Source organism: Chanos chanos, chromosome 12 (assembly GCF_902362185.1).
Source record: "Chanos chanos chromosome 12, fChaCha1.1, whole genome shotgun sequence".
Classification (NCBI taxonomy): domain Eukaryota; kingdom Metazoa; phylum Chordata; class Actinopteri; order Gonorynchiformes; family Chanidae; genus Chanos; species Chanos chanos.
The window spans coordinates 8,102,453-8,174,541 of record NC_044506.1 but is presented as its reverse complement, the minus strand read 5'-3'; the positions used below and the strand labels follow the sequence as shown (position 1 = coordinate 8,174,541).

General features: G+C 42.0%; 1 protein-coding gene and 1 non-coding gene across 2 annotated transcripts; one reads left to right on the top strand and one right to left on the bottom strand.

Moving 5' to 3' along the window:
* Positions 1-16,558: 16,558 nt before the first annotated feature.
* LOC115825825 (U2 spliceosomal RNA) lies at positions 16,559-16,742 on the bottom strand. The gene has a single exon (XR_004025782.1). It is a non-coding gene; the product is annotated as a U2 spliceosomal RNA (small nuclear RNA).
* A 12,040-nt stretch (positions 16,743-28,782) lies between these two features.
* phactr4a (phosphatase and actin regulator 4a) lies at positions 28,783-59,201 on the top strand. The gene is made up of 15 exons (XM_030788930.1): positions 28,783-28,923; positions 29,878-30,074; positions 37,330-37,374; positions 47,391-47,561; positions 47,692-47,772; positions 48,067-49,209; positions 50,117-50,512; positions 53,474-54,029; positions 54,430-54,677; positions 54,983-55,148; positions 55,305-55,360; positions 56,168-56,229; positions 57,073-57,210; positions 57,962-58,038; positions 58,546-59,201. The coding sequence occupies exons 3-15, from the start codon at positions 37,362-37,364 to the stop codon at positions 58,559-58,561; spliced, it is 3,123 nt and encodes a 1,040-aa protein (XP_030644790.1). The 5' UTR covers positions 28,783-28,923; positions 29,878-30,074; positions 37,330-37,361; the 3' UTR covers positions 58,562-59,201.
* Positions 59,202-72,089: the final 12,888 nt, after the last annotated feature.

The following is a 72,089-nucleotide window of genomic DNA, read 5'->3' as shown; positions in this document are numbered from 1 at the left end:
TCCTTTATTTGATGTTAAATAGCTGACTCAGAGTTAGACATAAAAAACAGGATGCTTTTTCACATTCCACATACATTCCTGGGGAGCTGCAGTTAACAAGAGGAAGAAAAAAAAAGTGGGGGGGGGGAGAGAAGAAGGAAAAACATTGGAAAAATTCAGACACGTCTACGCTCAGAGAGACGGGCGGCTGATACAAAGTGGATGGAAACTGATTAAAGACTGGTTAATCACTGGGTTCCTCAACATTGTTTGTTCTACCCCAATACTCTTTCTTCCATTAGCTGATCTCACAGTACAGACCAGCTGTGAGTCTGACGGTATTTGCGTATGTGTATAATCATGCATAAAATCATGCATAAACCGTAATGTTCCGTCTGTGGATATAACCCTGTTCATGTTCTATTATGGATTGGTTTCCAAAACAAAACTTAAGAACGTTATGATTTTATTCGGATTGTGGGAGAAGAATTAATCTTATAAACTAGCTTGGAAAGTATTAGAATCTGTTTCATAAGTGTTTGTGCACTTGTGCATGAGGCGGCAGACAGAGAGAGAGAGAGAGAGTGAGGGAGAGGGAGAGAGAGAGAGAAAGAGTGAGAGAGAGAGAAACAGGGAGGGAGGGAGGGATAAAGAGAGAGAGAGTTGTTATTATTTTGTTCCAGTCAGGAGGCTTTGTAAGCGTATGGAGATTACAGTGGAGGCCAGTATCTGAGAATTCCTTCTCTTCCGGGTTTTGTTCGCTGTGGACAGCAGTGGATGGCTGCTTTGCTGTGGACAGCAGCAGACGTCTGCTTAGCTGCGCGCCACCTCGTGTGGTCAGGCTGTGGGTGTCTGCGCTGAGACGAGCCGTGAGGGGAAGTTTGTTATCAGAGGTCAAGTGTCTGGACATACAACGTGTTGTTTTTTTTGAGCGTTTGTTTGTCACACTAAATCATTTCCATTATGCAACATCATTTAAAATAATTAAATAACGAGACACAATCCTATTTTAATATCAGGTATGCCTTTACCCCCGTTAAACGTGATGTCATTCTTTTAATGATACGTTCCCTTAATGTGCATGACTGAGAGGGAAAAACCATCAGACCAGGTTGGTTACAAGAAAGATGTGGGACGTGCCTGCACTTGATGGCATTTTTGAAATCGCAGCTGAGATCATCATCTACTCTGTTGTGTTGAGGCCCACGTACGCTAGATAACCAGATAGCCCTATTTACAGACCTGAAGACAGTGTAACCAAAGTGTAAACAACCTGTCAGACTTTGTAAACAGTCACTGTATTTTTTTTTTTTTTTTTTTCATTTTTGAAGACCATCAGATATCTTAATTTCTCATTCAGGAACGTGCACGATGACCATCTCGTAGCATCACCTGGAGCAGACAGACGGAGAATGTGGAGATGCGCTGTCACTGGAGATGTATGTGCTTTGGCAGAACCATCTAGATGCTGCGGTGCTGCACGTTCAGTCTGAGTGAATTGGACATTGTGAGCTCCATTAAGCTGTAGCGTTGTTGACCACACACGTAGTCGATCCTGTTGCCGCAGTAACCTAACCTGAGAGCTGAACAAGGAAATACTGAAAAACTGAAACTTGGAACGTAAAACATTAGGAGGAAACTTACTCATTCATAGAAACCATTTGTGATGTGTTTGCATGAATGTTGCTCCCAAAGGAGAATGAATTTGATGTTTTTCATGAACACGTAAGATTAACGACCTGTCAGGAAAGGCCGGGGGGCATTTTGTAAGGTACTGTGGAATTTCTCTGCAGAAGATATTTTTTCCGGACAGTCATGCAAAACCAACAAAGTGACAAACTTTGATATGGCATTTTTGTCACCAGGAAACCTGAAACCTGAAGACATGAGTGTGGACGATAAAATGAAAATGACTGGTCAGTATTAAAGGTGCCTGACAGCCAAAACACTAGTACTACACATGGCAAACGTTTTTTTCAGGGAAAAAACGTTTTGTTTTTTTTTTCCAGGGAAATTACGCTCGTGTTAATGCAGTCTCGTTGTCTCGGTTATCTGAGGGAACAATACAGTATCAAACAACGTCCGTGAATTTCCAGAATATTAAAATGGGATAAATGGGAATTTCAGACTGAAACTTACAGAGAACAAAGGATGTGTCTTTCTGGGGCATTTATGGTCATTGTACTCAAATCTTTCAAATCCATTCATTTTATTACAGGATGAGACAGCAAAGTGACTGAAAATGGAAAACACAGAAATACACGCACGCACAAACATACACGCACAGACACACATGCACGCGCTATCCGGCCCTTAGCTCGGGTGGCCAGGAGTCTCCTTTGTTTGTGTTGTGTCTGGAGGCTGTGGAGCTCCTGCTGGCTTGGCATAGTGCAGGAAGGAGAGTGGAAAGGAACATTCCAGAACCCCAGATGTTAGGAACAAAGGGGAGATATGGGGTATCAATAACAGGGTGGGGGCAATGAGATCTGACCTTTGAAAGCAGCCCCCACCAGATATGCCGTAATGGTTTCCCTCAGTAGTTCAGTATGACCACATACGGCAAGCGTTGTTTCACTGATGTGATTACAATACATCTAGAATGTCCATGACGATACTAGAAACAGCTTCATAGTTATAGTATATGGGACCAATCTAGGTTGCTGTGTGTCGTGTATGAGTTTTGTGTTGAATGTGTTTAAGGCTAAATAAAGTTATTTTCATGTATGACCTACATGGTGAAGTGAAAACATTGTAGTGTGTGGTCTTTAATGGGTTATTGGTTTAAGGTTTATAGACTGGTTTGTATTAGTACAAACAAGCTCAGACCATTAAATGTTATGTAACAAATTTGAGAGGGATGTTCTGCAGAAAGATTTAATCCAGATGGTGAGCGTGTGTTCTTCCTCGGAACTGTCTTCAGAACAGCAAAGCCAAAAAGTGTCTTCACACAAGCTTGACAAAACTCATTAAGTGTTCCAGTTCAATACCATATGCCACCCACAAGCCCACTGGGATTAAGATGGAACAATCCATCAAGAACATCTTTTCTCCCAAGGTGAGTGTCACATATTCATTTATTTGTTTGTTTTTGAAGAGGAGATACATAAACATAGATGGAGACAGAAACCGAGAGAGAGAGAGAGAGAGAGAGAGAGAGAGAGAGCGTGCTCAATGGAAAATAAGAAAACCCACATAAATCCATGAATCACCTCCAACAGTACAAAAAACCTTCCAAATTATATTTTATGTGTAATATTTCTTAGGGACCACCTCACAGAACAGCTTGATTACAAATGATAAATGTTCTCTTTGGGATGAGTGGTACATTTAAAATCCATTATACTCATACTAACCCAGGAATATTTTGATGTTTCCAGTTCGTCCTTGATGACCAGTCGCTCTTAACTGAAATTTTCCTGAGAACTCTTCGCTGACAGACACTTGAAAAGTTGAAGATGATTCTGGTAACTCCACATGCCTTAGGTTATGAACGTTTCTAAAAACAGATTCTATATCTACAAATTTTATCTCAAAATGACATTCTTTTGTATCTAGGGTGGCATGGGGTTTTCCACTCTGGTCAAAGTTTCCCAGTGAAGGAAGCAGAACTTATTCTAAATGTTAAGAGAACGAAACAAAAAATCCCTAGCCACATGAAACAGAGTACTGTGTGAAGGCATCTAATTCTTCTTATCGATCATTAAGTGTCAGTCATTGGGAGTTGGTTGTCTGTGTCTACAGATGAAAAAGTGTAGCATACTATTGTGTTCCAGGGTCATAATTTGGTTATGTATCACTCTAAAAATTGCAGTAAGAATCAAACAAAACCCTGCTCATCTACTGATAACATTAACTGGAAATTATTTTACATAAAACAAAGTTACATTAACGGTGTTATTGTGAGGGTGAGTTGATCAGCCCTTTTAGTAAATAAATGCTAACAAGCATTATCTATGATGAAGGCAGATAAATGCATAAAACTGAAATAATTATCATCGGCTTCACTGTATGTATACTGCTGTGTATGTATGTACGCACACCTACATTTCCTTTGGGATTCATGAGGTATCTGTCTATCTATCTATCTATCTATCTATCTATCTATCTATCTATCTATCTATCTATCTATCTATCTAGCTACACACACACACACACACACACACACACACACCCACACACACACACACACATATGTATATGTATTGTATCTATACACACACCCATGCCATGTGCCACATAATTACACAAATATGTTCATTTCATGATGTCCTGTCATGCATAGTAGACATAAGTTGGTACTTTTGTGTAAATTCACTGGACTTTACGAACAGTACAGAAATAAGCAGATGTGAACCGTCACCAGCTGTGTTCCAGTAATGATACTTCAATACAATTTCTTTGGCCGAGTATTGGTATAGACTGTCAAATATTTACTGCCCACTGAATCCTGCGTGAGAGAAAAGATTGAAAGTCTGGGAAAGGATATCCTAGAAGCAGGCAAAGAGGTACTATCAGTAAAAGAAAAACAAATAAAGACAAGAAGAAAACAAGAAGGTCAAAGGATGTTTAGAGAGATATGAGGAAGAAGAATTCAGACCTTATCTGACGTTGTGATTTTCCTTAAAATGTAGAGACATTACCATGAATAGTAATGCTGGAGCAATTTGCTTCCTTTTCATTCCAGTGACACTGAAATTTAGACACACACACACATAAACACACACACACACACACACACACACGCACGCACGCACGCACGCACGCACACACACACCATGTCAGTGGGAGGATAAGAGACTTTTTCAGCATTAAAGAGTGCCAGTGATATTATCAAAAACAATGCTTACTCCAATGTGATCACATGATCACATCAATCAAACTGAAACGTAAGCGGCCCTGAAACGGAATGTCAGTGATAGCAATACACTCATAAATTGATGAGGGATTGAAAACCACACCTCCTCAGTACATTCGGTTGTGAAATAAAGCAGATCTGAAGCTGATTAAAGAGTAACAGGCTGAAGCATTCAGAAATGACTAGTCTTCATCAAGGCACGATGAACGATTCGCGCCCGCCCCCGCCCTGCTGTGGTAACCCGGCAACGCGGACAAACGCCAGAGAGGGACACGGTTGAAAGACGCCTCAACTGTCAGAGTGATGTCAGCAGTTCTGAATTTGAGCTCAGCTGTCAATCTCTATCAATGTGCCTGTTGTGTGTAAATCATGCATTTGTTCTCCACCGGTATAAACCCAAAGCTCTCCTCACACCTCTGATGTCATGGCCCTGCATTGCCCCTGTCCTATTCACCTAATCTCATCTTTTTGCACGGTGACTAAACCTGATGGTTTGTGGCGAGAGCCAGAGTTCTCACCCTCTATCTGATCTGAACTCGGGCTGTTTCGACACCAACCTTTCGTTACGCTGTGCTGTGTTTGAAGCCGGTTTCAGCGTAAGGCCTCGGCGTCAAAGCCTGTCAGCGTGCTCCTTGGTGTGTTTGGACGTGGAAATGTTGCAATACACATCGGTTTCCAGTAGTGGAAAGTGTTTTTTTTTTCTTTTTCTCCGTGTTCACACTCTTTTCAAGCAACACAGATTGAACTGATGTGGAAATGCACGAGATCATTTTTTTCCCCTGGCACCATTTTCGAATCTAATATTTCAAAATGAAATAAAATGAAATGAAATCCTTTATTGTCATCCCAGCCCTATACACAGTACACAGCAGGATGAAATTCCTCCTCTGCATTTGACCAATCCTGTACACACACACTACTTGGGATTAGTTTCAAGGTTATTAATTGACATGGTTGAATGACACGGTGAATGAGTCAGTTTTTAATCTCACAATGGTGCGCTGATAGTCTTCAGAAGGTTGGTTTAACCACACACCTCTTTGAAATTTGTAACAGCGAAATTGGTGCCTGGAGCAGAGGCAACTAATTTAGGTGACCACAAACTAACATTTGTCTGACGGCTTTGTCCTTAAACAGCTTGTTAATGACCTTTAATGACCTTTACTGGAACACCCAAATTCTTTAGTGGCTCAGGGCCATTGTGTGTGTGTGTCATTTTCCTCTGTAATGTCACAACCTCCAGACCGTCAGAGCTTTTGAAACTTTGTCCTCTGTTCTTCCATTGAAAACACAGCCTGTCACCCTAGAAAATATTTTATCACTTTCCTTCATGTGCCAAACACCCAAGGATACAACAACCTATCTTTCAGTAGGAGACAAAATAAGAATAGAGTCTTTGGGAGTTATTCTTGGCTGGAGAGACGTGAGCGTAGGCTTTGGGCCGACAGTCTAACGAGACTCACGTGCGGTAGGAAACGGACCGGTTCCTCTGAGGGCGAGATTAGCTCTTATCTTCCATAACATACTCATTTATAACGAACACAGTGCCCTGTAAGAGAATGCCTGCCCCTGGCACGGTATGGATGTTGGCACAGAGGGAATGCTCTGTGCAGTGCGCACAGGGGAAAAAAGGGGGAAAAACGAACGATGCCAGCTGAAGCCTGGGGCAGTTGACGGTTTTAGTAATTAGTCGCTTTTTTTTTTCTTTCCTTTCGGTTTCTCTTTAACGCAGGTGCACAATCGCCCGCGCCAAAATGAACGTCGTACAGGTTAGGGCGAAATGATTCTGCGGGGTCTCTGCAGTCTCACCGGCATTCCAGGGAGTCCTCCATATCGATTCCTTTACTTTTTCTCCCCCTTACGTGTTTAACTGAGAGATGAGTACGGTCAAGACTCATCACTAAACAATCTCTTTGATTTGCCCGTCCCTCCATTTCTACCAGCTGGAGACTTGAGCTCTTGACTCACTCTCCATAAAGAGGACAGCAGATGGCTAATTGATGTCTCATAAGAGGAGTGAAATAGGCATCATTGTGCCTGCGTGTGTGTGTGTGTGTCAGACATTCAGCTGTTCGATTGTTTTGTTCACCTGTCTGCGAAAATAAAGGACTTTGCCGAGCGCTTCTGAGAAATGCTAATGCCGGGGACACGGGCACAATTACTAAATTCTTGTCCTCTGTGTCGGCGGCGACGCGGTGTCCTGACCGCACTGCGTGCTTCAGTTAAAGTGTCATTCTATACCGCGGACCTGCCTACCTCTCACTGGGCCGAGGCCGTCCGTAAGATTCCTCTGTGACATCATATGAGGTCACGGCAGTGAAATTCTCGAAGACGGATCACGGCAGATGCGAGAAACAATGTACTCTTGGCCCACTGTATGACCTGCTGTATGCATATCTTTCTTGTGTGTATGTGTACTTAACTTGTCACACAAAAGAGAAAAATAAAAGCCCACACCCGTTCTATTATACATCTAAATAACAATGGTATAGAAACTAATCACTCCCAAACATAGAGCGATAAAGAGTTATAACATAGTATTTAATTGGGAGCTTATTTGTGTATTTGTGTAACACATGATTTAGTAGGTTTCTTATCTGGGAAAAGGTCAATATTTGACGTGTAAGATGCAATGCTTGCGTCTTACGATTGTATAAAACGTTTGTTTTGAAAAAAAGCTGCGATGTTATTATCCCTAACCCTAACCAAGACCTTACCCTAACCCTAGCGATTGGTAGTAATCTCATTGTAACAACCTCTCGCCCAGAGAGCTCTTGGCTCCGTCCCTGCCATGTTTCGCTCTCTTTGATAATTGAGGACACCTGTAACTGATTAGTTACGTTGAAGACAAAGGGACCCTCTGTCATACATTCTCTGTCTTTGTGAGATATTGTGTCTTTGCACGCTTCCCGAACTGAGTTTCCTTATTTCTTTTATATTGTGCCCTGTGTGTGTGTGTGTGTGCGTGACCTAGTTGTGCATTTATTGTTTTTTTGTTCTTTGTCTCCTGTTTCCAGTTTGGTGATTGTTTATGACTCTCTCTCTATGGTTTCACTATAGGCCTATCTAATAAAAACCTGTTTAACCGCTTCAGTTTTAGATTGTATTTTTGGATTTGCTGTTACCGGAATAAATGCACTACTCTGCAAATGGATTCTTAGCCTGTTTGGTTACTTGCACGCAACCTTGTTTCTGACCAAAAAGACACCTGTGAAATCAACCTGAAAATAAAGGGAAAACTGATAAAACAGAGGTAGTGGCCTCAAAAGGACTGAATAAAGAACCACAGCTCCTTCAAATAACAATGTTTTCCCAGAACAATTGTTTGTTTTTTTTTATTATTTATTCTGGTGAGAATATTTGATACCTGGTTTATAAGACTATTTTGCTATAACTGCTCTAGATTACTACTCTGTAAACTGACTCACTTACAGCAGTGCGAACACGGTCGTGGGTGAAGCCCTACGTGCCTGCTGCAATGCTGTGGCATACCTTACATGCAGGATTTTACAAGTTGTTCTTTGTATCTCTTTATCAGACAGGCTACACCAAGACCTGTATCTTAGGGATTCCTCTCTCTCTAATGTGACGAACACTCCTCAGGGCACGTCCGAGGTTTCCTCCTGCCCTTGAGACCTGCACGTTCCGTAGGAAAGAAATCGGACTGGTGAGCTTGCTGACGTCACTGGTTTTAAATGTCAGAGATAGAGCAGCTTGTATCTGTGGAAGGATTTACCTTCCTCATATTTAAGGGTTTTTTTTTGGGGGGGGGGGGGTAAGGAAATCCTCTGTGTTTCTATTCTTGGTCTCTCACACGGGCACAAGGTCGATATCACTGCCAGTGTCATCGGTTGGTCAGGATACACCGTACGTAAGACTTTGTTTGAACGGAGATTAAGCGTCATTTGACACGGAACATTGAAGATGATAAGTCCAGAGTGAGAATATCTTTTTTTTTAATGTTGTCCAAGATCCACAGGCTCTTTATCATGTAATATTACTGCACTTAATGGGTGCCAAACCAGTGCTACACAGTCACCTGAATGTATTAATTTATGAGACCTTTTAATAGCATCTAACAATAATAAAATAATAATAATAAAATCTTGACTTTGGCAAATAGTGTGCTGTGAGGAATGAATGAAAGACCATTTAACAGTTGAGTTCAACTTTACATTCAGTATAATCAAACAAAATACACTCCAGTAATGAAAAATTAAAATAAAATGTGGTAAAAGATCCTACTGGTTTGTCTGAGAGAAAATGACTCTACAGTGGCACGTTAAACATAGAATTACAGACCAAAAAAAACAAACAAACAAAAAAAAACAGATTAACAGTAATTGTTTTGCGTCACAAAGCTCAGCCTTTGAAATGACTTTGCGTCAAGTTTATTTTTATTAGATTTATTAAGACTCGAGACTGTAACTCGCTCAAGTCCCTACAAGAGCTGAATGTAAGAATGTATTATCTGTGTTAACCGTGGCATAAGACGCATTCCTGTTCGACCTCTGCTTTGAGCCCATGAGCTTTTGCTCTATTTGAATCTCACAGGGCAAATGGCCATCACGACACACTTTGACCCACGGCCAGATTTGCCCGCCACTCCCCCGCCGCACGAGCGCAGTCAGTTTTTCCCCTGTGCCGTAGATGACTTTATCTGGACAGCCTCGTCACAGACTCATTGTGTCGAGGTAAACAAATTACGTACGGGGAAGGCCATCTCCTGTCATTTCAATATGATTCATGACACTAAGGTCATTGTGTGGTTTTATTTCAATGTAATTAGCGGACTTTTACAATTTCATATTCTGTCTATTTACATAATGGGTCTCCGTGTAAAAGAGGACCCGCGACTGGAGATAAGATTTTTGCATTTGAGATACGTCATGAACAAGCAGTGGTGCAATGTATTGAATCGGAGAGTTTCCACCGGAGCACGTCACACTGGTTATACTGTACATCTACTGTAAATATATCCACAGGACTACCCAGATATAGCATAAACTTGCCCCTATGGCCGTACATTAATGCACGTGTATAGTTGAGTCAGAGAAGCCAGGTCTCGTTCGATTCTTAACCCCCTCGTCAGGCCTCCTCCACGAGAAATGAGGAGAAGTGAGTAATTGCAGTGACCTATTGCAACAACTAACATAAAAAGAGAGAGAGGAGCAGAGAAGGAGAGAGAAAGACAGACAGAGAGAGAGAGAGAGAAAGAGAGAGAGAGAGAGAGAGAGAGAGAGAGAGAGAGAGAATAACAGGTGAGGTAGAGACAGGTAGAGACAGGAGCAGAGGTCGGCTTCTGAATATCTCAGTATTTTTCCCTCTTCGGTGAATGCTAATAAAAAAATGTATCATCTCTCCTACCAGCAGATAAACAGAGGGAGGTTGAGGCTGACTGGAATGGGAAGACAGCTGAAGAGTTCCGAGATGCTGAGATTAATCCCCGATCGCTCAAAGAGAGACGCAGATGGAATGCATTGTTTACACTTGACATTTTTGTTCTTTGATAAAGTTGGTATGCTGCCCACAGCTACAAAACCACAACTCTGCAACAGTCATAGCAGAAAAACTTAACAAATGCATTTTTTATAAAGCAGAGGTGATGCTGAAAACACCCATATAATGTAAATATAGTTGAAATGGCTGTCAAACGTAGCATGCTTTGATCTAGTGGTCATGCTTACATTAACTATAATTATTCTGTGAATGCGGAACGTGTACATTGTGTGTGGTTAACGCAGAATCAGTGGAGGACTATTCAAAACCTTTCATGAGAATCAGAAACAGCTGAGCATATGGCATCTTTGTTTTCAGATCTGTTTTTACACGTGGTTAACCGTTCAGACGTTTAGTTGGGTTTCCACGGCAGCTGTGTGGGAGTGAGACATATATAAAATGCAAACCATTAAAGGTCTTGAGCTCAGCAGCGAGACATGCTTTTTTACAATGCGCACCAGACAGATGAGAAAGTCTTTTGTATTTCACTTATGTCTAAGTGGTGCCTTCCTGTCCACCCCTTGCTCTCTGTGGTGTTCAGAAGGTGGAATTTAACTTTTTTTTGAGCTGGAGTTTCTTCTCTTTAATGGCACCTAGTTTCTAACTGCATGTGCAGGTATCTACATGTGTGTGTGTCTCTCTCTCTCTCAGGTGGAGCCGTTTGAGGCTTATCTCAGAAAGTGAGCGAGATGAGCTCAGCTTTGAGCAAGGAGACAGGTGCAGAGGAGTGTTACAGTTGGCATATTATGTGATTATGGAAATGGACTTATTTGCATGATTTGCATCATTAGATTCCTCTGCGATGAGTGACACTGTCCTCCATTTGACCTTCTCCCACCTCAGTTCAGCACCTGCTTTACTTTAGACAAACTAGTGTAAAAAAAACAAAATGAAAAAAAAATCCATTTTTTTCCCTGGAATTTGGGCTAAATCTGGGTCTATGTTAATTAATCTCTCCGTTATCATTGCTATTTTACCGGCATTAAAAAAAAAAATCTGCCTTGCACCTCTGGGCATAAGAGAGTCTTATCGTTTTACGGTAGGAAGAAAAGTTCTTCTTTAGAAAAAGGGAGGGAAAAATGTTGTTATCTTGTTGAGACTTTCTCTTTTTGTTTCCTTTGCAAATGATGTGTGAGAGCAAGATAAGTAGTAATGCACTTCTCTGGTAAAAAACATAGTTAAATTTCTTTATACACTCTCTTTATCCATCATAAAGTTAATCTCTGAGATGAATCATTTTTGTCAAATCCTGTTTTGGAGAGTACAAAGTTACTAAACATATCAAGGCCACCTTAAACTTTGTCCATCCGACCTGGATTTTTTTTTTTTTTTTAGGTGTTGCAAAATATTGAAAGAACAAGAGACTGTAATAAATTAATAACGTTTAAAGTGTCTCTGATAACAACACATATCTCGGACAGCCGCTTTTGAAATGATATTATGCAATTTTGTATTAAGACTCTCCTTTTAGGGCCAATTGCTTATTGTCGGATGGAGCCGCTAATCTCGTTAAGGAGCTGCGAGTGCACTTGAATTGCTGTGTGAATCTTTGCGTTTATGAAGGTTATATAAAAGGCAAGGTGGCCCTTTGTTAGATTTCGATAAAGGACAGGGGTGTCAATAGCGAGAGAGAGATAAGACCCAGCTGAGATCGGCGAGTGGTACATGGCTCTGGTGCAGTGTTGATTTTATTTGCCCGCGCTGAAATGAACTGAGGTGGGCTGAGAAAGACCAATGAGATTGGTTTGCCCATCGAGAGTGGACTGTAGCATATTTCCACAGCTGTGACATTGTGGTTTAATTTGTTGACAGCTAACCCGTCCCTTCATGGTAAAGTTATTCTTTCTGCTGTCACTCCACACCGTAGCATTTATATCCAGTTGGTCCTTAAGCCCGATTAGTTAGAGGAAATAAATTTGCCTCCCTCAGGAGACATGCTGAGTATTTTTAGAGGCAGCTGAAAATGAAGTTTCTTGCTGAGAACTGGATCCATTGTGTAGTTTATGGGTGTTCTCTCAGTATGTTTTATTTATAGAGACGTCTTCAAGGTTTGTCGGCTAAGATTTCCTACATTTGTTCAGTGTTTCTAAAAAAACATGCTCTTTTTGCTGTATTTAGCTGAAATTCTGATTCCCCAGATAAGTTTAAAAAGATTTGCACCTCTTGATTTTGTTGATAAAGATCAGTGTGGATGTGGGTGTGTGTGTGTGTATGTGTGTGTGTGTGTGCATGCGTGTTTGGTGGTGGTGGGCACATAGTAAAGCACACTGTTCAAAATCTTAACAATGTATTGGGAACTTAAAGTACACACGCTTTTAGCAAAGTACACCAGGGATGTTTTGTCACGGTATTAAACATTTATACTGATTTTAATAAAGATTTTCAGATTTAAATATTTGTTACATCTTGTTAGAAGTGGTATGCCTGTCAAATATTTTATCAAAAATGCTACAATCCTGCAGCACCATACGTTTTCTGCTCAATGCTGGGTTGCCCCTTTTGGAATATGACACAGTCCACATCTTCACTCTGAGGTTTTAATCGTCCTGCCAGGCCAGTCATTTAAAACAGTTTTGGACAGACATTGCTGTCTAGCATACAATTCTTATTAATTCATTGTTTACAGAAACAAAAAAACAAACTAACAAACAAACCGTCAAACAAAAAAAAATGTGAAAAAACTCACTGGAAGACAGGGGGATGCGTGATTCCGTGATACATGGAAAAGCCCCGTCAAGTATGACATTTTCCCGTCTAAATGTTCCCACCCCACCTACCCAAGCTCTGACTCCCAGACTTATCAATGGAAAAGTTCAACTGTTACCCAAAACAGATCACCTTCGTAAGCCTCCTTCCAGCTGGGAGGAGACTCTAAACCCACGCTGGAAAGAAATGATTCCCATTTAACTCTCTTTCAGCCCAAGGCTAGGGCCTAAGAAGGATATGGAGCTTAATCGGATCATGCTCGTTCCTCCCACACATTCTGACATGGATGCCTGACCCGTGAATGATACAGAGGAGAAACGCTGGGTGGGCATATCTGCCGTGGTTATTCACAGAGACAGAAATGCAAGCCAACCAATCGGTTCAGACACGCGTTCAGTCACGACAACGTCAACACAGAAGGAATGTTTGCCAAAGACTCGGTTCGGGCACCGACATCAATTTAGCATTCAGTTTCAAGCACCGGTCACATCTGTGTGGTCTATACCGCTTCCAAGCGTTCTAATAGCATGTATCTCTTTTTTTTTTTTTTTTGCAGCGGTGGTGGTGCATCTGGACGTTGACAGGCCCAACTCAATATCTGCCAAAGAAAAGAACAAAAACCTAATTAATAAATTAACAGCTTCAATCCTGCAACCATTGTGTTAACCAAGGATGAACTGTTGAACTTGTGTGTCAATATACTCTCAGTAGGGGACCATAAAGATAAAAAGAACAAAAGGTAGAACCATAGAGTTCAAACCATAGGGTAAGAACCAGAGGGTCCTGATCTTAATCTTATGCTTGGCTCTAAGACGCAGTATAATGATAATCAGAGGGTTACATATTCATAATTCTACAGTGCAAAGCTGCTTTCTTCTGTAGTATTTTTGTAAATTCACAAAAGATGTGGATACACAACGTTTCACAAAACAAAAATAACTATGGGAGACAGTAGGACACTGAGAGTTTTAATGAGCCACTTGAAAATCTTACTTGAGGTATGAACAGTTTAAGAGTTTAAAACAGTGCAATGCCATGCCATGAGTTTAAGAAAAAAAAAATCTACTTGTGACATTTAAAGGTGAGAACTTGTCAGCGCTGCTTTCCATACACTTGTATGACATCTTGTTTTGAATGTAGTTCTTGGGTCATGTTTACTGTTTTAGTCTGTCTGGTCTCAGACCGTGTTGTAGTCTGTCAATTGTTATATGGTGTCATCAATTTATTTTTACCTCATGTTTGACATGACGTTAGGGTCTTTTATCCAAGAACAAGAGACAACCTGTCTGTGAGTTATAGAGAAACAGGGAACTTGGCTCTGGGCTGCAAAATCCAAATTACTTCTGAGGATGTTATCTTGGTTTATTGTTAGAATCTAATTTAATGTTTAGCCAGACAGATCAGGCAGTAAACTAAGTGTGTGTGTGTGTGTGTGTGTGTGTGTGTGTGTATGTGTGTGTGTGTGTGTGTGTGTGTGTAAGACTAATGTCAAACTTTGTTTCCCAGGAAGAATTAATGTATGGTGAATCACAAATGACATTATTACACATTATAGATACTTACAGTTTACCTGTTATTTACAGGTTTTATATACATGTTATTGCAGTTTCTTCAGAATGGATTAAGAAAATTCCTGACTGATACAAATACAATAAAAAATAAGCTTCAAAACTACAAAATTTTGAAGATTAAAACATACATGAACTATGTTTACAATGAGTGCATGAGTTAAGCTTGTATTCAGCAAAACAACCAATTTTAAGCTTCAGAAGATATTTCTCCACAGCAAATCCACAAGACCTTAAGGAAATGCAATATTAGACTCAGACATGTACGTTTATTATCACCACATTGTAACACATAAAGAAAAAGATATAGAATTGCTCTCTTCACGAAAATATACCTCTTGCAATGAAAACACTTTATGCAGGCTTGAGATATGTTTGTAAACTGTGGGCTTGACTTGAGCACAGCTGATTAATGGTCAACTGCTCTTGTGACTCCAATAAGGCTTAAATATTGGCATCATCAGGAAGGAGAAAGGTTGTCTCCATGCCCAGCCCTATGGCTACCTGCCAACAACTGCCCTTCCTTCTATAATGCCCAAGTTGTTTATAAGGTGTTGTATGAACACAATGAAACATTCACAAAATGAAGATGAAGAAGAGGAAGATGACAGTACTTACACACTTTCTAGGAAAGATCATAGCATATAAGAATATATGGCACAAGCAATATAAGTTTTCCAAAGGCAGCTATTGTAATTACACATTTCTACTGTAATAACACATCTACCTGAATCCCCCCCCCTGCATTTCTGCCCCCCCCCCCCCACCACACACATGCATATTTCACAAACAATAACAGAAGGAGAAAAGGAGAAAACAGTAGAATGCAGATTGTCCTTTTTGACAAACAGATGAAGTGAAGGGGGGTGAGTGTGTGTGTCTGTGTGAAATCCAAACGTCTAAGCATGTTACAGCCCTTTTTGTTTTTTGGTTTGTCCACGACATTTCTTTAGTGTACAGTGACATCCAGATGAGAACTGATTTCCAGGCTCTGTTTTGTAGAACATATGACTCTTTGATAGCTCATTAAAATGTATTATTGTGTATGCATATAGCGTCTTATCATTCTTGCTGTAGGTGGGTGTAATACTCAAGGTTCAATCTGAACAACACTTTTACACTGATCATATAGTTTGCAAAAAGCAAACGAGATGATCAGTGTAATTAAAATAGCAAAGCATTCACAGGACACCCCCCTCACACACCTAAAAATATTGCAGTATTGCACCCATTGAGATAACGTAATGATTGTTTAGAGTAATTTAGAGCGATCCTGAAATGGTCCATTGGTTCAATGTACAAATAGTCCACTTAGACTGAGAAGGAACAACACTGTCGGCTGATTCTCAGTGGTCCCTCCAAACGTTTAATTACATTTATATTTCGCCAGAGGGCAGTATACACACGACCGAACTTAAACAAACCCTATAGCACCACCACCAGTTCAGTCTCCTTAGTCACACACACACACACACACACACACACACTGGAGCAGTGAAATGAACTCATCCAATACACCACTGAGCACACACATACTAGAGCAGTGAGCACACACATACTAGAGCAGTGAGCACACACATACTAGAGCAGTGAGCACACACATACTAGAGCAGTGAGCACACACATACTAGAGCAGTGAGCACACACATACTAGAGCAGTGAGCACACACATACTAGAGCAGTGAGCACACACATACTAGAGCAGTGAGCACACACAAAAGGAGCAGATTCCAGGTGCTTTTGCCAGTGCCTCAGTCAAGGTCACTGACAGGAGTATGCATCCTAGCATACATTGTCTTTGATAGCGGGAGGAGACCAGAGCACCTGAAGGTCCACGTAAACATGGGGAGAACACACAAACTCCTGGGGAACTGGGACAGCTGGGATCCGAACCCAGGGCGCTCTTGCTGTGAGGAAACAATGTTAACCACCGAGCCGCCGTGAGGCCCCAAGAAGGTGCGTCGCTCTCGGAAGCACTGCAGTACCGAGGCGACGCGTGGGGTGGCCGGGGCAAGCCCCTTTGACCGTCTCCCTGTTCTAAAAATCTGTTTAAAATGAAGATCTCAGATAGAGAACGTATCAGATATTAAACTGACAGGAACAGATACTACACTTGATCTTAGCCAAAAAGCGGTACTTCAAAACTTCAAAACAGGTTACACACTTGCTCTGCTTATTCCTCAAATCATAAATTCATTTGCTTGCCTTTTTACGTAATATTATATGTTAAGTTATTTGATATACATATACAATCATCAGAACAAAGAAAGGAGTTTTCAAATTCTAGGTCAACATTTAACTCAAAGTATGTTAAATATCACATTTATATGAACTCTTCACTCCTTTTGAACCCCCCCCCCCCCCACACACACACATTTCTGAGAACTGTTCACTCCTGTTGAACTAAATGTAGTTGGTGAATTCACTGTCTGATTATGGCTTGACTTGAAACCCTTGTTGGTTTTCCATGACAGCAGCTGTGGGCCACTGGTTGTTCAATATCCATTCCATGACGAGTATTTCTGTGCCTGTGCTGTCTAAGGTGAGCAGCATTACAAGAAATCTGAAAGGAAGACACATGCACACAAAACTGTTACCAAAACCAAAATCTGATAGTATAAACATTGCCGCCCAACCGTCAAAAAAAGACCAACCAAACAAAAAAACTAAGGAAAAAAAAAGAATACAGAAGAATGTATGGCCAAATAAAACAACTGCAAAGATTCATGCTGTAAGACTCTACAAGTCTCTGAAGAAAGAGAGAAAGAAAGAAAGAAACCAAGATAGAAACCAAGAAAGAAAGAAACCAGTGCATGTGAACATATGTTAATAAAAAAATTTACATTTACAAGTAAAACGGTACCAAAAACACAGACGGTACTCTACTGAGCAGTTGAAAAATGTCATATGGGCAGATGAATCATCCTTCATGCTGTTCTAAATAAGCAATAAAAGGAAACCAGGGTGAGTTTTGGTTTCCGTGATGGCCCCTGGCCACACTGGTTTGGGGAGGGGTGCAGGTTTCAAGTACGTGGAGAGCAAGATAAAAGAAGGGGTTTAGGATGGCCAGGTCAACAGTCAGCATCATACGGTAAAATTTTTCTATCCCAATGGGATTGGTCACCTCATGAATAAACACGCCTTCCAAAAAACATTTTAATAATACACTTTATTAAAACTCCCATTTTTTTTATCATGAACTGATACAGAATTGACTTGTTTCCTGATTCATTTGGTGGTTGGGCATTTTGTGCCGCGCGCACAAGAACGAAACTGCGACGGCTGTTTTAGGCATGTTTAACACTGCAGTCTCATCCAAAGCTCAAACGGCCTTTAATTTGAACCTTTTCAAAAGTTCAGCTTACACGTATTGTACTCACTCACCCCCCCACTCAAATATTTTTTTTCCCTTTTTCAACAAAAGCCCCAAACCTGCAGATGTCATTTCAAAAGTCCCAAACCTGCAGATGTCATTTCAACAAAATGAACAGTGACAATTTGGCAAGTTATGTTTATGATGTCATGAATAAATGTGTAGATAAAAATGCATGAATAATAAAATGTATGAATAATAAATAAATAAAAGATGCATGGTGCACTTACACATGCACACAACTTGCCTTCAAGCCCACATGACTAATGTCAGTTCTGACTTCTTAGAAACAACGACTGACTGAACGACAATGTCTCAAATAGTGGAGAGGTATCCACTGAGATGATTCATTGTATCTCTTTTTGATTTTGATTCAGTATGCCACCCAACTCCTGGCACAGGCCATGGTTCTCTCTTTCTCGGCTCGACTACTATAATGCCCTTCTAGTGGCTGTCCCAGCATGTACAGTGAAACCCCTGCAGATGATCCAGAAAGCAGCATTTGCATCTTGTTTTCAATCCACCTAAAAAGGCACCTGTCACACCGCTCCTCGTGGACCTCCACGGGCTACCCATGGCCGCCCTTACTCACTAATGCTCACTTACAAATCCGCTTCTGGGTCTGCACCCATCGACCTAAACTCGCCAATACGGGCTTATGCTCCTTCTCGACCGCTGCGCTCCTCCAAGGAACATCGTCTGGCATGGCTATCCCTACGCACGAGGCAATCTCAGTCCAGGCTGTTTTACGGTTCCCCGATGGTGGAACAAGCTACCAACTGCCATCAGATGCAGGGCCGTCCCTCTTTATACTCTAGAACCTCTTGAAAGCTCAGCTTTTCCGAGAGCACCTCCTCTCCTAACGCCTAACACCTCTAACATGCCTTACTCACACCTACAGTGTTCTTCTCCTCCTACTCTCCTGCCTCTGAAGGAAAGAAAACTCGCACTTATTGCTTGCACTTTTAAACAGATGTAATATTTGGCGCTTACTCATAGGTCTCTCACTAGACCGGAGCTTGAAATGTTTCCCCACTTGTAAGTCGCTTTGGATAAAAGCATCAGCTAAATAAACATAACGTAATGTAATGATTTTAAGTTTCAGCTGTGCTAACTTTTTAATAGTTTCATCAGTTCAAAAATGAAGATATTGTGCTATTTGGTTGCAGAATTAAAAACATGAAATGTTAACGTAAAGATGTGTGTTTGGTCATACTAATCCCTCTCGTTTGTGTGACTTCCTGTGTGTCTCTCTCGTTTCTTTTTATTTTTGGTACAAAATGTTACAGAAGACCCTGCTGTGGTTTCCTGCTCTCACGCGCTGTTATGGAGATTGGATTCAAGTGTTGGTCAGTTTCAGCTTTTAAATCAAACATCCAACAAAGACTTATGGGAACTTACAAGAACATAGATTCAGGCTTCACGCAGACAGATGAACCAACACAACAGAGGACAACCACAATCCCACACAAAGAAACAAGACAAAACGGGAATATTTCTACAAACACAACAGGACTAGACAAACTGAACCAGGTGCAACTAATGATTGAACTAACAAGACTAACTAGGGGTAACCAGGAAGCGCATACACAAACCTGACATAAAATGACCAGTTGGCGGGGGGGGGGGGGGGGGGGCAGGATGTGACACTTGCTTACTTTCCACACATCGTGTGACAAAAGAATTTTTTTTTTTAACACATTTTTTTAAGTCCTCAGTTCCTCTTTGATGGTTTGAAAGATCTCCAAAACGTTTCAGGGGGGTTTTGGAGTGAATTCTGTTAAAATATAAAAGGAGTATTACATTACAGTGCTCACCTTAGCCAGTTGTGTCTTCAGTGCTTTGACATACAGGTAGACCACCACTGGTATTAAAATAACTGCAGCTCCTTTTATCACAATTAACACCATCAGTATGATGTTCCCAGGCCTGGCCCCTGGAGGTGCTTGAGAAGTTAACACAGGATTAGCAGTACTCATACCTATAAATTAAAAAGGTTTGAGAGCACAATGGAACACCATTCTCTTCCTGAAGACAGTGTCAGTAATCACAGGTTATTTATGGATGTCTTTAACCGGGATAAATCTTTGAAGCTTTTGAGGGGATAATAGAATTCCATATGTATACAGGCATGTTGCAGTTTTTAAAATCTCAACAAAGGTGACTGCAACTTGACCGCGCTGCTGGCAGTGAACAGATGGTTTACGTTAGGGTCACTTGCTTCTAAACTCTTGACTGATCTCCAAATGAGATTACTAATCCATTGCTATGCAGACAAGAGCCTTAGATCAAATGATTTTTTTTTTTTTTTTGACTGGGTATTCTCACCTGCCAAGTTGACTTGGAAATGAGCTACCTTCACACCTCCTCGGTAAAACACTTCACACGTGTAATTCCCCTCATCGGAATAACTGAAATCATATATGAGAAGCGATAGCCCGCTGTCATTTCTGTCAAGAGTGGTTCTGGCGTCACAGGTACTATCGATCTGGCTGTTAAAGTGGGTTGAAATCCAACAGTCCCCTTTTCTCTTTTTCAGCATCCATGTGACTGCCGACACGATATCTGATGATTTGTTCAAACATTGAATAGTAGCATTTTTTGACACGATATTGATGTCCACGCTTCCACTTTCTGAAATGAGGTAGAATTCAAGAACAGCATTATAGGGTGTTGCTACGTATGGTTATTTCTTAAAGTCTAGCACTTATAATTAATCAATATACGTAAGCAGACAAGTTTCATAACATCGCCTCTTTGAAACACGGTCATGGTTTTTGAAATGAATGTAAAATGAAAGAAGTCACTGCACTGGTCAGATGTCTTATGCAGATTATGAGAATGTTAATGAGTTTTTAGCCTTACTCATGTATTCTCATCCATGAGAATTGAGTCAAACCACATATAAAATATCACAACATACGATGAATACAGTACTCTGCTGATGTCAGTGTCATAGTTTATCACAAACTAGAGAAAATCACTGTAGACATACAGCTGCCTTACCTTCAAGGCCTTTGATCAAAACAAACCAAATCAGAATGTGAATAAAATCAACACAGCTGAGTCCCTGCATTATTTTGGCTAATTTACTAAAGCCTGGATCGTTCTTCTCGGCAAGTGAGGTCTGTTTCGTTTTCACAATACATACAGGTAACCACACTGTGCAAGGCATACATCCTGTAAAGCCACTTCGACGCTTTTGAAAAAAAAAAAAGGCTTAGTTTCATTATTGCAATCGCATTTTAGACCGACCCTCTCATTTTGGAAGCCCCCCCCCCCCCCCTTTACTGATAGCACGCCATGCATATCAATAAGGAACTATAGACTGTATCTCAGCAAAACAGTACATTTCTAAGTGTTTTATCTGACGATGTTTCTGTTGAAAGTTTTGTTGTGGTGAAGTGGTCTAAAACTGAACCAGGTGCCTGCAAGGTCTTCTGATCTGAGTTTGTTTGAATATGAGGTTCCATTGGTTTGAGTGAAAGTTTACTCAAACTGAAAAAAAAATCCCCTGAATAATAAATAAAATAGCAATATGTAGAGGCTGAGGTTTAGTGAAGACTAAATTTCAGCCGATGATAGTTGTGCATGACTTTTGCCAGCCATTCATCTACAGTGTTACTTTAAATTCAAAACTGCATCTGCATCTGCAAAGTTATTGATGTCATAGTGGAACCCAGGTGTGATAATATAGAACAAGGTAGAACAATTTACATTGTTATGTTTATTATTGTACGACTAATATAGCTAATCAGACAACTTAGTAGAGTACACATAAGGAGCTAAATGTTGTTTCCAGTGCACCTGCCAGCCAGCTTTAAGTGGGTACCTAATCAGTGCACTCATTAGAAATCAGCAAATCAGCCATGCCATGACAGGTCAGATAACTGGCTGCTGTGGGCCACAGTAAGTAATCTTATTGGTTGAACATATGACATTAACGTTTAGAGTAAGTCACCTTATTGGTTGAACATGTGACATTAACGTTTAACAGTTAGTGTTATACACACATGAGCAAGCACAGGCAATTGTTTGACTGAACAAGAGCATGATGCATGAAGAGTAAGGGGACCATAAAGATAAAAAGAACAAAAGGTAGAACCATAGAGTTCAAACCATAGGGTAAGAACCAGAGGGTCCCTGATCTTAATCTTATGCTTGGCTCTAAGACGCAGTATAATGATAATCAGAGGGGTACATATCCTACAGTGCAAAGCTGCTTTCTTCTGTAGTATTTTTGTAAATTCACAAAAGATGTGGATACATAACGTTTCACAAAACAAAATAACTATGGGAGATAATAGGACATTGAGTTTTAATGAGCCACTTGAAAATCTTACTTGAGGTATGAACAGTTTAAAAGATAACAGTGCAATGCCATGCCATGAGTTTAAGAAGAAAATGAACAGTACTTGTGACATTTAAAGGTGAGAACTTGTCAGCGCTGCTTTCCATACACTTGTATGACATCTTGTTTTGAATGTAGTTCTTAGGTCATGTTTACTGTTTTAGTCTGTCTGATCTCAAACCGTGTTGTAGTCTGTCAGTTGTTATATGGTGTCATCAATTTATTTTTACCTCATGTTTGACATGATGTTAGGGTCTTTTATCCAAGAACAAGAGACAACCTGTCTGTGAGTTATAGAGAAACAGGGAACTTGGCTCTGGGCTGCAAAATCCAAATTACTTCTGAGGATGTTATCTTGGTTTATTGTTAGAATCTAATTTAATGTTTAGCAATAAGCTAAGTGTGTGTGAGAGAGAGAGAGACAGAGAGAAGAAAGAAAGATAATGTGCAGTGTGTGTGCCTGTGTCTGTGTGTATTAGACTAATATTTCCCAGGAAGAATTAATGTATGGTGAATCACAAATGACATCATTACACATCATAGATACTTACAGTTTTGACAACACCTGTTATTTACACATTTTGACATCTGTGTTATTGCAGTTACTTCAGAATGGAAAAATTCCTGACTGACACAAATACATTTAAATTAAACTTCAAAACTACAATATTTTGAAAATTAAAACAGACATGAACTATGTTTACAATGAGTGCATGAGTTAAGCTTGTATTCAGCAAAACAACCAATTTTAAGCTTCAAAAGATATTTCTTCACAGCAAATCCACAAGACCTTAAGGAAATGCAATATCAGACTCAGACATGTTTATTATCACCACATTGTAACACATAAAGAAATAAACATATGGGACATTCCAGAACTGGATGACATTTTCTATCACACCCATGGAATCAGATAATCCATGCACAAAATACTAAAACATGCACTTGCTGTGTAAATTATACTTGTCCTGAAACAAAATGTATATAGTTGTAGAAAAAAAAGAGGATCCAAAATATTTAAAATACCAAATAGCTCTCGAACACCCCCTAAAATGGTATTTTTCTCTTTTCCAACCTTCTGACGACCAACTTGCATATCAAATATAACAGTTAAAATTAGTTTTAAAGCTACTTTTGTTTGGTATAATTTTGTTGATATATGTCTCTTGTAATTATTAAAACAATTTGTTTAATCATTAACATATTTTAAATAATAGTAATTATGCATTAAAGTTGTGTCCCACAAGATGCCTGCAACACTGTTACTGAAGTACATTTAGCCTGGCAGAGGAATAGATAAAACAGTGTGTCATTCTAATCATAGCAACCCTGTTACTCAAATGATCAGAATAAGGCAAATGAATTTCAAAATTTTCTTTATTTATATAACTACATTTGTCCTTGACCTTGACAGTAACGTCACATTCCACAGCTATCATCTGTCCCTGTAAAAAAGCTAACATGAGCATTGATTTACAACCCTGTTACCTTATCTTGCAGTCCTGTTGATTCTTCATTGAAAAGATGTGTAAAATATTACTAAACAACATTTCTGTGGTCCTGAGTATTTATTTATTACATTTGTCATGTCTCCAGTCAAAAGTAATGTATCCATTCAACCCTTTTACTTTGCGCAACCCTGTTACTCTAATTTCAACCCTGTTACCACATCATTTTTATTTTCTTAATGATGGATTTGACCTGAGCACAGCTGATGAATGGTCCTTTGTTCTTGTGTTTCCAGTAAGGCTTAAATATTGGCATTATCAGGAGGGAGAAATGTTGTCTCCATGCTCAGCAAATTTATATTTAAAGGATTAAGAACTAGTAAAAAACAAGCAAACTGTATGATCGGCGTAATTCAAAAGAAATGCACTCACAGGACAGGACACTCCCCACAGCTCCACACACACACACCTACCTCAAAAATATTGCAGTATTGCACCCATTGAGATAACGTAATGATTGTTTAGAGTAATCCTAAAGTGATTAATTGGTTCAATGCACCAATAGTCCACTTAGACTGAGAAGGAACAATACTGTCGACTGATTCTCAGTGTTCCCTCCAAACATTTAATTACATTTATACTCCACCCGAGGGCACTATACACACGACTGAACTTAAACAAACCCTATAGCACCACCACCAGTTCAGTCTTTTTTCTCAAAGGAGCATACTTCAAGACTCTTAGGGGTTTCACACTCGCTGTGCATATTCCTCAAATCATAAATGAATTTGCTTGCTTTTTCAGTGTAATATTATATGTTAAATTATTTTGTATACATATACAATCATCAGAACAAAGAAAGGAGTTTTCAAATTCTAGGTCAACATTTAACTCAAAATATGTTAAATACCACATTTATAGGAACTCTTCCCTCCTTTTGAACTAAATGTAGTTCGTGAGTTCACTGTCTGATTGCGGCTTGGCTTGAAACCCGTGTTGATTTCCATTTTCTCATTTCTTCTTTTTAACTCAAAGCTCAATCTGGAATACCCTCTCGTAATATGAAATACTCCCGAGTTCCTGCAGAAGGTCATCATGAAAATGAAATCAGAACAGCGCTTGATACGAATCCATGGGCTCAGAAAATAAACTGCCCATTTCAAGCCTCCTTCTCACTTCAATGTTGTTTTCAGCAACAACGCAGGTCACTCAGATGAATGAACTGTTATTTGGAGATGAAACGATTTTGTTTGATAATTCGATCATTTTCTTCTTCTTTAAGGAATCGTACTCACATACACAGGCTACATACATACAGTAGGGACTGAGCAAACGTCTGATCTGCACAGTAGCGAGTCCCTTGCAATGCGTTGCAGAGATGTGCACTTAGCGCTAATCACTCAGTAGCCTAGGCTTTGCTGAATGTCCTTATGTTTTGTTATTCACTCATTATAATGCTATTGGGGTGAGTGTTGTTGTTATTGTTGTTGTTGTTGTTGTTGTTGTTGTAGCAGATGTAATGTATTCAAGTGTTTTGTATTCATGCTTGTTATGTTTTCTCTCTTAGAGTAGAGTCATACCGATATGGCTACCCTTATGATGAAGTGTAGCTGTCAAGATGCCATGTCTAGATTATGTCTGAAGCGGGCCAAAGTAGTCCTGTGAGAGGTTGATTTCCTTAGGTGACACTTTAAGACGTTATCGTTGTCGTAAGAACATTTGTAATTGAACTTTAAGTGCTTTTTAATGTATGGTGGTAAAATAAAATAGTTGAAAGTTTATGTAATGTTAACTGTGTTTTTGTACATTAAACAATGACTGATGGTCATTTATTAGTCGTGAGAACTAAAAATATAGACATTAAAACTAACTTGTAACTTAAATCCCCTAATACAGAAATGGCAAGTATCACAAACGTAGTTACTTGACCTTGAAATTGCGAGTCAAAGTAGTTCAAAAATGTGTGTTTATTTCACAAGATAAGGAAAGTTTTCTTTCATGGATAATGAAAAACAATTCATTGTTTTAACTCACAGCACTAAGTTTAAACAACAACGGACCAAAAGTTAAATTAACTTTGAAAAGTTAAAAGTGAAACTTTTTCAACTTCAGTTTTTAAATGAAATCAATGGTATTTTTCAAGTTGACTTTTCTCACGTTTTCAACGCAGCAGGTGAACTTAGATTCCTATGTTTAACCAACATGAAATGTTTTACAGTGTATGAGAATTGTGTTAGCACCAAACCACACATAAAATATCACAACATACGATGAAAACAGTACTCGGCTGATGTCAGTGTCATGGTTTGTCACAAACCAGAGGAAATCACTGACATACAGCTGTCTTACCTTCAGGGCCTTTGATCAAAACAAACCAAATCAGAATGAAGATAAAATCAACACAGCTGATTTTTTTTGCATCGTTTTGCTAATTTACTAATCCTCCGGTCGGTCCTCTCTGCGGATTAGGTCTGTTTCCCTTCTCAACACTGCATTCAAGGCATACGTCCTGTGAAGCAGTGACGCGCACAGGCCTTAGGAGGGGCAGTGGCCCTGCTCTACACACACCCCACCCCCACCCTGCCTTCCGATTTTTGCTGGTGATAAAGCAAACTATGCATAGGAGTAATGCATATGCATAGTTTGCATATCAGTAAGATACTGATGCATATCAGTAAGGTACTGTAGACTGCATCTCAATAACTATACTATACTATATTTCTAAGTGTTTTATCTGATGATGTTTCTGTTGAAAGTTCTGTTGTAATGCAGTGGTATAAAACTCAAACCTCAAACAAACAAACCAAACTGAACCAGGTGCCTGCAGTGTCTTCTGATCTGAGTTTGTTTCAGTGCAAGGTTTCAATCGTTTGTGTGAAAGTTTACTCAAACTGAAAAAAAAAAAAAAAAAAAAAAATCTGCTGAATAATAAATAAAGTAGCAATATGCAGCATATGGTTTGCACACTAGGTGGCAGTATAATACAAAATCCAATCAAATGTCCCTGGAAATCCCTCCCAGTAGTTCAGCAGTCAGCCTGTCACACTTGTGCAATGTTATGACATTTTTACGTTACTGGTAAGTTCATGTAACCTATGCAGAAAATCTCAGTGATCTATAGATACCTGTGATCTGTAGATAACCACAAACCACCGTGTGATCTACAAACACCCACTAACCACCTTATGCCTGCCCCCAGATACAAAAATGGTTGAGGTTTAGTGAAGACTAAATTTCAGCTGAGGATAGTTGTGCATGACTTTAGCCAGCCATTCATCTACAGTGTTACTTTAAATTCAAAACTGCATCTGCATCCACAAAGTTATTGATGTCATAGTGGAACCCAGGTGTGATAATATAGAACAAGGTAGAACAATTTACATTGTTATGTTTATTACTGTACGACTAATATAGCTAATCAGACAACTTAGTAGAGTACACATAAGGAGCTAAATGTGGTTTCCAGTGCACCTGCCAGCCAGCTTTAAGTGGGTACCTAATCAGTGCACTCATTAGAAATCAGCAAATCAGCCATGCCATGACAGGTCAGATAACTGGCTGCTGTGGGCCACAGTAAGTAATCTTATTGGTTGAACATATGACATTAACGTTTAGAGTAAGTCACCTTATTGGTTGAACATGTGACATTAACATTTAACAGTTAGTGTTATACATACTTCAGCAAGCACAGGCAATTGTTTGACTGAACAAGAGCATGATGCATGAAGAGTAAGGGGACAAAGTTGGTTGGAGAGGGAGCATAATTGCTGTCTCATTGTCAAAAACACGTGCTTGATATTAAATACGAATATGTGTGATTTCTGATGCTAAATGGACACCACAGCAAATTGAAAGCAGATGATCTATTAGATCTATCCAACAACATTAGATAAAAATACAGTGATACGGGCAGCCGAGCAAACAATTAAAATGGCAACACATTTCCAGCATTCAGTGTTTTTTTTTTTATACAGTTATAGACTTTTTCCATATAAACCAGTGAAAACAGGTTTCATTTTCATAAACTTCCATCTCTGCACATAGAACTTTGCTTGAAAAAAAATGACTTCTTTTCAAAATCATTCTTTGTAAATGCAGCAAATAGTTCTCTATTGCAGCCTCCTAATCACTACATATATTCTGAGAACATACACATATCTTGCTGCAATTTCTGGGTGTGTACAGTGCCAAAAAACATAAATACCACTACACACACAGTCTGAATAACATCCCTTGTTTACCAAATAGTTGAGACCCCAATAGCGACTCACATTGCTTTGGGGAGAAGGGGGAAAAGATTTGTTTTCAAAGAAGAATTATTTTTCCTCCAGATAACATAATGATAAAAGAAATTGGTAGCCTGAACACCAAATCGGAAACAATTGCAAATGCGTAAATTTTCTATGCCCCCCGCCCCCGCCTTTTTGGGGGGGGGGGTTGAGAGTTAAAGTCAAGAAAATGATAAAAATGATAAAGTCTAGAAATGATTCCATCACTCCGGCAGGTATTCATAATCGCAGTCTTTGGATTCTGCATTTCAAATGAAGTTACTAAAGCATCCAGTCAATAGTTTTGGTCGTTTTATTGACAACATACAGAAAAACAGCATATGATGTTCACCGTCACCAGTGTAAAGACTCAAAGATCAGGAACCTATTCATGACCCACGTAGTAAATTGCCTACAGTCGAACTGAAATGTGCTTAAGCCAGATTTCAGATAAAACCATTAAATTGGTCAGAGTGCGCCCCCAACCGGCAGTTACTGTTGCTACCACAGTTTCTTCATGAGCATCACAAGGAGGTGGGAACTCCTGTTTGCTGTTTGCTCGCACGCTTGCGTGTACTCACTGATCCAAACTATTGAGGTGCTCTCTTCTCGACAATGGACGTGCGATTGAATAATATATAATAGTTAAAATTACTTGAATATGTGTTTTTAAAAGCTGTTTTTTAGGGGCTTAAAGTGACATAACTAATCGAAGAGACTCCGATATTCTTACAAGCGAGCAAGTTAAGTTTGGGTTTTGAATGTTTTGCAAAGTCAAGTGAAGTCAGGTGAAAGTTAAACCGACGGAGCTTAGCATACGAAGGCGAAATAAACTTCTGTCTGTGGAAAAACATTGAACGTGCCATCTGTAAAAAGGTAAGACTTAATTGTTCTTTCCAAATAGTTATGAAATATATATTCATGTCTCTTATTAAAACTTTTCACATAGTGTGACGTATGGCAAACAAGTAGGCAAACCTGTTGCAAACCTGTGGCTTCCGCTAGCAGTCGTTAGCTTGAAACCTATCCTAGCCACCAGGAAATTCGGGGAAAAATAGATTGTTGAGCAGTTATGCAAATGATTACGTTAAAGTCTGATATAACTACATCATATTATTTTAGAATTAATTTTAAAAGCCCGAGTTAAGAATGACTGTTATCTGACGTTTGTGGCATTGTAGTACGCTGGTTAGCAAGCTAACGTCACGTCTCGTCTTCCTCCAGGTGTAAAGTTGAACAGGTAGCTAATTTAACTACGTTAAATCGATTCCCCAGCCTTCCCCCAATTTTACACATTATTGTCTAAGCCGAACTCATTTCGCTTGCATGTTACCCGAGCTCTGTTTCTCATATTAACTGAAGGTATTTATGTGACTTTATTCGAACTTTGATGGTTGTTCACAACTGGGGCTGTGGAGGTTAAACGCCTGGATCATGCTTATTTTACCTTCTCTTAGTTTTTATTTTCCGAATGTAATGTTACGAATGACTGTGTTTAATTATGTGGCAGCATGTCCGACGACAGTAAAATGAATAAATTCATTCTGTGCACTGTTAAACGGTGGTTTGTGTAGTTGATCGGGACATTCTGTCCGCGTCATGCTGATTTAGACACTGGCTTAAAGGGTGGCCTGTCACCATGAGAATACCCACGGTGAAAACAATATACGAGTCTTCGGCGAGAGAGTGTTCGCCACGTGCCTGAATGTCAAGAAAATCACAGCTTTTGACAGTGTATCTTCTGCCATCCCTTAAAATGACAGTCACTGTGATAGCCATTGCGTGGACAGTCGGTGAACTAACCTGCTTCATCTGTGCATTCCTGCGCAGTCCTTTACAGTTTCTCGTGCAAGTCTCAGCAAGCCACGAGTGCATTTGAAGCAGATAGGTGTAACAAAGCGAAGCCACCTGAGGCTCTGTTTTCAGTCGCTGCACGAAGACATGAGAGACACTCCCGCTGGGTCCAGACTGAACGTTATACCTGAGAGTTGCATTGTTCTGCTCTGCATTTTAAGGCTGAAGTGAAGGTAAGAGGCAATTGGCTTTATGGGTTGCTGTATATAATAAATGAGTGATGCCTAAGGTTATTATGTTGCTTTGTTCTCCTCCTGCTTCTACAGACTGCTACAAATTTCACCAGTAAATTGTTCGCTGGGTGTTTCACAATGAGGTTGGCAAGGGAACTCGAACAAAAATGAATGACAAGGGAGGTGGAGAAAGAATTAGGCCTTGTGCATTATTAAGATTACAAAGATTTTTGTGAGAAAGGATAGGATAAAACCAAACAAACAAATTCTGTCACCAAGATAACTGAGTGTTGTGATGTTCAGAAGGTAAGTGATTGTGATTTGGGTTTTTTTTTTTTAGTAGGTGTTTCACCCTGGGCAGGAAGTTTGACATTCCGTTCCCAGGGCCTTGGTTTTGTATTGTCAATCTGCAGCTCTGTGAGGAGACAGCACGTTCCCTTGTTACAAGTAAATGGAAACAAATTACATGAGTGATGACTTTGCATCGGTTTGAATGCTTCGAGACTGCCCCTGTTTCAAGCACTGATTATTGTTTTCACAATTGCGACTTTTATGAAAAGAACCGGTGCACGCTAAATGTTAGACAATGGCTGATTGTTTGGATTAGTCCCCCCCCCCCCCCCCCCAACCGCAACCCCCTCCTTTTCGCCCCCCCCCCACCCCCAATCATTAATAGAATGGTTTAACAAGCTAGTGCGTTATAAAACCGTGTCCAAATTGAATTTGTTTTGCCCTGGATATTTTTAATGAAATGCAGACTCTCCCAGGCGCATTCAGCCCAGATGCCTTCCGTGTACCTTGTACCCTAAACATGTGCACGCATACACGCAGATAATATCGATGATTGATAAGTCCGTGTTGGCCGTTAGCATGTTCCCAAAAACTATGTTTCGCGCGCTGGAACCTTTCGTCAAAATCTCAGGCCCGAGCCATGGAAACAATCTTGAAAAGTTGTTGTTTTGCGGCTTTTTTCCGTGGCCAAGGTCATGGAACAGTGTATCTATTCATCTGTAATAGCAGTATCTACATTTAGACTAAACAGTATGCTATCTTCTATTGAGCTTTCCATGCAGGTCTCTGGAAAGCTGCTGAAACCACAGGTTTTATATGAGCGTCCTGAAGGACATCTGAGGTCTCCGTCATCGAGATTAGTCGAGACACCAAACCATCTTAGTGCTGCTTCATTAATCGTAACTTCATACACAAATCTGTCAATGTCCAAGGCTTGAATGAAGTCATAACAGCGATGAAACACCACCTCCGAGAAGTCTAAGCTATGGTTCGCAACATTCATCATTCCAGGAGACAGAACTGTGTAAAGGGTATATGGCTATTATGAAGGCAGGAGTAATCATTTTTTTTGTTGTTGTTGTTGTGCCTACATGTACATTTGGCTTAGTCAGCCATGTAAATACAGAGGGTACAAAGGGATTGGATCACCATTCAAAGAAACCTGTATGTCCGGATCAGCATAACGTGCCTTTTTTTTTTTTTTTTTTTTTTTTTTTTTTTTTTTGACGTCGCTTCCTCTTGTGCCACGCTCAGGTTTTTGAATGTCAGCCTTGCTCTGAGGACTGTACGTTTGGCACAAAAACAAAAAACATGCCTGGACTCCGATTTGTGACCTTGTTCACTTTAATGCAAACACTCCCTATCTCTCTCTGTCACACAGAGAGAGAGAGAGAGAGAGAAAGAGAAGTGGTCATGTGACTGAATTTTTTTTTTTCCCCTTCTGGTTTGTTTTTGAAATGGCGGTAAATCAGATGAATTGGCCAATCATTGCCTGCACGGCTGGAAGGACAGTGTAGTCTCTCCTCTGTACCAAAAGCAGGGCCTAGTGGCTGTAGTTGATTCTACTTCTTTTCTCCCCTAACCTCTGAGATTAGCATTTCAGCATCTCTCAGGCGCTCCAGCAACGGCAGATTCATGGTCTCTACCCGGGCAAGTGACTTAAGCTTTTCTCCCTCTCCTGGCTATGACTTGGCCAGCATTGCTTTGGGTCTAACCTGCACTGTAACCTGCACTGCTCTGTCCTAACATCCTGTGTGGACTGTTCTGAGAAATCAGTATTGTTGAAATGGTCTTCAAGGAAACATCCAGAAGGGTTTTTTTTTTTTTAAACAGCACTTACAGTAATGGAACTTTTGATTGGCTCCACGGGACAGACAACGTCTGAACGTGCCTAGTTTGTTTCAGTAGGTCACTACAGTTGTTCCGCTCCTAAAGGATAGTGTTTATGACTGTGTGTAACTCATTCCACTTGCCAAACCAGTCTGACAAAGCCAGCCGCACAAAACGTACGACAGCCTGGAGAGCTCCGCGGCTACGCTTTCAAATAACATAAACGCAAATGTCGAATCATCAGGCGATCCAGCAAAAATAACTAAAAAAAAAAAGAAAAAAAAAGTCCTCATTACATCAGCTAAAGCAGTTTTATTGTTTCTTAGTGTCATGACTTTTTATGGGGAAGAAGTACTCCAGACAGTGTAGCTGGTATTTATTGCCATTTGAATGTCGTGGATGGATTATGTTGACCTTATAGTTCCTGCGCTCTGTTTAGATATTTCTTGATGACATGATTACTTTTATTTACTGATTCCACTTTTGGCAATCTGACTCATCTTGTCCACTGGGATAGTCCAACAGTGTTCCTTTCTTGGGTTTATGATTCGATCCAAAGGCTGCTCAGTCAAACTATTTGAGGCTCAAACAGACGATGATGATGAGGGTGATGATGTTTAGGATTAGTCGGTTGCCCCTTGCTAGGAAGAGGTGCATGTTCACGGCCTGCTAGCTTTTTCTGTTTTTCTCTGTTGACAGGAAATAATCAAGACTGTCACACCAGAAGATGAGCCACAAATCTAGATAGTGTGAGATAAATAGAGCCTCACTGCTGTTGAAGGCCAGAGATATTCCTCCTGTTATTTTTGTACTGTTGATCGTTTTAATGTCAAAATTAGGTCCTATAAAAAAAGGCTTTTTTTCTTTTTTTTTTAATTTCACTTAATGATTGTACTAAAGACTCGTTATTTAGTGAAATAGTGAGCTGTGGAATTTGTAGGACTTTTGAAATGTTGAAAGAAAAGGCTGTGTGTTGTTTTCCTGTAGCCTACTTATTGTTTTTTTTTAGTCTCCTTAGAGGAACAGAAACCAGAGTCTCTGAAAGAGAAGATCTGAACTTCTGCAAAGTCTTCATGCATCAGATTTGCTCCCATAATAGAAGCGTAATGACTGACAAAGTGTGCGGTGCTCTGAGGAAATTAAGACTATGGCAGCTTGCCAAGCCTGTTCACTAACATGGCTCATAAACTCAAAGTTTTTATACATTGTGTATGGGATTTTTTTTTTCAGTTTTGCTTGTTACAGGTGGAGAGGCTGAGCATGTAATTGGTCGAGGAAGCTTGTTTTGTTTGGTTTTCTTGTCTTGTATCCAAATTTTTTGAAAAGCAACATTCCAAAGTACAGCTCAAGGTTGTTTCTGTTACCACGTGTGTTCGTGGAGTCCTCAATAACCTATTTCTTGCTTAAGCCACACCCACCAGGCGAGACCAGTCATGTGCTAGGCTTTCTTTTCAGTTGCCATGGTGACTGCCTGACTCACCAATGAGCTCTCTGAATACCAGTGACTAGATTTAACCCGTCATCCTTGATCCTGCTTAAGGTGCGGCCAAAGTATGTGCAACGGTGCTTTCAGTTCAAAGTTCAAGCTGTGCTTTTGAGCATGTCCACAAAGCTTGTCTTTAAGAGAGATTAGGTGTTAAAGCAGAGGTAAATGACTCTAATATCTTAAAGTCTACGTGCCCGTATGTATCAAGCGTCCCACAGTAAGAGCTAGGGCTGACCCCGACCAAAGATTATGATATTAATATAATTATTCAAATATATATTTTTTGGGGCATCAGAAAGTGGTTTGAGTTCCAGGGCTCAAGAATGTTTTAAGTAACATTGTTAACACTGTGCCACATTACAGAAAAATGGACAACATCCCTTTTGTTTTCTTAAAAACTGTATACACCATGGTGTCATTTAGGGATTGAAGTGTCTGAGTGGCAGTGACATCCGATGGGTTCTCCCAGGCCGCCACACAATCAGGCCATTCATTTTTTAGCGTAACGGAATAATGACGTTAGGCAGCTTACATGTTACAAATCATGTAACAAACATTACAAGTCACGTTTGAGGTTGATGAATGACAGGCGAATGTTTGCATGCACAGTTTGAATGTCACCCTCTTGGGGTCGTTCTTTACACGCTCGAAATGATCCCACACTTTCGATGATTTCCCACCCGACATAGTCTAATAACCTTTTAACGACGAGGGGCAGCCCCCGAATGGAGTTTGAGGTTTTTTTTTTTTGTTTTTTTTTCCCTGCGACTAACCAACCAGGGAAAACTTGGTCACCTAAGACCCGTCTCATCGAGTAACAGTTTGGTCGACTATTAGGGGGTAGCCCTAGTAAAAACACTGATCCATGTCATTGTATTTATAAGAGCTACAAAAGGCAGAAACTGATCCCAGGTCAGTGCTCTTACCGTTTGACATGTACAGTTTCAGATGTTGATGATTCTCTGCTAATCTGTAGCTCGTCTCTTCATTGCTTGTCTCTGCAGTGGCAACTACATGTCTTTGTGTGGTGGATTATCTTAATTGTTAAACTCTGGAGTAGATTTTAATTCGATAATAAATAGTAACACACTGTATTTGTGTAGCTCTTTTCTTAGACCCAAAAACACTGTACAATGTAAAGGCTTTGATAAATTCACTGAATATGGCAACTAACGAGTAACAACAACAACAACAAAAAAAAACACATGAAAAATGAAACCCATAAAACCAGTAAACAGTGGGGGTGGGGCAGGGGATGAGGGTTGGGGGGCAGGGAACCTGGGGTACAGAGGGAGGGGAAACTCTGTTGGCTAAAGAGGTATGTGTTCATTTGGGCTTTGCATTGTGTGATGGCAGTGCAGTCACATGGATGCTGTGGTAGATTGTTCTAGAGTTTGGTGGCTGTGGCTCTGATTGACCCTAACCTGGAGATGGAGATGGAGATGACACATCGTTACAAGGGTTCATAGCTTAGGAATCTTTCTACTCTTAATGAAACCTGTTATCTGAGTTAGCTTCTATTATGCGCGATCCAAACACGCTGGTATTCTTTTTTTTGTTTTATTTTTTTAAATCAGTTTATTTATTTTTTAATTCTGTCATATGCCGGATAGACAGTGATTGAACCTTATTATTGAACAAACTTTCTGTGTTTGATTTCACCATCACTCACAGCCGTGTTCCTATCACTCCATTAGCTAAGCTGCTAAACTCCGTTAATTCTTTGCAAGCCTTTGAAAATCCTTGCTGATTTCTGTTTAATTAACCCGGCCTTTTGGATATGGTATCACGACGGTAGTAGGACTAACTTCCAGTGCTTTTGCTGGTGTGGAATAAAGGCATGTTTGTGTATCAGAGCGTTGGCTAATCATTTTCTAACAGAGACCTGACTGGCTAGGACACCCGCTCCCCCTTCCAGTCTGTGTGTGCTACAGAGTAAATACTAGATTTGACTGGCCTGAGAAGCACATGCTGCTATCTGTTGACTTTGCTATTGTGCCCAGAGATTATAATGGGAATATTGGTGTATGAATTTATGCAAAGGCCCAGGTGACAACCATGGGGGTGTACAGAGACATTGATTAACATGCTGACCTTTAGTGACCTTGTTCAGCCCTTTTTTTTTTTTCAATAAAGTTGTGAAACCTACAGTAATAACTTAGCCTTACTTCCCCTTTGAGGTTGAGCGCTGACTTTTTATCTTGCTTACTTTGTTGGATTTCTGTTCTTGATGTTCACATGATGAGGGATGTGTGTGTGTATGTGTGTGCGTCTGTGTGTGTGTGTGTATGTATGTGTGTTGACATTTGTAAATTCATGGCAGTGTAAAGCTCTCACACAGGATGGATTAACTCTGATCCTGAGTTTTGATATTCTTAGATGACCTGCTTTATCTCATCCAAAGTAAGCAGTACTTTGCCAACACTCAAGGATTCACTCTGCTTAATCCATCAATCTAAAAAACCTCACCTTGATTTCTGTAATGTTGTAGGCCTACTTTAGCCAGTCCAGTTTAGAGCCTGACCAATAAATCGGTGCACCGATATTATCAGCTGATAATTGCAGATAAATCGGTATCGGCGTTTACAACGGCCGATAAATGACAATTAAAAAAGAAACAGAGAGATGGAGGATGGATCCTTCAACCATGTTCAACGTTCAACATTCATCTCAGCCATGCCTGGTTTTGCTGCAGTAATGTGAAAGCCAGTACCGTCAGTCAAACATCAAAATGAACCTTTAACTTTACGGTAGTTGAGTGGTGTAGGCTAAGCTAAGCTGCTGACAGAGTTGATTATAGTTTGCCAACAGCTTTATATATTAAATCCTCACTTGATTTAAGAAACTGTGTGGCAGTTCTAGTGAGTAAACGAACAACAGTCCTGTCATTTCTCCCTCGTCACTTCTAAAAATTCCCTGGCAACATCGCTTATCGCAGCTTATAACGCCGTCCATTGCTAAATTAGGTTACCCACAAGGCTAGTTAATGCCATGTTTTTCATTGGAAGACCGTTAACATTAATGAGCGGTTAAACTATAGCGTTGAACTTTTTCTGTCTAAATTAAGCAATGGTAAATATATCTGCAACTCGCATGTCTGTAGACATAGTCAGTGCATTGGAAATGATTAAACCAGAGGGGACACGTAAATAAACGTGAGCTGAACAAGTATCTAACATCGCTTGGGAGCCAAACAAAGTTATCTAGCTTCTCTTTCAAATGTGTCGTGTGAAATCTCAAAGTCCTCGTTACAGACAGTCACGTAATATTGGATGCAACGTTTGCTCTGTGTCACTGTATCAGTTTACTGCCTGATTTATCAAAACTTAGATATTTTGTTATGCTTTTGTTCAAAGTACTATTTACAACAAGAAACCGAGTTTATTTTTAAACGGCATTATGTCATGTTATCTTGGTGAGGACTGTTAAATAACTACACATAAACAGATTTTCCCTAACATTTGTTATGTGTTTCTGGGGAAAGAAAAGCCGACATATCATCATATCATCGGATTTTTAGATCATCAAATATCGAAATCAGTATCGGTCTTAAAAAGCCTATGTCGGTCGGGCTCTAGTCCAGTTGTAAGTTTTTGATTCACACTTTTGTTTTTCTAACTCTTTTTTTTTTTTTCTCTCTCTTTCTAGGAGCCTGTGGCTGCTGAGCTCCTGATATTGGAATGGAAAACCGAGGTAAGAAAACACCCCAACCCCAACTCCAAATCTCTAGTCTTTCTCCTCGGTGTCCCCGATTATCAACGTCTGACACTTTGTGATGGGATCTTTTTCTCCTAGGGTAGTGGGCATCTTCCTCTTGGTTGGCCCTAAAGAAGCAGCTTACGTTGAAAACATGTTGTGTAATGTTCTACACTTTTCGGGAGTTCTAAATAATTGAGACGTCAAACTCTCTACAGCTCATGCAAAATCATAGTCACAATCACTGCCTCTGTTGACAATGGGACTCTATCGTGATTGGCCAAAATCATGGTCCTTATTGCTTTTGTTGACAATGGGACTCTGTCGTGATTGGTCGAGGGTCAAGGTCAAGTGTTTCGTTTGCAGCACGTAAGTCACATATCAGCATTGTTGACTCAGGAAGTATCTGATTGCATGTTGTACAGTGGACACACCTTCAGGTGTAAATCAGTCCTTTCCTCTCTGTAGTGCGGTATTTTCCTCGCTGGTTTCGGTGTGGATATTTGGATTTATGGATGAATCAAGTTTCTCAGGTACATACAAACGGTTCACAAACACTTTGTTTATTTTAATGTATTTTACCGATTGGATATAAGGACATCCATACGAGGATTAAAACTTTTTCGGAAAGTTTGCACGTTTTTACCAAAGCCGTGTATAGACTGAACGGTTGGTGAGTGATGTTTGGTTTTCACGAATGAGATTTTTTTTGTTTGTTTGTTTGGTTTTTTTTTGCTTTGGTTTTTTACTAATGAACGATTTTTACTTTGGTTGGCTTTCTCCGGGAACGTTTGTTGAAACTCCCATTGTGTTTTTGTCGTGTTGTCCAGGTTGTTGAGAGCTTTTGAAAATACTAGTGACTCAGTGGTTTCAGTGCTGTGGAAAGTGTGTCATCATTCTGTCTTTCCAGGATGTTCCAGCTCAAACACTCAAAGCAGGCAGGGACATATCTGTGAATATAAACCTGTCAGGTCCTCACTGCTTATCACAAGTGATGGCTGTCTATTGTAACGTTACCGGAAAGCAGTGTAATTTAGCGTCATTGATTCAGTAGCCTCACAGAGAAACTCGGCCATCTCGGTTTGGGAGACATGTTCTGTTCGGAACGGAGCAACGAGGTTTTTTTTTTTTTTCTTTCTTTCTTTCTTCCTTCTTCGTGCTGCTCTGCCTTAGCTAAGAAATGGACAGATCAGAAATAGAAATAAAGAAAGGAGAGAGAAAAGTCAGGATTATTCAGCGTGACAGAAAGATGACGATATAAACATTTATAAACATATAAACATTAGCTGAGTGAGAGAGGAGAACATGTAACATGGTCAGGTCTTTTGATCTCAGACTGGCATGGCGTCTGACGCAGGCAGATCTAAAGCCCTGAGCTCTGGATTCTACTGTCTCTCTCTGTGAAACTGTGCTGGCAGGGAGTCAGGCCGTGTTTCCTGGGACATGGAGAGGTTTGGCTGTGCTGCGCTTTTCAGCCCTCGAGGAAATGAGGTCACTGAGAGTAGCCGCCGCTGGTCTCTGTATGCTGAGCTTTTTCACGGAAATGTTTGAATACATCTGAACTAAAACAGCATCAGCAGCATTTCCCTCATACTTATGACGTTTTAATCATACCCCTCATAATTATGATGTTGTAATCATGTCTCTAATCATTATAGTGTTTTAATCATGTGCCTAATAATTGTAGCGTTGTAGTCATATCCATAATAATTATGATGTTTTAATCATGTGCCTAATAATTATGGTGTTGTAGTCATATCCTTAATAATGATTAGGTCTATGTTGTATTACTTCCGAACTATAACAATGTCAGAATCATATCCCTAATATTTTTTTTTTATACAACTGAACTATGACAACATTAGTGTCATAGCTCTAATAATTATGTATGTCCTTTAAACTCCACAGTTTTCACAGAGCAGATATTAACAAACTTCTCTAAAGTTGTTCAGATCATGTGGGATCAGAGGCATTCTCTCGACAGTCAGACCCTGATATCCCTCGTAGTTAGTGTTAGTTAGCAGTATTAGTTAGCAGTTAGCAGTATTGTTAGCAGTTACTGTTACACGTTGAGGTGTCATAAAGCTTTTGGTTCCTCTAGATGGCACTGCGGTAAGACTTTACAGACTTGTCTCTTAACAGTTCGTGAGACACTTTTTTTTTTTTTTTTTTTTTCTGCAAGTGCCTCTCCCCTCCAATTGCATTATCTTTGCTGAGAGATCAACTTCCTCATTGCAGTCTCAGCCCATTCATGCATGTCTACATTTTTTTTTTTCTTTTTAATGCATTATGCCATTGTTTCATGTGTCGTCCTCCCTTTATTTCAGACTCTCTCTCTCTCTCTCTCTCTCTCTCTCTTTCTCCTCCAGTATCAGTTTTCAAAAATATTTTGCACGTATCAGAGCTTGTTCTGTAGACACCGAAGAAATGTACCTTCAGTATCTCTCGTTAAGGGGGCATCATGTTTGCTTTTATGAAAGGCAGTCTAGTTTCCAAAGGCTGTGAGCGCTGACTTTATGGAATTAGTGTAGCTAGTGAGAGATACTAATAGTAAATAACTCTTTGGATTTGCCTGGGACTTACTTTCAGACTCTGTTTTTGAAAAGGCCTTAGAGAGTAGCATACAGTGGAGTTATTATTGTGTGTTTTACGGTCACTACAGGCAATGAGAGAAGGCTGCCTCCGTAGGCTAATTTATTCCTTGTTCTGGAACTCCTCTGAAATGTAAACTCCTTCATTTACACACGGCCTTCACAACCTGCTTTTATCTTAGTTAGGCTGTTCGACTCCTGATCTGGACTGTGTCTTCTGACAGGGTGGGCCATCTCCACCCAGCTCTCTCCTCCTCAGTCCTCTGTGTGTGTGTGTGTGTGTGTGTGTGTGTGTGTGTGTGTGTGTTTACTGTACATTCTTAAGCAGACTGGCTCTGACAAGCACTGGAGACATGCAGCCTCCTTCTCTTTCTCTCACAGACCAAAGATCCTCTCCCCCTCCTCACACACACACAGTACAACTTGACACGGTTTGTTTCCTCGCAAAGCTGCTTCACACTAATGTTCCAGACAGATTTGCATTACTGTAAACAAGTTTCCAGTATTTACAGACTCTTCCCATAAAAAACACACCCACCTCTACTGACTCATAAAACATCCTCTACTTACTGTCTACCCTGTTGACTGTTCCTCAATTACATCCTCTACCTACTGTCTACCCTGTTGACTGTTCCTCTGTTACATCCTCTACTTACTGTCTACCCTGTTGACTGTTCCTCTATTACACCCTCTACTTACTGTCTACCCCACTGACTGTTCCTCAATTACATCCTCTACTTACTGTCTACCCTGTTGACTATTCCTCTATTACATTCTTTACTTACTGTCCACCCTGTTGACTGTTCCTCAATTACATCCTCTACTTACTGTCTACCCCATTGACTGTTCCTCAATTACATCCTCTACTTACTGTCTACCCCATTGACTGTTCCTCAATTACATCCTCTACTTACTGTCTACCCTGTTGACTGTTCCTCTGTTACATCCTTTACTTACTGTCTACCCCGTTGACTGTTCCTCAATTACATCCTCTGCTTACTGTCTACCCTATTGATTGTTCCTCAATTACATCCCCTACTTACTGTCTACCCTGTTAACTGTTCCTCAATGACATCCTCTACTTACTGTCTACCCAGCTGACTGTTCCTCTATTACATCCTCTGCTTACTGTCTACCCTGTTGACTGTTCCTCAATCACATCTTCTTTTTACTGTCTACCCTGTTGACTGTTTCTCAATCACATCCTCTTTTTACTGTCTACCCTGTTGACTGGCCATCGATTACATGCTGTCCTTACCATCAACCCTGTTGACTGTCCCTCCAAGAGCCATTATTCCCCCAGTTATTCTCTCAAAATCGTAATTACACCCTGACTCCTTGCTCTTCACCACTCGTGCGATCCAGTGATTTATAACGGATTTTGTTTAGGCAGATGTGACCCTCAGGTGGATTAACTGGGTTAGAATACGCTAGAATGCATTGCGTCTGTAGGCAGGGAGAAATGTTCTGTGCTCAGTCACCGGAAAAGTTTCGCACCCAGGGGAGCTTCCTGTTTTCTCTTATTAAACAGATGAGTCCCAGTATTGAAAGACATTGCTTTGTTTCTATACACACTACGTTTGTGAAGCGCTAAGTGGAGTCGTTCAGTGCTTTATGGCTGAAACACGTCAGGATCTCGGGCTGTGGCACACACATGCCCGAAATCTCAGACAGCATGCACAAAACATTGCAAATTTAACATTTTTCCATCTTAATTTTGATAAATATTATGTTGGGGATATCACAGTGATGATGAGAAATCCTCTCAGGACTTTTCTTTTGGTGGAAGTGTTTTGAGAGGTAGTAGCGTGTACTGTCAGGTGCAGAGCTCCTGAGAGAAGGTCTGAACTTTTATATCAACTAATCTTGGTATGCAAATATGTCACTGAGAAAGAACACTCGCAACCCAACAAGTAAATATTGTTTGCTTGTTTGCTGTGTATACCTTTCAGAAAGACTCCCTTTCTCTCTCTCTCTCTCTCTCTCAGTCTCTCTCTCTCTCTCTCTCTCGCTCTCTCTCTCTCTGTCTCTCTTTCTTTCTCGGTGTATCTGTGTAATCTCTGTAATTGGACACCTGTGTGATGTCACTTCCTCCCCAGTTGTGGACTCCACCTTCACCCAGCTCGTTTACCAGGTATTGCTCGGGTTACCTGTCCCTCCCCGTGCTGTCATGGGAGAGGTGCAGGGTCTGCCCTGAGGACAAATCCCCCCCTCAAAAATCCCTCGAGTCACTGCCCTTGGCAAGCCCCCACCCCTCCACCCAAACCAGCGCCGACTCCTTATTTTGCTTCCTGTGAACTTTGCCCCCGAAAACAATCTGGCTTAGGGAATGACAGGCATCCTAGACTACAGGCATACCTCTGTGTCCTCCCTCACTAATGCAGTCAGAAGTGGAAGGGAGGGACTTTGCCGCTTAGTGAGTGAGTGAGTGTGAGAGGAGAGAGAGAGAAAGACAAAAACACAGCGAAGAAACGAAGAGTGGGAGGGAAAGAGAGAGAGAGAGAGAGAGCGAGAGAGAGAGAGAGAGCGAGAGAACGGAGTGAGTCGGACAGTCTTGGGTTACAGTTGAACTGCGTTAGGTCAGCTGAGCGAGAGAGGGAAAGAAGCATAAAGCCGAACAGGAGTGTGTGTGGTTTTTTTTTTTTGCCCTCCCTGCCACGGGCCCCAGGAGAGGAAGGGGCTGGCGGGACATAGGGGCACAGAGGCAGGAGCATGGGACAAGGAACCAGCGCTGAGACATTAGCCCCACAACCAACACTCAACACCGGTGAGTCCTCTAACAGCGACACTCCAGGGACCGTGAGCCGGAGCAGTTTTGGAAGTTGTATGGGAGTGGCAGTATTCTGTGAAGGCATTTTATGGGTGAAACTGTGGCAGGTTGGTGAGATCAGACAGTTATTGTTCAGCTCAGAGAGAGTGAGACATGTGTAATGATATGCTGACGGCTGGGTAGTGCTCTGTTTGTCAGAATGAAGAGCACACTGGTACACTAGCTTCAAAACGCGGATTTTGTTTTTGACAGCGTGTTGCGTGGATTCCTTCACGCTTTCGGATCTGCGAGAGAGAGAGAGAGAGAGAGAAAGAGAGGAGAGAGAGAGAGAGAGAGAAAGAGAGGGAGGGAGAGAGCGAGAGAGAGAGCGAGAGAGAGAGCGAGAGAGAGAGCGAGAGAGAGAGCGAGAGAGAGAGAGAAAGAGAGAGAGGTGGGGGGGTAGGGGGCAGGCATGGACAGGTGTGAGGAGAAGGCATGCTGATGGAATGTGGTGATTGTGAAACAGGCCGGCCTGCGGACTCCGTTCACCGTCTTCCTCTCTCTCCGCTGCTCCCTCGCCTCCCTCCCTCCCTCCCTCCTTCCTTCCTCAGCCCAACCTCGACTCCTCTGATCTAAAACACAAAGTGCAGAAAAGCCAGCCTCTGGCTGACACCTTGGTGTTTGTCACGCGTGATGGTCGTCACACAGTGACTCTGACACTGTGTTTGTGTCTCCCTGTATGTGAGAATGAATGGTCGTGCGTTGTGATGTATCTAATGGGTCACTTTGTTATGTGGTGTCACATCATATGAAAGGAAACCTATAGAAACATATGAAACCTGTTTGTTCTGTCTGTGAGACTGAGGATTTGTTCTTTAACAGACTATTCAGTACTCTCTTTTTTTTCCCCTGCCTTTTTTTTTGTGTCTGACTGTCAGTTTTTAATTATAGCCTTTGAGTTTAGAATTCCAAACGTGAAGCTGTGGTTTCTGCCTCCCGTGCATACGGTGAAATATATAGTCACTGCCCTCAGCTTCACGTGCAGTTTGTTTGGATGTTGTTTGGAGAGAACCCACTGACTTTTCAGAAATGCTTTCTCCTCGATAAGAGAAACAACCGGGGGGGCGCATTGCACCGTCATGTTTCGGGAGAGTTTTTCAGTCCATAGAAGCTGTTTGAGCATTTCATTTCAACCCATGTCACTATCACATGTTGTGTTGCTTTCGAGTGAGCTGATGCCAAACCAGAAAAGTAACCAAAATTCGTAATGTTTCTGAAAGGCTTTCATGTTTACATGCTTATTTTACACATCTTACTTACTGCCCCCCCCCCCCCCCCCCCCCCCCCGGCATATGCTGTTTCCTTAGAGGGATAACTACTTGTCAATATTGTGTCAGGGTGTTGGCAGGAGACATCATGTGAGTTTACTCTCAGTGCTGTTTTTACACGCATTGGATATTTGACCTTTTCCTCCTTACCCACCCATTCCCTTAATGCTTTACCCTTTACTACCCTGTGCTTGTGTGTGTGTGTATGTGCGTGTGTTGTGTGTGAGTATGTGTTCACACGACTCTTTGTTGTTGACCTGACCTGCTCAGTAACTCTTGAGGTAGGACGTTACCCACATGACATAACTGACTCACACAGCGTAACTGCTTGTGACTCTGAAGAATGTTATCCTTCAGGAAGCGGTATGCCTCTTCTCAAAATCAGCTTTGATAGGATGCAGTTTACGAAATGCTATGACATCTAAAGGCAAAGGCGCAAATACACTGCAGGATCATTACAGTAACTTTCCAGCTTATGAATGAGCACCTGTGTGTGTGTGTGTGTGAGCGCACGCATGCCTGTGTGTGTGTGTGTGTGAGCGCGCGCATGCCTGTGTGTGTGTTTGCACGCATGCCTGTGTGTGTGTGTGTGTGTGTGTGTGTGTGTGTGTGTACCTTTTGTAGTAATACTGTGTCTCAGACTGTGGATTGGTGTCAGGCTCTCTCTGCTATCTCTGGCCTCTCTCAGTCAGGGCCCGCTGCGTGTATTCTTCTGCGTGTACTCTGATACCCATCTCTCGCATTGTCCCGTTCTATTGTAACACGAGGTCGTGGTGCCGTGGCAACGGGCCGCCGTTTTCTGTACCTGTCGCCGCGCCCTCCTTCTTTCCCAGCAGCCGCAAGGTGTGTGTGTGTGTGTGTGTGTGTGTTTGTGTGTGTGTGAGCGTGGCCCCAGTGTAGAGAAGAGCTTGGAGGGCCATAGTGTTAACATAGCACTGTCAAGGCTCCCACACCATTCTCAAAATGCTTTGCAGCTCAGCAGTGGTTTTGACTATACAGAAAGAGTGTGCTGAAACAGGCCTGATGTTATTCTAAGAGTGTGTAAACATTACTTCCTGGAGTGACAGAAGGCTTAGTCAACACGTTCCACTCGTTGCTGTCAAAAGGAGAGAAGGCTTGAGTTTAAGGAGCATCGTCGGTTGGAAACCACCTGTCTTTAACCTCGCCTTAACGAAAGCCTTATCATGAAAGGAGCGCTTCATTTGTTCTTGTTATGGCGTGGAAGCGTTTGTGCAGACAGGGGCCCTCTTAACACACCAGTCTGCTGCAGTGTTTACTCTCCAAACTTATCTTTTCCTCATATACGCTCCATTAATAACCACCAGCCCAGTATGGCCGTGTTTTTGGTTTGTTTTTTTTCTTTACCGTACGAGTTGATTTGAGAAGGGTAAATTAGATTCCCAGGCATTGCTTGCTTTTTTCATTACCAAGCTCCATTTCAGGAGGGAGCTTCAGTACCAGCAGTGACAGCTGAAGAGATAACGCTCCGAGCTTCCCTCCCCGCAGCCGCGTGCGAGATTTGCCTCGTCTCGTGTCTTCGGGAACCGTTTCGCTCTGGCTTATTTTAGCCGCGTGCTCGGTCATTCGGCGGCGAGCGACGCTCTTTAAATGCTGCGCGACAGAGCTTGCTCGTTCCTGTCTCGCCTCTCCGACAGGGCCAGCGTGTCGGTCTTCCCAGAGCGTGTGCCTTCTCAGCTGCCTGCGTTTGACAGAAAGCCAGAGGAGTGAGAACAGAAACTCCCACTCTCTCTCAAACAGGCCATTACCGCCTGGCTTGGCTTATGTGTGTGTGTGTTTTTTTTTTGGGTTTTTTTGTATGGGGGTGTGGGTGGAGAAGAGGAGACGCTGTGGAGGAGGTGAATGATACTGGTTTAAATGGAGAGCATGAGCTCACCGTTAACGAGTAGAGACATAATATCCTTTTATTCGGCCCAGACTGATTTTTGGACACCGGGAGAGCTCCAGAAAATGAACATTACTCTTCAATAGCTTATCTCGCCTCCCGTCATCACCAATAGCGTAATGTCGGCCCACTATTTCAGTCTAAAATGACCTTTTCAAAAGGAACGACTTCACTTAGTAGTGATTTGAGCCCCCCACCCCACAGCCTCATGTATCTGTGAACTTTGGATTGGTCTTACTGTGTACGACCAGCAGAACAAGACTACACACAAAGTAAAATCACAATATCACCGTTCCTTGGCTGTTTATTGACTCCATTATGAGTCTCAGCATGTTCCCACCCTTGTCTTACTCATTAAACTTGATGTGAAACAGGAATGCTGTGTTGATATGCTCCAAGTCATGTGACCCCAGGACATCGCGTCCATTGCGGTAGTGAGGTAATCAACAAAGATAAGACGTGAGTAATACAGCGAAGGACTCCTGGGTTTAGCGGTCGGATGTCCTGTCATAACCATCAGAACGCACGTCACACACCGATTGGATTTGTTTTGTTTGTGTTTTTAAACAGTGATGAACGGCTCAGTTTCATAATGGACTGTATTGTGAAGTCATCAGCCAAGGTTTTAGTCATATCTCAACTCAGTCATATCTGTGGGTTTTTATCTATTTTTTTTTTTCCTCTTTATCCAGTTTCGGTTTAGGTACTACTCATTCTCTCCACGTGCTTTCTTGGATTTTTTTTTGGTTTTTTTTTAACTCGCAGAACAACCAGTCTGTGTTTCTTTGGTTTTGATAATACCGAGAATACGGGGTTTCCCATGTTAGATATCCTATATCTGTAACATCCAAAAGACATAACGTATCAGTTTGAAACATCGACGAAGCAGTAACATGTTTTAACTTGAAGGGGAAAAAAACGTGTTTTACCCGGTCACCTCCACGGCTTGTTGAAGACGAAGCGGAGTATAGCGTGTCTGACTCCTGGTGAGTGGCAGCTGTGGCCCAACCCTGATCTCAGAGCAGTGAGACTGTATTTTAGTCAGGGTGAGGAATGCAGGGTGAGCTTTCACTCCGACATATCCTTCTTGATTTACACACAACCACGAAGCTCCCTGACTCCTCATCTCACTAAAGACACTCGGGTTTATCCAAGAAACTTTTTCTGCGTTTCTGCTCCGTATTGAGTTGGAAGAACTGGACGAGGGCTTTTTTTTTTTTTGTTAAAAATCATTCCTCCGTAAACAACGCCATGAAACACGAGCTCAGAAAGTGTCTTCACTCACATTATACTGATTCATTTAACCTTTTAAACCTCCAAATTCCTTATGTCAGAGCTGGTGGGCTGTTATGATTCCTACAGTCTCCTCCTTACCTCTCTCTCTCCCTCTCTCTCTCTCTCTGCCTCTCTCCCTTTCTCTCCCTGCCTCCCTCCTCTGCTAGATGATGAAGTTGATCACAAGAGCAGCACGGTGGGGAGTGATGGGGCAAACTCCGCCAGCAGTACCCCCCCCTCGAAGCGTAAGGCTAAGTTCTCCAACTTTGGCAAGATTTTCAAACCCTGGAAATGGAGGAAGAAGAAGAGCAGTGAGAAGTTTAAGGAGACCTCTGAAGGTGCCTTTCCATCCCCCTCTTCAGTCAAAGTCATGCTTTATTTCAGTTGTCAACTGTCATGCCTTATTGTATGGCTGTTTTTTTTTTTTTTTTTACAAAATGCTCACTTTTATTCTCTTTCCTCTGAAAGTTCTGGAAAGAAAGATCTCGATGAGAAGAACCAGGCAGGAGCTCATAGACAGAGGAGTACTGAAAGAGGTCTCAGAGAACGGTAAGTCCTTACACAAACCAGAACCATCCACATTCAGGAAGGAGCCTTCTGAGATAGCTTGGTTAGTCAGGAAAGTAAAACATATCCTCTGATTTCATGCTGTGTATAGATGGGACCCTCATTTGGGCTTCATTTGGTTGGTAGTAGGTATTAGAGGAACTGCTTAAGGAGATTCCAGACCGTTGTAGTGCAGTAATCCCATGACGTTACCTTTCTGTAGCTAACTTTTTATTATATTGAGTAAACTCTAAGAGGTGATCTCTGTTTGATATTTTTTTTTTTTTTTTTTTACAGAAGAGAACAATGTGAATCAATCAAAAGCCCCTGCGGTGAAGAACGGCCACACCGTGCCCGTGGCAGGGGATACAGGCCCTGACGCCAGAGTGAATCCCACATGGCTGCCACAGGGCGAGGAACGGAAAAGCTCCCTGGTTCCGGAACCGGACCGGAGGAGCCGAGCGCCATCTGACATCGAGCGACGGAACCGGCAACCACTGGACGTGGATTCCAGAACCAGGCTACCGTCCGACCTGGACCGGCGCAGCTACCCCCCGTCAGAACCAGACAGAAGAACAGGCTCCCTCCCCAGACCTCAGGGCAAAGACGACAGGAGAGATGATAGAGAGCGGAGAGACGAGAGAGAGGAGAGAGGAAGGAGAGATGACAGAGAGGAGAGGGAGAGACGGGACAGGCGAGATGACAGGGAGGTGAGAGGAGACAGAAGAGAAGACAGAGACAGGCGAGACAGGAGAGATGACAAGTGGGAGCGAGACGACAGGGAACGGAGGGATGGTAGAGAAGATAAAGAGGACTGGGTACGGAGAGACGACCGGAGGGACGACAGAGAGAGAGACAGGAGGGATGACCGGAGGGACGACCGGAGGGACGACAGAGAGAGAGACAGGAGAGATGACCGGAGGGACGACAGGAGGGACGACAGAGAGAGAGACAGGAGGGACGACAGAGAGAGAGACAGGAGGGACGACCGAGAAAGAGACAGGAGGGACGACCGAGAAAGAAGAGAAGATCGAGAGAGGAGAGAAGAACGCGAAAGGAGGGAGGAGCGCGAAAGGAAAGAGCCAAGAGACAGAAAAGAAGACCGGGACAGGCGGGAAGAGCCGGAGAGACGAGATGACAGAGACAGGAGGGAGGAGAACGAACGGAAAGAAGAGCGAGAAAGGAGAGAGGAACGGGAGAGAAGAGAAGAGAGAGACAGAAGAGAGGAAATGGAGAGGAGAGAGGGGAGACGTCCGGTGCCCCAGAGACAGGCGGCTGACGTCAAGCCGGACAGGCCGGCGTCGGAGATAGACATGAGGTACGCCATCCAGAAGAGCTCCTCCGAACTGGCCATGAAGGTACGGCCACTGTCAGAGTTCGAGCGTAGCAGCACCCTCCCGCGATACACGCCTGCGGAGGAAGAGGCTCGAGCACGCTCAGGTAAGGTAGACCATGCACACGCCGCAACGTGACACCCGACATTCATTAACTTCCCCGGTGTTTCAAGTTAGGGTCCACGTAAGAGTACAGAAAGCTAATTTTGATGAAAGTGCCTTAATGCTGACATTTGTGTGAGTGTGTGAGTGTGAGTGTGTACCTGAGCACGCTTGATTTTATCAGTTGCATCATGTGTTTGGTATCAAATTCTCACAGTCGTTTTTTTTTTCCCTAAAAGTGTTTCACAACATCCTGGAAAGTTTGTTTGCCGAGCTATGGTGGGAGCAGTCAAGAATGCATAAGCTCGTAGCTTCCCAGAATTTAAAAGGCCAACGTTTATGGCTAGGGGAGGGAGCTAGTGAAATTGCTGGGAAAACATTAACTAGCTCCCTCATAACAATTTATAATTGCAAGTGCTTTATTTGAATAACTAACAACCATTCATTTATTCGCTTAGCCTGGAAAGCGTTAACTGCCGACCCGTTTCTCTTAGCTGCTACCTGATAGCGCTGTTGTCCAGACATGAAGTTTTACAGGTGTGTGGACAACAGTTGCTTTTTTTTTTTTCCTCCTTGAATGGAGAGAATACAGGAGAGTGATATCTGGGCCAAGCGTAAGCTAAGCTCTCTTGCGTCGCCTTAGTGTCTTGAGAAACAGCCGGACTCAGCTCCGCTTTCTCAAAGACGGTAGGTTTGCTTCATACCGGCTTTTGCTCCCTGGCCGTTTTTGTTCATGTGACCATGTGACATTGTGTTAGTGTGCTTTTTTCTCCCCTGTGTTAGTTTTACCATGTGTCTGTGTAACTGTGCCTGGCAATGCCTGTGTTCCTCATTTGTCTCTGTGCTTCCGTGTCCCTGTGCGTCTGTGTGTGTGTGTCTGTCTGTCTTTTCCTTGCCCGGCCCTGATCTAGGGTCAGTCGGTGTCCGCCCCATGCCCATCCCCAGGCCTGACAAAGGACAGGCCAATCCCCAGGAGCCTCAGCCGCCCAAACAAGCTATCCTCCCCCCCAAATGGTTGATGTCGTCCTCCGCAGAGACCGAGAGAAAGTTCTCCTCGTCTTCCTCGTCCTCGTCTGCCTCCTCTTCCTCCTCCACTGCCTCCTCATCCTCTGCACCCCCCATCGCTAAGCCCCCCCCACGGACCGTGTCCCTAATAACGGACGAATCATCTCGCCGTAGCCCCACGCCTCCCGTGCCTGCCGTCGAACAGGAAGTCCCGCCTCCCGTCCCTTCTCACGCCCACCCCAAACAACCCCCTGCCCCACCTCCCAAACCCACCAACCGTAACAGCAACGCCACGCTGCAAGGTGAGTCCTGTCCGCTTTATGCCGCCTCACTGTTGTCTAAGTCATCGCTGTTTGACTCCTGCAGTTGTTTTAATAAGCTCATGTTTCAGCGCTGCATATTTTGGCCAATCACTCTATGTTAGCAGGGTTTTTTTGTGTGTGTGTGTGTGTGTGTGTGTGTGTGTGTGTGTGTGTGTGTATGTGTTTGTGTGTCTCAGCAGGCTGGGTATGTTGGTATTACAAGTCATTTTGAGCTGTCAGGTTGTGATTCAATAGCCTTAGTATCAGTGACCGTAATTACTGTGTATCTTCTGCATTGAGGAACTTGTAGGCCAAAGACCAAACCGTTTTCCTGTCTGGACACTGCGGACACACATGTGTAAGCAATGCTCCATCAGCTGAGTAACACCTGAGCATACTCAGTTGGTTTGCCCTTCACTGCGGTTGTGTTCTCAGTATGTTCCTTGAGACACGGGCAAGCACAGACTTGTTTGTGCTGTGTTTTTGCAGAAAAGGGCCCTTCCCTTGCGCTGTGCTCACCAAGCAAGAACACCTCCTTTGTACCCAGCAGTTGATTGGCTGACTGGTTGTGCGTTTGTGTGTGTGTGTATGTGTTTGTGTGTGTGTGTGGTGTTTGCCACAGCATGTCCTACCAGCCTTGAGTTTCATCTTTCTCTAGGCTGCAGGGATTTCTGTTGAAACCTAAATATGTATTCACCCATATTCAGTCTGTGGAGCTATAACTGTTGGCTATATGCCCATGGTTCAATCAGAGATTTTTTCCCCCCATATATTTAACAAAGTAACTCACAAATACTTTCTGGTGGTGTAAAACAGGTCACTTAAAATGTGCAAGTTTGGGGCTTTCTAGAAAGATAATAATTAGTCAATACATATATATATATATATATATATGTGTGTGTGTGTGTGTGTGTGTGTGTGTGTGTGTGTGCATGCATAGTTACACAGTGATACATATAATTGTTGATGTATATTGGAACTCTATGTGTGGGTGTTAAGGTTATGTTTTCATGTATTTTCTAACGTAGACTGATGAATACTAGTTTATTGTTTCTCTTTGTGGTTTCACAATGGCACACTGCTGGATCTGTTTACAACTCATTTTGCAAAATTTTGCATTGGGATCATTGACCAAGTTTGTCTGTGATTGGCTGCCTCGGGCTGAGAGGGCTGTGATTTGGCTCAGTGTATGCGTGAAGCCCCTGAGCCTGGAGGCTTGTTTTGTACCTTCAGTCTCTCAGGTCTTCGTGACAGCACACCAACCAGTTAGTGGTTTTCACTCCTTGTCTCTGCAGCCTTTCACAAACAAAGCACAAAGCTGGTGATTAGAGTGTAATCTGTCTGTAATGTGTATATTCCACTGATTGTCCTCTCTTACCAGAGCCACATAAATGAAGTAGCCAATTACATCAACTGATCATTTACTCCCCATTATAATGTTTTGGGAATGAAACACTCAGATATCTAGATAAGGGTCCTAAAAGTATCGGCCCTTGGCTCACTGGAGACACTCAAGCTCTTTAGACGAGTCCTTTATTTGTCACGGCCATGTTCTCTGACGCTGTTGGATCAGCGTAGGGAATCAAATCAGTTCTGTTGTGGTCATTTGTTCTTTTCTGCTAGTATGCTTGACTCTGCCTATCAGGGTAAGGAAGCTCTACACCATCTGCCATGGGTTATAAACTGCCTCCAGTCAGGTGGTATGTGTAGAATGTGCTGGTAGACACACTGGTCGGAGAGGGCAGGCTGGCAGTCAGGCGAGGCAGGGAACAGCTGCCTGTATTTTCAGTGTGGAGGACACCCGCCCTTCCCAGGCCCGTCAAAGCCATTTATAGCTGCAGCCCTCATCTCATCAGTAGCTCAGGGCAAGCTGAGGTCAGGGCCGTCTCAAATCCAACAGCTTATTCATCCTACGGGGACGTCGTCGTGACGCGAAATATGTTCGTGTCATCAAGAGAAGCTGGACGAGAAGAAGAGATTTTATCACAGATGTGTCGCTCTCTCCACGTAAGGCGCGTTTTGAAAAGGTCAAGGCAAAGGTCGCTGGATCGTAACGTTGTGAGGTTATGTTGTTAGTGACCACACACACTGTAGGCTAATTTAATGTGTGCAGGGCAACCACCACAGTGTCATTAAAGCTGGTTTACCCCGTCCAAGGTCTTGACGTGTACCCTCATATCTACCAGCGTCAACGTTAAACAGGCGTTTTAAAGGCCCGCCTCCGCCCCACTGGATCAGCTGGAAACGCCCCGCCGAATTCGGCGTCTACCTGTCCCTGCCCGCTTACCTGTGCCGTCGCGGCGGCCAACCCTGTCCAGGTAGCCCCTTCGTCCACGTACGCGAGCGATGCAATGACTAAAGGAATGACTAAGAAAACGTGATGCATGTTCATCACACACCCACAGCTTGCATCTCTCACAGCACCAGAGAGGGACTAACAGTCTTATAAATGGACTTGTAATGAACTCTTAATACAGCCTTTCCTCCCATTCAGTGCATGACAGTACCAGTTGTTACAGCATGCCGCTCAGAAGGAATTGTGTAAGAATTTGTAATTCAAGGAATCCAATTAAGCCAAGTCCCTGATATGATCTGTTACGTGACTCAAAACAAGGCGTGTTGTGCTGTAACAAACTGATGCCCCGGCCAGCCTTAAACTAAATGCTTACGTAATGCTTTTTTTTTTTTTTCTTTTGTCTTAACACTGAGAATGATGAAGATATGCTGCATTCATACCACTCTGTAAACTAACCCTCATCATGCCGTTACATCAGGAGATTCCACTCGAGCTTATATCCTGAACTGGGAGTTCTGGGAACTCCCGACTGCACTCACCTCTTGTCTGAGTCAGGTCGATCTCGCTGAATGATGGTTCTGCCTGCTGTTGCATGGTCTGTGCGTGGTTTGCATTTCCTCTCAATGTTCCCTCACTGAGTAGCGTCATCCCTCTTTCCTCCACAGTGGAAATCCCACAGGTCGCCAGCGGGCCAAACCCGGTGCCAGCCAAGCGTTCTCCTCCCACGCCTCCGAAGAGGATGACACCCGTCACCAAACGCAACACCGAGGAGCCTGCCCCGGCCAGTCACGTGGAGCCCCCGGCCAAAGGCTCCTCCTCCTCCGCCGCCGCTCCCCCGCCTCCGCCGCACGGGACTCCCGCCCCCGCAACGGCAGACGAAAACAAACCAGCCCCCGGATCTCAGCAGACCCCTTCCGTCCCTGTCTCTCCGCCCCCTTCCCACATCCCCCCGTCGCCTCCCCCCACCCACCCGAAGCCCGGCGTGGCTCTCGCGCAGTCGGTGACCGTGGACCCACCCAGTCCCACGACCGAACCCCCGAGTCAGCCTCCCGTCCCCCTTCACATACTGATCAAGAGAGCTCTTAACAGCCCCGGCCTGGTCCAGCCCAAACCAGACGGCTCCCAACGCGCGCACTCCCAGCTGTTTGAGAAACAGCTGGAGTTCCTCATGGAACCTGGAGGACGTTACTCTCTACCGGTCACCATCGAACCGCTCAGACTGTGAGTCGCCGTGCATCTTCCTCACACCAGCACGTTCACTGTTGTAATCATTCTGTGTTCTGTTGTTTTTTCTTCTGAACTGATTCCAGCCATACTCTCCAACACCTTATATAGCTAATCGTCTCATGCTTCAGCCTGTAAAGAGCACATGGTTACAATTACAATTTCAATTACAATTACAGAGACAATTGCAATCACAGTACTGAAACGGTTCAGTTGAAACCTCACTAGGCCACTCAGCAAATGAAAGTTATGGAAGTTATTACATGTTTTATGTTTAAACTTCATTAAACTGTTGGGTATAATGAAGTGTGTTAGTAAAATTAATTGAATATGGCTTTCTCTCTCTCTCTCTCTCTCTCTCTCTCTCTCTCTCTCTCTCTCTCTCTCTGTGCCCCAGTCCTGAGGATGATGACTTTGACATAGAGGAAGAGCTGAGAAAGCTCCGCCCAAAACCAGCTCCACGTCCTCCTCACCAGCCCGAGCTGGAGCCACGGAGCCGGCGCGGCTTGGTGGTCGACCCCTCTGTCAGCGTCATCCCTGAGAGCCAGGGCCAAAGTGACAGCGAGGAAGAGGAGGAGAGTGACTCAGACGGGCCTATTCTATACAGAGACGACGACGAAGATGAGGAGGATGACGTACCAATGAGTACGATATTGCTTTCTCAAATTTCATCTTTTTTTTTTTTTTTTATTATAGTCAGTAGATAATTAGAAATGTTCTTAAGTAAAGTGACACAAACTGCACAGACACTCATTACAGGAGTTGAAGATAATGAGATTTCAGTCAGTATATGCTGTCATAACGTCTGCTTGTCTTTCCAAATCAGTCAGCATAAAATGACGTCAGCTTTCCGAGAAAATCACTGTATTTTAACCATGCAACATCCCATGTTGATGAACCTTCCCCCACCTGTATGTCTCTCTCTCTCTCTCTCTCTCTCTGTATGTTAGATGGGCTGGCCAGTCGTGTGAAGAGGAAAGACACCCTGGCTCTGAAGCTGGAGCGTCAGCAGGAGAAACTGGAGCAGGAGAGCCAGGACAGCCAGGAGCCCATGAGCTGGAAGAATCGGGAGCAGTGGGAGGCGGTGCGCAATAAGATTAGTACCACGCTCACACGGTACGAGCCAGGTCTACATCCCACCGACAGCACAGAGCGCTCGCCGCCTGTTTGTCCTCGTGTGCGGACGTACTGTTTGTTTTGTTTTTTTTTCCCCTCTCACTGACAGTGTGTGTGTGTGTGTGTGTGTGTGTGTGTTTTGATGTGTCCCATTAGGAGGCTGAGTCAGAGACCCACAATGCAGGAACTTGAGGATAGAAACATTCTTCAAGGTAACTGTCATCAGTATTCAGAATTTTCCAGAATTTTCCAGAATTCAGCTGTCCAACTGTCCAGCTACTTTCCCCCCCCCTTCTCCTGTTTTCTTTCCCTGTCTTTTCCCTTTTCTCCTCTTTCTTGTTCTGTTGCATTATTTGGCTTCTATTTATAATTTTACGAGTTACTGTGTTTTTGTCAAGTTCACTCTATCGCCACCTTGTGGTAGCATTGAAATGCAAGTTAGACGTCAATGAGGGAAGCCAGTAGCTATTTTCTAGTCCATTATAATTGACCTCTCTGCTCTCAGGCTGGATGTGTCCTAGTACTAATGCACATGATTCAACTTGGCCCAAAATCCCTTGATGAGGTGAATCAGGTGTGTTAATGCAATCCTGAAAGAGAACTGCTCTTTGTGGGGAGGTTCTGTGGAAGAGCTTTGAGGAGGGGAAAAAAAAAAAAAAGGGATAAAAGGAATGCAATATGTCTTGACATGTTAGCTTAGCCTAAATTTGCATAGCTGGAAAACACAGCAGCAATTCATACCACAGAACCACCACATATGATAACATACCGGTTTAGCACTCTGGGTTTTTTTTTTAAACAAATTTGATGTTGTTTGCTGGGGAGCTGTACACACGTCCACACACAGAGAGGGCTGTGTAAAACAAAGGCCTGCGTTGTGAGGAGGGAGGAAGAGGGTAGACTCCCGTCTCACAGTCTGTCTTTCTCTGAAGACGCTCTGCAGAACCCTGTCCGTTGCCACTGGGTTTTTTTTTTTTTTTTCCTCCCGGAGTCTTATGGAATGTTCTTTTCCATTCCAGCCAAGAACGAGGCCGATCGCCGAGCGGAGAGGAGTGAGATCAAACGCAGGCTCACCAGAAAGGTTCGACACACGTCCAACGCGCACACGCACGAGAACACTCACACTCACACGCACACGCACACGCACACTCACATCCACTGCTCTCATTCGGACACACTATTACTCATCCGTCACTCAGAGTCTCACACACATACACCCAGTACCACATTTCACATGCACACTCTCTCTCTCTCTCTCTCTCTCACACACACATACACACACACACGTGTATCCAATAGAACAATACGCATGCTCACATTCCAGGAATATAATCCAAACTGATTCTTGACCAGGTGTTTCAGAAAAGATGGAAGGGCTTACTTTACTTTATACGTTTGACCATATTTTTTCTCACGAGTCACAACTTGGTCAACTTTGGACCTTTTTGTGAAACACTTATCTCCTCAGCCACAAGCTAACCATCTTTCTACAACTGATCTCTACACACTGTCTTTAACTCCAATGTTCCCATGATTTACTGACCTTTTTTATCATTTCTATTTCATAGCACTTCCTTATAAATGTTGTAAATCTATGACAATACTGTCCTGAACGCAGTTACTTTTATGATATAGTTCTCTCTCCCTCTGTGACTGGTGCTATGCAGCACTCTCTGTGATACTTGCTGCCAGTAGTTTATATTATAGGCTCTTGACCCACTCATTGTCCACTCTCCTGTTTTCCATCAACATTCTTGCATTTACATCTAGTCTAATATCGAACTTTTAACGGTGGCACTTAAGCAACAGACAGCTCCTTATGGCTGTATGCTTGGTTTGTATTCTGCCTGTCTTGGAAGTGGCTTTGAATAAAAGCATTCTGCTAAATGGGGGAATGTAAATGTGAATGTGTTTGTCTGTGCAGTTGTCCCAGAGACCAACGGTAGCAGAGCTGCAGGCCCGTAAAATCCTGCGTTTCCACGAATACGTGGAGTGCACGCAGGCACACGACTACGACCGCCGCGCTGACAAACCCTGGACCAGACTCACCCCTGCCGACAAGGTGAGGCCTCGCTGCTCCTCGAGTGCGCCACCTAGTGGAAGCCCCACAGACACAGTTTCAAATCGGCTGTTCCCGTTGATTTTCATATTATCTTATGCATGTCTTTTTCTTTTTCACACACACATATGCTCAAATACCTGTCAGATTTTAGAGGAAAATTACTCTACAGAAAATGGTTACTCTGCCTGTCCAGCAAATCCTGAATGAAATAAAGAAGGCCTTCTTAGAGACACACACACACACACACACACACATACCCCTGAGGCTCTCAGCCTGGGATTTATAAGGTTTTACCAAGGGAATAACCCAGACCAGCAGAGCAGGACCAGGGGCTTTGAAACGGAGCTTTTTTTCACCTTTTTAAAGCAGCGCTAAAAAAAAATTCAGTGAAAGCCTAATGTGAAGAGATCCATTGGGTTTCAGCTCAAGCCTTCTGGCTAGCAGAACCTCCGAGAGCTCAAGGGTAAAGCAGCAAGGCTGCTCACTTTTGTTCACCGTAATTAAAGTTCTCTGTTTGAGTTTGTTAACTTAGTTCAGAAAATGGATTCAAGTCTGTAGTCCCACCGGTTTTCACGTCAAAGTCCTCCTGCTGCGAACACAGGTTTTTCTGGTGTAAGAAAAAAGAAAGAAAAAAAAAAAAAGTCAGTGTCTAATGAACAGTTGATTGACAATAATCTCCAGCAGGGCCTGGCCACCCTGTGCATTAGGAGGTTTTATCATCTTTTTTTCTCTTTGTCCCCTTCTCATTTAGGCTGCCATCAGAAAAGAGCTGAATGAGTTTAAAAGCACAGAGATGGAGGTTCACGAGGAGAGTCGCATTTATACCAGGCACGTTCCTTTTCTTTTATCTTCTGTCTGTGCCTCTCAGTCTCTATCTCTCTACCTTTTGCAATTTTCTAGATGCATGTCTGTCTGTCTGTCTGTCCGTCTGTTTCTTTGGTAAAGCCGTACAACCTCTAACTGACCTTGGTCTCATGCTGCATAGCTCAAGATGTTCTGTGTTAGAGTATGCTGTGTAGTTTTTGAGAGCTTTTTGTCTTTGACCAGTGGGAAATGCTTTTGAAGTGGATAAGTAGAGTTATTGCTCATCTTTAAGCCCACAGCCGATCTGAACAGCTGGTCATTTTGTCGTGATGAAATAATTACCTATTGTTCCAGTATGTGTAGCTTAAAATTATACAGCTGGCCAGTGCCAGTGGTGCTAATTGCCTTTCCACCAGAATTAGGGCTTGACACCGTTATTTAAACGTATGATTGATTGTGTATTGTATTTTTGCCCTCTGGATGCGTATGGCGCAAACGCTAATATGTTTTTCCTCAAACTCCCCGCTGCAGGTTTCACCGCCCTTAGCCAGCCCAGACAGAAAGCACTTAACCCCCCAAACAGAGATGACTGAGACGCCACTGCGGAACAGGGGGGCTCCGAAAAGGCTGAACATTTCCCATCGTCAAGGCCGTTCACAGCCAATCGGAATAGCCGCGAGCAAAGGGCGAGTGTAGGCCGGTCTCTCCAGCTAAAGACGGCAGAAGCGAAACTGACTGACTGAGGACAACTAAGCCGTTGAAAATATGGCACTTCAGTTTTGGGGGAAGCTGTTCGGATCTGTGCCGAGTGCCAATTCACTAAGAAAAGGGGTTTCCCCTGATCCTGTAGCTCACCTAGTTCCAAAAGGGCAGTCACAAGACTTGGAGAGATATCTGAGAATTTATAGGAAATGGAGAGAGGAAAAGACTGAATTATGAGAGTTTTTAACAGCATCAGTAACCCAGGGTATCTTTCTCTCACGGTTCAACATGTGGCCTTTGTTGGGTTTTTAGCTATTAGATACAAAGAATCAACTGACTGTTCTGTCTCCTGTCATGGTCAGGCTTGTGTGTGTCTGTACTGATAGGAATTATTATTAATGCAATGAGAATAATAACACAAACTACCACTCTTAGAAACAAAATGTGAGCAAGTGTGCGCACGCGTGCGTGCGTGTGCGTGCGTGTGCGTGTGCATGTCCGTGCGTGTGTGTGTGGCCACGTATGTCAGTGTGTGCTTGAAGTGTTGTGTATGAATGTGACTGTGATTAGAGTTACACACTGTAAACCTTTGCCTTAATGCCGGTAAAAGATCATTGTAAACGCTTTTCCTGCATCAGTGGTACCAGTAACAAAAAAAAGGGCTTAAACCAGTAAACAAGCCTCTGCACATATCCTTACTTAACAGCGGTAGCGAATCATTAATTTAAAACTGGAATGTGATCACGATGTATGCGGTATTCCAGTACACAAAAAAAACTCAGGACTGCAGAATATGGTATTTTTCATTTGAGGTGCATTTTACTGTAATTCTACCGCTTTCATTCTTAGCCAATGTAGATTAAACACAGTCTTAAACAATGGTTTCTTTCTCTCTCTCTCTCTCTCTCTCTCTCTCTCTCTCTCTCTCATTCAGCCCCCTCTCTCTAACACGGCACCTTAGTTGTGTTTAAGCTGTAATATAAATTGAGACTTCAACTCTTAATGAAATATGTTTTAAACTGAGATGGTTAATGTTACAAGCAGAAACACCTCGATCTAGAACGCTATTCCTGATTCTTCATATAAAACGGTGCATTGAAATTAAATGTTGAAAAGTGACGTTATTTTTACTTAATAGGCTGTTTTTAATGGTACACTGTGTATTTGTAGGCCCAAAGCAGCCTTCCTTGTATAGTTGTACACTGTAGATTTCATTGATTGTATTGTATATCTTGTCTTCCTAATGTTTGAAAAAAGAAGAGAAATGTTTTAATTGTAATTAAAGTATTACACAGTACTGTTTTTAATGCACAAATATTGCAGTATGATTTTAGTACGAGCGATACTGAAAACTGGTACAGACCTACAATACACTGTTTTACTGCTGTATAGTGGTGTTTTTTTTTTATGTAAAAAGAATTTGCTCTCACCAACATACAACAGTTGACCTGTCACTTCACAATTGAATTAAAACTGAAATTTCAATGATGAAGTGTTTATTTATTTATTTACTGAAAGATCAATAGGCTTCTATAGATTTAGCTCCCCTTTTTCGCTAATGAACGGAGCTCTCTCCTCTTTTGAACAAAGCCTTAGTGTAATAGATTTAAATTAGCCGAGCATCGTTCCATGAAGGTCCTTCATTTACTTTGGTCAAAGCGCGAGTAATGAATGCCCACATTAGCGGGCCATACGGCTGAACGGATACCTATCCTTCGGGTTTGCGTAACACAAGTTTCAGAAGTCTAGTCGATTTTGCAAGACAATAGGTTTTTTTTTTCCTATAGTTTTACAACCCACTTGAGATACTGAGTGCATACGGTATAACCGAGTATTGATGTTGTGCCAGCATAATGTAAAACTGCTTTAAGCGGTGACATTTAGTTTTCGACATCAAAAGCGTGATAACCGATAATGAAACCAGAACCTGCTCCAGTTTACTTTTCCCGTGTCAGTATAGATTGTTCACTATGACGCCGTTAATTAACATTTGCTAGTCCTGTTGCTGAAATGGGTATGTTTCAGTTGGGAACGCTGATATTCCTTAGAATTGATTTTTGGGAGCATTTTGCAGGCGTCCAGCGTCGGTGCGTTCCGTATTGACAGAGTGTCATGCACTTCGATGCTTGGGATAGTCTCAGTACACCACCGAATAAAGGGCATGGTATATCGCGGTGTTTACTAATGAAAAATACTGAGAGCTCACATATTCACTCCAGACAGCGTGTAAAAGTAAAAGTAAAACCTGACTTGAGGCAGTAGCACAAAGTCTGTTGGCTTCAGTGAATGTTTATTGTCACTGGATTCCCACAGGGGGCACTATTGCTCAAGTTTTTTTTAATGAAGAGTGGTCACTAAACACATAGACACGCTTGTAAGTGAGGAAAGACTGGGGACATGAAAGTTCGACCATGGACTTTCGCCACGGTAAACACGCTCTCAGCCCCGCAGGTTTCTTCCGGCACGTGGTCAAACGTGCGCTTGTCTGCTAGCGGTGAACAGAGGTTACGGATGACTCATCTGCACATATGACTTTTTCCCCTCTGCTCAGTAGACCACTGCCTGTGTTGTTTGCACTGCTTGCTAATATGTGCAGTTATAAGTGTACCCAGGGGTTTATGCATATTAATACAACCAACATTTCGCTCCCTGTGAAGTTCCTGATGTGCTGTTCTGCCTTTGTTTCTCTGATGAATCTATATTTGGTATGTTCAGTCAAATGAGTCAGAGTTGGGTTTTGTTTTTGTTTTTGTTTTGTTTTGTTTTGTTTTTGTTTTTTTGCATTAGACTTTGAGCCAGTGTACAGATATCGCAGGCAATGAGGTTGCAGCTGAGCAACCCAGTCAGCTTGGTCGGCACAGCAGTTTCAGACATGACCCAAATTACGATGGGCTATAAACTGTTCATTTTTTATTGTTTATTATTGTTTCAATAGCCTTTGTACCCGTTGCTGACAAGAGTGTTCATACTTTGGCAGTCACCGTTATCTTAAATCCGACATAATCATTCAAAACCGACAGGCAGTTCAATGATTTAAAGTAGCCGTGCAACATTAACTGTGTCTGTATCAATAACAAACTCCTCATGCAGATCCATTTGTTCTGCACAAAAGCTAACTCTCACATTAAATATGGTCCTCCTGCCATACTTAAAGGCTTTTGAAATGTTAATTAAGCAACAGTTTTAACAGAGATGCATTTTTTTTTCTACCCTCATTGTTATGGTTATTTGTAACCAATGAGCCATGACATTTTGAAGTTTGCCAGCACACGGGGATGGTGAATGGTTTCTTTTCTCTCCCCCATTCCACTCCTTCACTGGCTTTAATTTGGTTCCCTCTTAGTTCCTTCTATAAAAGCCATGAAGTGAAAGATGGCAAAAATAGCGAGGGGTCACGTGAAATTGCTCTGATACCTCATAGTTCATCCTGCTTTGCCCAGTGTACCCATTTAAGTGTACTTACAGTGTACTCACTGTACTGAAACTGCTGGCAGAAATTTTCTAATAGGTTATAGACTTTAGCGTTTGTTAATCCTTTTCTGTTGTTTACATTTTGGCATGCAGTAAGTATATCAAATGTTTAACTTCCTGTTTTTTTTTTTTTAGATCAACTGGAAATGTTGCTTTTCCATTCTGCGTCATGTGACAACAAACAAGAATAGTATTTACAATAGTATATGTTATATCTAAAGAGCCTGTGCTGGAAAACGAAAGGTATTTGGAGTTTTTTTCCCCACCCATCTGACATTTTAAAAATCATTTTTGGTAAACACACTGCTGAGACAGGCACCGCTGTTAATGGCATGATATCTTTTTTTAAATGTCATACAGGTAAATAAATTTAAAAAAAAGAAAAAAAAAGACCTGGTTCTGGTCAGTGAGGGGTTTTCTGCTGGTTAAAGTGTGATTTCTTCTTAAAGGAGGGAGGATGAGACAGCACTGTTAACTATTGGTCTTTAAGACACTGTATTATTTTTGCTTGGTTGGCTCAGTCTGCTTGGTTGCACTTACTGAATTTCTGTATGTGAACGATAAACATGAATGAGTATAAATATGTTGAAATACACATGAAGGAAAAATTAGTTTGAAGCTTTAATCGTAAGGAGGCAATTGTCAAAATATGTCAAAATTTGACGAATTAGAGTGGATGACCCCTTTAAGTTGTTCCGTCAAGCTACGCCGTATGAAAACAAATCAAACAAGTCAAGTCAGTCAAGCAAGTAACTTAGACCTGCTACATTCATAATACTATGTAATATCAAGTCACTCAGATAAAACAGGTATTGATTTTTTCCCATTTTTGTAATCTTCCAGAAATTTCCCCCCCTTTTTTTTTAGATCAAATTTCTGGGTGTTGCTTCTTTGCTTCCTGCGTCTGCTATAACTGAATTACCATATTTTCCTTTAAATGTGCCCATTTGGCATGCTAAAACACTTACTTACTATTTGTCAAACAACTTCAGGGGGACACTCATTTTAATCTTATCTTTAAAATAACTGGGTTAAGATGGATATCGCCCAGCAGTTGTGTCTTCTCTTGGTTATGAAAGCAATCTTGGTTGACAAGCTCTCTACACTCTTCACACAAACAGAATGTAATGAACTATTCAAAATTCCCCTGAGGATGTTGTATTTCAGACTATCTAAAAAATAAGGTCTAAACTATGTTCTTTTCTTCATTTCTGTCAAGCTGTGCTGCAAGTTTTTAAGTTGTTCATTTCTTTTTCCGAGGTGATAAGGTGGTCACTCCAACAGATGGGACCTGCATGTCTCTCCCTGACCAAGCCAGCATGATTGACATTGAGGGTTAGAATAGGGGCTTTGATGAAGGACCAAGTTGCTATCGTGGTTGCCTCCATGTGAGGTGATATTTTATAACTCTCAAAGACTGTGGCATTACAGACGTGTCGTTGTTCAACTCACTTTATCTGAAGACGCCTGAGAGGCTGGGCCTTGCATACGTAAATGAAACTGTAAAAGACACTTCATGCAATGCTATATTGCTCACCCCCCCCCCCCCCCCAAACACACACACACACACACACACGCATACACACATAATATAACTGATGCAAGCTTGGATGCTTATCCTTTTAAACGTCTGCCAGCACCGTTTTTTTTCGCTAATCGGCTACATTAACACTCGCGATCTTAACGCCTGAATACGCTTTATCAGACAGACACCAAAAATTAACAAGTGTGCCAACTGTCGTGCAGAGCTTCAGGCCAGAATCTCCTTTCGAACTCGCACGCAAACTGTAACTCCGATAATCCGACAGGCTCGATGAAATTCTCTGGAGAATAACGGCGGGCGAATACATTCCGATATGTCAGACTATATCCTCAATGTCGTTTGGTTGGACAACATCCTCTTAAGTGGTTTTTCCCCATCCGAAAGAGATGACAGAATAAAGTCAGTCCGTCCGCTGAAGTGATTCCATAGAGAGCATCTTTATTTCATTGTGTGATTTATTCATTTTGAGGGGGAATGAGATGGTGAAACGCACTTTTAGATGTCTGAGTTCTGTAGCACATCACAAAATGAAGGAATACACACAAAGAAGAGAAAAGAAAAGAAAAGAAAAGAAAAGAATAGAAAAGAAAAGAATAGAAAAGAAACAGAAGGGATTCACGTATCAAGCCTTAGAGGGACATAAAACGCATTAATCTATCAATCAGCAAACTGCAGAACACTTGAAAATAGTACAGTTATGACAAGGCTCAGGATAGAACACGTCAAGACATTTAGTCTTTCCTCTATCCAAAGACAAAACAGTCTCTGAAGTGTGACAGAAAAATGTATTCCCATATTTCTTAATGCTCCTCAGTCACACAGTCTGTGCTGTCCCGAGTTTTCTGAGCGTTACATACAGGAAGGATGTATGTGGGCTACTCCTTCATTTAGATTAGATATTGACCTATGAATAGGACAACGTAAACTGTTCGATCGTTCTCTGATTACTTAGGTACTTTCGATAAGAAAATCATGCATGCTGCTCTCTTCTGACCTAAAACAATTCAACAATTCAACGCCAATGAAGACATTGCTTTCAATGCCCTCAAGAACACAAACCAGTGAGCGGGGCGATGGTTGACTTTGCTTAGCAGGGAAGGGATGGATCTGAACCACAGGGTGCAATCATCCATGACTCTCTGAGGAGCTCAGACCAATGAAATCATTTCTTCCCAAGAGAAAACGTTCGAGGTTGGAGTCACTGAAGCGAATACAGTAATTAGGAAGTGTTGGTCTAACAACGGTTCCTCTCCAGCTCAGTTTCTCTCTGAGGCATTTCTCATTAAGGGCGATTGTTTCCAAAATGTCTCTAGCGTCTGATTTCATACTAGACTCAAGGCTCTGGGTGAAAAACCTTCTAGGAAATCAGCATAGTGAGTAAAATCCTTTGGGATTATAGTAGTCAGAAATGATTATTACAGTCTCTTCCATATATTTGTATCTTTCTGGGGACCAAATGTCCCTAAGTAGATAGCATAACTGACAAAATTGCTTTGTGGGGACTAAAATGCCGGTCCCCCCTAGGAGAACAATGTTTTTCTAAACTATGTTGTTGTTACTGATAAAACAAAAAAAATGTAAAAACATTTCTTTGGTTAAGGTTAGGGATAGGTTAGTATTCTTTAGTTACAGGATAATGGGAGTCAATGGGAAGTCCCCACTAGAATATGATTAAGGGCTTGTGTGTGTGTGTGTGTGTGTGTGTGTGTGTGTGTGTCCAAGCATGCATGTTCCTGTATGTGGTCCACTTATTCTCAGTGAAACTGAAGGGGCTCCTACAGGCCTTTTGTGCTCTGAGGTTTCCATAAAAGCTTTGAAATGTATTTTGTAAGAGAACAGGGACTCAGGGAATTACAATGTATGGCATTCACTCTTTTACTCTCACTGCATGCATAGCATACATGTCAGAATCCTTTGCATTCCTGTTCCAGGCTTTGCAAGGTTATGACACAAAGACTCATGTTAAGATTTAAGAAATTAGTAGGCTCTCTTTTCTTTTATTTAAGCATATGGGCTCATCACGGTGGCATTTCTCTATTTTTTATGTAAATGAGTCATTATGGTAAATCATAGCTAACACAAGGGACATTAAGTGCACTATGTCATTTGCAGACAAAAGTAACTAAACATCTAAGTACTAAACAGTGTTCAAACCTTTCTGTATTCAAGCAAAAAGATTTGAACTTCAGATGAATGACTCTACAAAATAAAGAAGACCCTCAGGTTTCGCTCAGCGCCATAGCGACACAGCCACCAGATCCGTTGCAACGTTTTCTATGCCTCACTGTGAAATGCAGCTCAGGCAGGCATTTTTCATGAGGTGTCTGAAAGCCCTGTGTGTCCACAAAGTGCACCAGGCAATCTCTCTTCTCCACCATCTCCAATCTCAAGAGTGCAAATGGAAAAATGACTGTATCAGATGGACTGAGACCTGCGGGTGCTGGGGGAGTGGGGAGGGGTCAGGGTGGTGGAGTGGGGGGGGGGGGGGGTAAAGCTACTGTAAAATACTAAGATAGTGGGGTGTAAAGGCCATTCCATTAATGCGTAGCAGGCCTTAATGACAGCTCTGTTAGACCAGAATCCAGAAAGATTTCCAAAGGACTTTTTTTTTATCAGGCGCAGCATTGAGGGAGATGAAATTGGGAGCTGCACAAATTGAATGCCTCTCCGCGGAGCGGGAGACCGGAATGTGAAGGTTTTTCTCTTTTTCTTTCTCTCTCTCTCTCTATCTCTCTCTCTCTCTCTGCCACGATGAAATGTATTTTCATTGCCTTTTGCAGAGTGATATTTCAGACTCATTTTGCAGATAAAATTGCAACGCCTGTTGCTGAGCCGCGGCGACGATGCTGCGCTTCGCCATATTTTTTTTTTTTAGACCGGGCGACTTTTACTCTAAGATTACTACAGTTTCAGCATCACATCCGCCACACTATCAAACCAAACATTATTTGAACTTCCTTCTTGTGCTGTCTTACCCTGACAGAACCCTCCTCTCCCGGGTTGCGGTAATTGCCCGGCTGTGTGTGACTTTCCCCGCGGCATCAGTTGGGACTCTCGGGCGAGGTGTCACAGAGAAGATGCTTCCATGGTTACTGTACTGTAATTAGCTGGATCTTGCCGCACGCTTTAGAGGCTAGGCTAATTAGCAGAGCCGCATCAAGATCCCTTGTCCACAAGGAGCTCAAGTGAGACAAACTAAGCGGGGATGGCACAAATAAATAAATAAATATCCCAACAGTACGCAACAAACAACTTTGTTAAAGTCATTAATATGTTTTCCCTCGGGATGGCACAGCGACAAGACTCCCAAGCAGCATAAGGAAAAGAGCCTGAAGTTCATCCTTTGGGAATGAAACATGGGCCCCTGGGAATATTGTACGGAGTCAACAGCACGTACTGCAAAACTATTTTTTTTTTTTTTTTTTTAACTGTAATGCTAAACTAAATTTCCCCAATGTTGCATTAGCTAATTATATGATCAGTTAGACCAGCTCTGTTACTTTGCCATAACGTCTCATTATGTGGTGGATATAGGACCCATCTTTTCTATGAACTCAAGTGGATTTAGAACTGGATGTGCACAGGAGACGGTCATGTCCAGAACCTTGATGGATCACTTTGCCGAAGTTTTAAAACGTTTAAAAGTGATTGTCAGTTTTGAAAAGACCGACATGATGGTCCAAGATCTTGATGCCTCTCCTACCATAACTATTGATAACTACATGCTAATTACTGTCCACTGGGTTTATGTATCTTCTTGTGGCCATGTAAAGCCCTTTGAGACTGTAAACAGTGATACTGGGCTCTAAATAAACTTGAACTTGAACTTACAGTGTTTCCCCACGAAGGCGAAGAGCAGCATCAGTGCACAAAAAAAAAAACAAAAACAAAAAAGATTTGGCTTTAAAATTCTCTGTTTGCTTGTTTTTATCCAGTCAGATCCGTCGTTTGCTGATAAGTGATAATCTTCACTGAAACAGACAGAAAAAAGATAAAACAAATACTAAAAACAGATTTTAAAAAAGGCCCATTTTGGTCATAAATCAGTTTGCTCAAATCTGTACCTCTTGTACAATGCTTTTGCAGGGCAGAATAACTGACAACCTCTTGCTAAATGCCAAGATCAACAAATGTCATGGAAGAGCAACTTCAACTGTTATATGTCTAGGAAGAGCAACGTGATCACAGCCAAGACAGTGAGGTGGTACATAAAGCATGTGTCATTGAAACACGTCTGTATGGGAAGGTGCCCTGGGTGACCTATATCAGAAAACATACAAAGACAGTCAATGGCCTCCATTTGTGTCTCCTGAGATACAGTCTTCTTGAGTTCACTTGGTTTCGACATAGTCCTCAGTGCTGCAGTTCATTCTCATGTTCAGAGATATGAGAGAGAGAGAAAGAGAGAGAGACAGAGAGAGAAACTTGGTTGTGTATACCCCATGCAGAATCAACTGCCTCTTCAAAGACTTCACTTACAGTAAACTAGCATCTAGAGTGGGCACATCAGGACAACACAGACAATCATACAAAGTCATGTCCAAGCATGAAGGCGCTTGGCGCAAATATCAAGCACAGTAAGAGGAAACGATCGTAGCAGATGGAGACACAAAGTCACAGTGCCGTTCGAACCAAACTTTGGCCGAGGAGAAATAAGCTCATGGAGAAACTAGCAAAAAAAAAAAAAAAACCCACAAAAGGAACAGCAACTCCACTTTGAAGAGCAGTTTGTCATTTGTACTATGATCTTTAAGAGCCATAACCGAAAGCAATAATAGGAGAAACAACTCGGACACCAATTGATAATCGATCCTGACTACAGAATAACTAGTGCTACTACTCCAGAGCTCCAGTGTTGAAGCAGTAGGAGTTTCATTTTGTTAAAGAAAAAGACAAAAGAAAAAAGCATGTAAATACATAAACATGTTTAAACTGGTGAGGCTGATCTCATGGACTGAAACTGGGTTCATTTATGCTTCTGATTATATGAAGAACAATGTTCCTGCCTCCTCAAAATTTCTCAGGTTATTAAACAAAATTGTTGTTTTTCCATGACTGAAGTAAATATATGAAAATTCACTTAAAAAAGGTACTTTTCTGGTGTATTGAATTTACTTTCGGACATCACCGAGCACTTCAATGGTTCCTGGTAAAAAAGCCAATTAGAGGCACTCAGGCACAAAGTAAAAAAAAAAAAAAAAGAGAGAGAAGTACTAATTATGCCTTTGAAAAACTGACTTTTGAGGACCTGCTTGTAAATAGTTGCTTTTTTCCCCTCTAAATGTTGCCTTCATGGAGTTTATAAATATAAATATATATTTTCGTATCTCATCATGTGCAGACTTGTTCTGAATAAGATGTTCTATTGGTTTGGCCTGCAATTCGATGAACTCAGTTACACCCAGACGAATTACTTAAAAACAAACAAACAAACAAACAAACAAACAACAACAACAACAAAACACCACCAGTGCTTTGCGTGTTCCACGCCACCATCATCAGGCAACCTGTTTCACATGACTGAAACAGGATTTACAAGGCAGCAGTCAAGTCAGTGTATTGCGGCTTTAAACAGTGCGTTATAATCCTTCCAGTCCCCTGTCTGAGAGGCAAGCTGAGAAAAAGATAAAAACGATTTACCGTCATTCTGTGTGATCTAGCGCAACATTTCCTAATCTCAGTCCTTCTTGTGCTGTGCCGTTCCTAACCAGCGTTCACACGTTTTGAGGTAACTCATAACTGCAGGGGAAGGCAACACCTTGTTTAGTGCTCGTATAAATCAGCACTTACCAAAATCAAAGCGATTATGACATCACTTCAAAATGCTTCCCTCTCCAAAAAAACCTGAATCTGTTTAGACATTTATGAAGAAAAAAAAAAAACCCTCAAAAAAGGGTCAGAAATGAAGACCGTGAAACTCTAAAAAAACGTGCTGAGCTTCATGCAGGATCATTTTCGTATTCTTAACTTTCTCAAACATTTTATTTTTGTTTGGGTGGGGGGCGGGGTTGTTGTAACACAAGCCATTTAACATCTAATCTGTCCATATGAGTGGTTTTTGTGTGAGACACATCGTATTCCAATCATAAAACCCTTGAGTAAATCCCTCGGGTATGTTAGAGCAATGCTTAATCAGAAATATGCCATTTAGTGGGTCTGCCGGACTGATGGGTCATGACCGGACTGATGGGTCATGACCGGACTGATGTTCACAAAGACTGACACAGTCCGGTCCTTCTGCGGACTCCGTTTTTCACACCCCGCTGGCACAAGTAAAGGCTCCTGACAGATGCTCAACTGCCAATTTTTTGGGGGAAAGAGGCAAGAACACTCCTCTCAGTGGTGTCCTTTGGTGTTGATTTAACATGACCGAAAAACAGAACGTGAGGGCATTTTTTTTTTGTTTATTTTGTTTTTTTTTTTTCATGAGAGCTTTGTTCAGAAAAGGTTAAGTGCCAGCTCTCTTTGTCAATGCTACCATATAGTGGGACACGGTGACAGTGACACGGGTCTCAGAGAAACTAATTCGACAGGAGAGGATTCGTCTTTATACCAAAGGGTCATTAGAATCAAGCTGATGCTGAACTGAGTGAAAGGAAGACAAGCAAAACAAATGAATGTTTCCTCTGATCTTTCACATTCTGGGGTGTTCTCATTTTTATCTGACTCAGTGGCATTTCCCCTTCACTCAAGGTTAATTTCAGCACCTTTTCTCGCTGATGTTATTGAAGGCGATGGTTTGCGGTACATTCACCAGGGTTAAGTTTGCTTAGAGAAAGTCTGTATAGGTCCAATTAGAATGGGACCATTATAAATTCTTGCAGAGTTCATTTAACACTGACATTTACTGCTCACCACTGGAATGAATGGATTCTTAATTGATGCAGATCTAATAGATTACCCTCTACTCGAGGTTTTGCATATCCAGCTAGATCTACCGCAGTAGTCCTTGATGGTTCTCCTTGAAAACAGAGGTGAGTATAGGCATTTTTTTGTTGTTGTTTTTTTTTTTTTTTGTTATTTATTTTTTGATCCCAAATACAGAGGATGAATTAATTTTTACCAACAGCTCAATTTCTGTCGATGTATGTTTTTTGGAGTTGCTGCACTGGTCAAATAGAAAAGTTCTCATGTCATCTTAACCTGCAAGTGATGTGACACAGTGAACAGTCAACGAGAAAAAGATCTTCCACTTTCTCCACCTCTGAAGTAGGAACAAGAACGTAATGACTTTGTTCAGGACTTCTTGTCACCTTGTTTGATTCTTACTCAAACAATGACTCAGCTATTTTATCGCAGCAATAGGAGAAGGCAGGCAGAACTCTTATCGAGAAAATGCAGACAGTGAAATCTTATCCTCAGCCACCGTATCTGCTGGTGAGAAATGTCTGGTGTCTAAGCTCAAGTCGCCTACAGGGAAGCCAATTTTAGCAATGGATGGAGGCAGGTGCTGCAGACACAAATTTTCATTTAAAAGCCACTTACATAAATTCAGGTCTAATAAGCCTGTTTTCTTTCTCCATGTGTACAAATTTATGAAGCATGAATTCACTGACTGTCTGGAGTCTGGTCGTCTGCTGTGCAGGAAGACTGGGCTTTTAGTTCAGGGAGGAGAGAGAAAGAGAGAGAGAGAAAGAGAGAGAGAGAGAGAGAGAGAGAGAGAGAGAGACGCAGCGTGAAGGAGTTGACAGGCTGGAGTGAATGCACGGCTGTGACGGAACTGATGGGTGCCTGGTGTTACTATTTGTCTGCTCTCAGTGGAGTCCAGCCTCATTCAGGGGCAAAAAAAGCCCCAGGATCAATCTCCTTCCCCAGCGTGCTTTGTATCTCACTCCGTCTGGCGCTAACGTCTGTTTACCGAACCTAATCTCCTCTCCCCTCTGTCTGCTTTCAACACTCTGTGACGTCTGTATTGGCCATATGATCATACAAGGGGTGGTTCATAACAGACCTTCAGATCAAGGGGGAAGACCGATAATGCCTTGAAACTGAATGTTAACGGAAAAATGAAAACACCGAGCTTGATTTCACACCCATCTCATCTCTCAGAGGCCATTTTGGCACAGGCACAGAAAGTGTTTCTTATGTCTAAACATGACATTTTGAAGCTGCAGCAGACCAGTTTGGTTCCAAGTCATTTTCCATTAAAATTAAACCCGCTGTTTTTTGTGAGAAAATGGTTTTCGGCTATGGTGGAATAGTCTAGCCGTGGGGTTTTTAGGACTCTCTCACTTTGGGATGGTGAGCTCGGACCCTCCCAGCGCCCTCCTTTCTGAATTTTGGTGGGAAGCACATTCACATATTTGGAGATTCAATGAAAAATTTTGAAAACAGGAGAATGGACAGGAGGTAGGGAGGG

Coding starts and splice junctions, on each gene's coding strand:
- phactr4a (XM_030788930.1), top strand. Junction 50,513..53,473: donor CAGCAACGCCACGCTGCAAG/GTGAGTCCTGTC, acceptor TTTCCTCCACAG/TGGAAATCCCACAGGTCGCC. Junction 55,361..56,167: donor GGATAGAAACATTCTTCAAG/GTAACTGTCATC, acceptor TTTCCATTCCAG/CCAAGAACGAGGCCGATCGC.